The sequence below is a fragment of the Vigna umbellata genome, chromosome 8, assembly GCF_029865625.1.
Source record: "Vigna umbellata cultivar VRB3 chromosome 8, Vumbellata_1.0, whole genome shotgun sequence".
NCBI classification, from domain to species: Eukaryota; Viridiplantae; Streptophyta; class Magnoliopsida; order Fabales; family Fabaceae; genus Vigna; species Vigna umbellata.
The window spans coordinates 45542429-45607349 of record NC_142172.1 but is presented as its reverse complement, the minus strand read 5'-3'; the positions used below and the strand labels follow the sequence as shown (position 1 = coordinate 45607349).

General features: G+C 32.8%; 8 protein-coding genes and 1 non-coding gene across 23 annotated transcripts; 8 read left to right on the top strand and 1 right to left on the bottom strand.

Annotated features, from left to right (window-relative positions):
* Window positions 1-10952: 10952 nt before the first annotated feature.
* LOC124839975 (beta-glucuronosyltransferase GlcAT14A-like) lies at window positions 10953-15872 on the top strand. Its single transcript, XM_047315929.2, has 4 exons — window positions 10953-11873; window positions 14649-14724; window positions 14806-14921; window positions 15020-15872. The coding sequence occupies exons 1-4, from the start codon at window positions 11390-11392 to the stop codon at window positions 15532-15534; spliced, it is 1191 nt and encodes a 396-aa protein (XP_047171885.2). The 5' UTR covers window positions 10953-11389; the 3' UTR covers window positions 15535-15872.
* Window positions 15873-16459: 587 nt separating this feature from the next.
* Window positions 16460-18566, top strand: LOC124839983 (Tetratricopeptide repeat (TPR)-like superfamily protein). Its single transcript, XM_047315940.2, has one exon. It carries the CDS (start codon window positions 16475-16477, stop codon window positions 18080-18082), a length of 1608 nt encoding a protein of 535 aa, XP_047171896.2. The 5' UTR covers window positions 16460-16474; the 3' UTR covers window positions 18083-18566.
* Window positions 18567-21676: 3110 nt separating this feature from the next.
* Window positions 21677-25921, top strand: LOC124839981 (putative splicing factor 3A subunit 1). Of its 5 annotated transcripts, XR_015781620.1 has the most exons (7): window positions 21677-21745; window positions 21867-21909; window positions 22253-24498; window positions 24613-24902; window positions 25073-25482; window positions 25577-25648; window positions 25749-25921. XR_015781620.1 is itself a non-coding variant. In XM_047315936.2 (4 exons), the coding sequence occupies exons 3-4, from the start codon at window positions 22333-22335 to the stop codon at window positions 24880-24882; spliced, it is 2436 nt and encodes an 811-aa protein (XP_047171892.2). In that variant the 5' UTR covers window positions 21677-21745; window positions 21867-21909; window positions 22253-22332; the 3' UTR covers window positions 24883-25081. The 5 variants fall into 5 exon arrangements, 3 of the variants coding, with proteins under 3 accessions (XP_047171892.2, XP_087952880.1, XP_087952881.1); XR_007028977.2 differs by lacking the exon at window positions 25073-25482; XM_047315936.2 differs by lacking the exons at window positions 25577-25648; window positions 25749-25921 and having other exon boundaries at window positions 24613-25081.
* On the top strand, window positions 25425-29883 carry LOC124839985 (mediator of RNA polymerase II transcription subunit 21-like). 10 transcript variants are annotated; one of them, XM_088096758.1, is made up of 8 exons: window positions 25425-25482; window positions 25577-25648; window positions 25749-25758; window positions 25991-26048; window positions 27937-28191; window positions 29044-29121; window positions 29247-29298; window positions 29572-29883. In XM_088096758.1, the coding sequence occupies exons 5-8, from the start codon at window positions 27982-27984 to the stop codon at window positions 29652-29654; spliced, it is 423 nt and encodes a 140-aa protein (XP_087952884.1). In that variant the 5' UTR covers window positions 25425-25482; window positions 25577-25648; window positions 25749-25758; window positions 25991-26048; window positions 27937-27981; the 3' UTR covers window positions 29655-29883. The 10 variants fall into 10 exon arrangements, with proteins under 10 accessions (XP_087952884.1, XP_087952885.1, XP_087952886.1 ...); XM_088096759.1 differs by having other exon boundaries at window positions 25428-25482; window positions 25983-26048; XM_088096760.1 differs by lacking the exon at window positions 25991-26048 and having other exon boundaries at window positions 25430-25482.
* A 3979-nt stretch (window positions 29884-33862) lies between these two features.
* Window positions 33863-33979, top strand: LOC124839988 (U5 spliceosomal RNA). The gene has a single exon (XR_015781821.1). It is a non-coding gene; the product is annotated as a U5 spliceosomal RNA (small nuclear RNA).
* Window positions 33980-34993: 1014 nt separating this feature from the next.
* On the top strand, window positions 34994-38507 carry MED21 (mediator 21). 2 transcript variants are annotated; one of them, XM_047315934.2, is made up of 5 exons: window positions 34994-35189; window positions 35977-36219; window positions 37589-37666; window positions 37783-37834; window positions 38163-38507. In XM_047315934.2, the coding sequence occupies exons 2-5, from the start codon at window positions 36013-36015 to the stop codon at window positions 38243-38245; spliced, it is 420 nt and encodes a 139-aa protein (XP_047171890.1). In that variant the 5' UTR covers window positions 34994-35189; window positions 35977-36012; the 3' UTR covers window positions 38246-38507. The 2 variants fall into 2 exon arrangements, with proteins under 2 accessions (XP_047171890.1, XP_047171888.1); XM_047315932.2 differs by having other exon boundaries at window positions 35971-36219.
* Window positions 38508-39624: 1117 nt separating this feature from the next.
* Window positions 39625-45897, bottom strand: LOC124839973 (CwfJ-like family protein). Its single transcript, XM_047315928.2, has 11 exons — window positions 45762-45897; window positions 45292-45423; window positions 44863-44926; window positions 44408-44785; window positions 43521-43724; window positions 43265-43435; window positions 42731-43105; window positions 41728-41807; window positions 41099-41456; window positions 40527-40739; window positions 39625-40142 (listed from the first exon to the last, which is right to left on the bottom strand). The coding sequence occupies exons 3-11, from the start codon at window positions 44896-44898 to the stop codon at window positions 39804-39806; spliced, it is 2154 nt and encodes a 717-aa protein (XP_047171884.2). The 5' UTR covers window positions 44899-44926; window positions 45292-45423; window positions 45762-45897; the 3' UTR covers window positions 39625-39803.
* Window positions 45898-51787: 5890 nt separating this feature from the next.
* Window positions 51788-53094, top strand: LOC124839978 (heavy metal-associated isoprenylated plant protein 20-like). The gene is made up of 3 exons (XM_047315931.2): window positions 51788-51997; window positions 52106-52181; window positions 52539-53094. The coding sequence occupies exons 1-3, from the start codon at window positions 51926-51928 to the stop codon at window positions 52823-52825; spliced, it is 435 nt and encodes a 144-aa protein (XP_047171887.2). The 5' UTR covers window positions 51788-51925; the 3' UTR covers window positions 52826-53094.
* An 8499-nt stretch (window positions 53095-61593) lies between these two features.
* Window positions 61594-63969, top strand: LOC124839980 (Heavy metal transport/detoxification superfamily protein). Its single transcript, XM_047315935.2, has 3 exons — window positions 61594-61805; window positions 61982-62057; window positions 62586-63969. Exons 1-3 carry the CDS (start codon window positions 61767-61769, stop codon window positions 63671-63673), a joined length of 1203 nt encoding a protein of 400 aa, XP_047171891.2. The 5' UTR covers window positions 61594-61766; the 3' UTR covers window positions 63674-63969.
* Window positions 63970-64921: the final 952 nt, after the last annotated feature.

Sequence of the window (64921 nt, the reverse complement as noted above, 5' to 3'; positions counted from 1 at the left end):
TAAAATATTTTGGAAATACTCAAATGCAAACTGGGTCAACCAATAGACAAGTCACTATTAAAAAAGGTCAATAAACAAATAATGAAAAAAATATATGAAACTGTAATAAGATAAAACTTTATTAAGAAACAAAAATAAAACATAAAAAAAATCCAGGGAATCAAAAAGTAATAAATAAAACTGTATGTTATTAAACAGAAAGTAAATTTAAAATATATATATATATATATATATAATAAATGAATTAGGAAAATTTATTTGATTAAAGAATTTTAAATTTCCCACTAACAATAACAAGGTCAACATAATTAAGATAACTTTTTAATCAACAAAACAAAACAACCAATAAGACGAAAACATAGGATAGTTTTCCTTTTTTGGCAATGATCCTTTTTTAAACGGAAATTAGTACTGCTGTTACTGCATTTAAAGGTTAAACGTACACGATTATTTTTTTCGCAAGGATATCCACCCTTATCTTATAAAATACTGTTGTTCTCTTTTCAGTTTATTATAAGAAAACATATAACTTTATATTTGAAAAGGGAAAAAATACGAGTAATAGTATGTTTTACGTTTTCAAGTTTTCGATCCTTTTTCTAATATAAAGAAGAAGTTGTTTAAAATAACTTTAATCTGACATTTAACTTAATGTGACGTGAACAATAGATATTCGCGCATCCCTTGTACATGGACAACGAGGTTTCATTGTTTTAGTATTAAATTACTAAAATCGTATTAATATTTTTTAAAATTTTCCATTTTGTATTTTCTATATATGTATATTAGACTTATTTCCCAAAATTTTAGAAAATATTAATTTTGTCTTATCCTAATTATACAAAAATAACACTTATTTACTACAAAGAGACGTAAAATTAATATTGTTTGTTTAGAAAGTAAGTATAAATTTAGTATATTTTTACAAAACTAGTTTTTCACTTTATATTATTAATATATTTTAGATTGATCTTGTTTTAGTAATGTGGAATTTCAAGCATACATTTTATAAAACTAATTAATATTTTTGAAAACTTTATAGTTACTTTATCATAGTAACTGTTTGACTTAAGTTTGTTTGTTAAAAAGTTAACAAAAATGAGATTAATTTTGTAATTATAAATAAATATAAAACTTATTATACCTAGACCCGTAATTATAATAAAATTACATTTCAGCCTAGATCAAATAATCTAAACATTCAATCATTAACTATTCTAAAATAATCTACAGATAATATTTATGAAATATATGATATTATATATGATAAAACATAATCAAAATCTATGAATAATATTTATTTGTTAATCTATCATGTATATTCAATGACATAAAAAAGTTATAAATATATGTTATTAAAGGAAGTACGATCATTTTAGAATAATTTTTATTCATATATATTTATAAAAAATTTCTTATTGACTTAAACATAAAAAAAAATCTTTATAAATGAATTTTTTTTATCGTCATTCGAAACTCAATCACACGTTAGTCTATTTAATACTGCTCAGCCAAACCCGATAATAACACTTATCATAAAATTTATTTTTATAATAATAAATTAAACTTGGTTCATGATATTTTATTAAAATTTATATAACAACAATAAATTTGTTTAGTGCCTCAACATATCATTAGCGTCTTGCTTAAATATTGTTTGGAACACAAAACTAATTAATGTAATACATTACAAACTCTTATATTAGCAATTTTTGATTTTTCTTCTTAACCCACAACTACTAAAATAATATGTTACAACCACTTATTTATCCTTATTTATGCACATTCTTCATTAAAAATATGATATTTTTTTTTCCGTCGCTTTCTACCAAAAAAAAGTTACAGACATACAACCAACTTCATGACATTTCAATAATTGACCAGGACATGCATTTGTTAGTTTTCAGATAAGAGTAAAATAATAAATAAATATAATCTTATTGTTTTATAAATATACATATATCTTGAAGCACCTCTGAAAAACAAAAACAAGACAGAATCGAAACATGAGTCTAAGGTCGAAACTTTTGACTTTGTATCTACATTTTTTAAAACCCTTCAAATATATAAATATTGATCGAAAGACGTCACTTCAAATAAATTGTACAAGCATTGTATTCCAACACGCCTCTTTAGTCTGAATTTCAAAGCAAAATTAGGTGTCAAAATTGATGATGGCCACGCCCTCTTTCCGTTTTCACAAATCATAAAACGACCGGTTTTTAAAAAATATTTATAAATAATATTATTGTTAGCTGTTGTTTTTATTATTGATACCTGTGAAATAACGATGGTGTTATGTTTATATATGTTCATAAGTTCTACAACACATCAATAACTCAAATTAAAAAAAATAAATTAAATATATTTTTAGTTTTTAGAACGAAATTTAAATCTTTTAATAAAAAAATTTAATACATTTTAGTTTTCAAATTAAAAAATATATAAACAATTATTTTAATCCAATTTCAACTGTGTCGACTTTTTTTTTCTTATTGAATAGTGTTTCATCTAACGTCCAAGCACTGACGAGGACGGGGAGCGATCACCGGTATAAGAGGCATAAAGTGCAAGGGACACAAACAAGGAACGACTCCTGGCAGGCTTCCAGTGGAAGGGACACATGGATGAATCGAACATACACCAGAATGAGAGAGATCTAGAGACTGTATAGGCATGAGACTATATAGTTGAATGATATATTAAAGGAATTGATTTGGCTTCTCATATCACCAAAATGCATTTGCTTTTCGGTAGCCTAACACATAAGAACTTCATGGTTAAGCGTGCTTAGCCTAGAGTAATTTAGGGATGTGACCTATTGGGAAGTTTTCCCAGAAGTTGGTGGTGGAAAGTTTTTCCAGATGGTGATGTGTGGGGACAGTCAATATTTCTTGTAAGTTGTCGGGGTATTACATTTCAAAATTGTATTTGAGTTGAAACAACAAATAAACCGTTCAAACAAAATGTTGTCTAATAAATTAAAAAAGTTTCACACATTTAAGTTAAAAATATTATATGTTTATTTATTTTTTAAATTTAAAGATCAAATTATATTAAATTTTGGAAACGAATTTCAATTTTACTTACAAATTAAAAACATATTTATCACAAAATTATAATAAAAGTTACCACAAAAAAAACAAAAAAGTATCACAACTTTAAAAAGATAAGTTAGAAAATTATGTATAAAAAAATTGAAAAAAATTGTATCATACATATATATATAACTAAATGGTAAAATATCACATGCATATATATGAAAGGATAAAACAATAAAATAATTTGTGTACACTAAATAACGATATCAATAATATTATATATTGTTTGTGTGTCCGTATATTCTTTGCAACAATAAAAAACAATTGTAATAGTTTATTGGTCGTTTAAACTATAAAAATTAGTATAAGTCATAACTAGAATGTATAGTAGTAATTAACATTTAGATTTGAAGTGGTTGTGGAGTCTTCGTCTCCTGTGTATTGGATTAACGAATTAATAGTTATACAATTAATATATGAAAATAATAATGTAAAATAAAAAAGAGAGTTTGGTACTGATAAAACGTATTCGAATTGATGATAAATCATGCCATATGAAGTATACTCAGTCATGAACAGTGTATAGAGAATTTCAGGAAAATAAATATTATGCAGACAGTTTAACCACTCGGTTTATTTTATTTATTTAATCATTTAAATATTTTGTTCTAATTTATTCATACACTTTTTTTTTGAAAAATTATCTTTCATGAATTACACAACACATTAAAGAATCAGTCTCAATCTCCTTATATAAATACTTCAAATTATAAATAATTAGATTCTTTTCTGTAGGTACTGATATACACATCGAAAAGTAAATCAAAATATATGATATAAAACGTATTATTCTCATTCATCAATTCGTCCTTCCTATATAAAATATAATTATTATAATCTGTCAGACCCATTAAAATTCACTCAAAACTCCATCTCAGTGGATTACATGTGTCAAGAAAAGGGATTTGAAAATCAGGAAGTGGAAGACAGGTGTGAACAGTGGAGTGGCCGTTCAGTTTTGACGGTAGAAGTAAAACTCAGTTTTCAAAAATTCACGCCACTTCTGCATGCACCTTTCTTCCCCAAAGTTCTGAGCTTTCGTTTTCTCCTCCTTCTCCCTAGATTTCTTCACCTTCTCTCTATAAAATCTCACTCTTTTATTCTTCTGATCATCAAACAGACCACACCTGAGCATTCCCGGCGTCGAGGGCGTTAGTTTGAACCGATCAGTTTTCAATTCCGAGCTGGTAAGTTCATCTCTCCCTCAGCTGTGTGGTTTTCTGGACATGCAAACCAAGTTCTGGTTTCATGTGTTGATCATTCTTATAAAAAGAGAGGTTCTGATAGTGTTTTGGTTTTTACTTGGTTTAATTTGGAAATTTTTGAACGTTAAGGGTAGAAGGACTTGTAGTGGTGAAACCGTCTTTTGCCTCTGTGAACGTTCGGTCACGCTAAGAGGTAAGGGAAGCTTATATAATTTGATTTAGTTTCTTACTTTGAATGGATGGACGTTCGTTGATTGCTGAATGAATATGAAAGCATTGTTGACTGTATGAGTATATGAATATAAGAGATGAGAAACTGGAATGATCTTGTGTTTAATGATTTGGTTGATGATGAAATATGGTATGTTGTTTAAAAGTATTGATGATTAAAGAAAGCCATGAAATGTGTAGGGATGTTGTCTAGAGTCAGTATTGACCATTCAATTATACAAGCGTTCGTTCTCAGTAGCGTTCGTTTTTAATAAGTGTTTGGTATTAGACCAGCGCTCGTTCGATATAATGTTCGATTTTCTTGTGGACTCGGTTGGAACTGGATTCTTTCATTTGGAGAGAATTCTAGTTGAAGACTAGCGTCTTGGTTTCGTTTTGTAATATTTGTACTTAAGCGTTCAACCAAGGATATTCGCTCCTTGGTATTTGATTATAAACTTTAGTATATCTATATTTATTTGTATATTTCGTTCGTTCTTGAACATTAGTTAAATGATATATTATATTTATCAAGCCTTTATTCTATAAGTTAAGTAGTGTTCGGTCTTACACCAAGCACTCGTACTAAATAGTGCTCGGTCTTACACCAAGCGCTCGTACTAAGTAAGTGTTCGGTCTTACACTAGGCGCTCGTTCTCATTTCCGTAATCTACCTTTATAATAAGAGTGTTCGTTCAAACTCAACAACGTTCGCTCTCTACAGTGCTCGGTCTTCGACTGACATTCGTTTTCCTTGATGTTTAACCAATTAAGAAGCTAAGTATTTATTGGCGTTCGGTTTCTTCATATGATTCCGTCAAGTGTTATTATTTGATGTCCTACAATATCTGTCTTAATTGGTTTCGGCCTAGAGTCTTAGTACTCGGCCTAGGCTTTACGGTGTTCAGTTTGAACTCTCAAGAGTCAGTTCATTAAATTGACTCACTTGGAAAATAACGTTCGATTCTATTAGTCCTTGAGAAGTACTATTGTATTCGATCCCTTTCACAACAAGTGAGTAACTCTCTCGTCTGTCTTGAGTTGGAGATATCTCGGTCTCACTCCTAGTTTTCAGTTTTGTTCTGGGTTAAAAACTAACATTTGGTATTTGGTATCCTTGAGGATCTTTATTCAAATTGGTTAAGTTCAGGTTTTAATAATGAAAGATGACGGAATATGATATGGATGAAATGACTTTTGGTTATGAAAGAGTATTCCGAAGAAAAATATCTCATGAATGCATATTGGAATTGAGTAGAAACTTCAGTGTATCTATAAGTTTAGACCATAAATAGAAAAAAAAAATATTTGACACAGATTTTTTTACAACATTTTGATACATCATTTATTTTTTTATTAATTTATTATTTATTTGTTATTGTGCTAACATATTTTAAATCAAATGAAAAAGTGACATGTGTGTCTATTTAATTATTGTTAAAAAATACGTATTAACGTATCATTGTCCCACTAAATGTTATGCATTCATACTATTTTCTTCGTTTACGTTTTACTATGGAAGAAGAATGCAAGAAGGAAAATTTCCATGATTCACAAGACAATATTTTTTACGCATTGCAAACAAAACTATAAAAATATTCATCGACTTTATCACTTAATATTATTATTTTTAAGTGGAATAAACAATAAAACATATATAAGATAATAAACGTGAATCAACCATATAAAGATAATTCTTCGAATATTATTTTAGAATCTATTGATTGATACCACAGTAATTGATTTTTTTTCTAAATTTGTAATAAAATTAAGTTTATTTAAATCCATAATAATCAATAGTATTCAAATTTTGAATTTTATAAAGATTAAATTTATTTTTACTAATATTTTATAAAATAAATTTATTTACATTTTACATTAAGATAAAATTTAATTTAAATTTATATTTCAAAATGAACCTTTTAAATAATCATTTTAAAATTTCAAAAAAATATTAATGGGTATTTATAAGTATAAAATAATTTGTTAGTATTAATCTCAATGAGATATAATCTTCACGTCAAAATAATATGCAACAGGTAATTGTGAGGGCCTGTAAATTTAACAAAGGGCCTTTGGGCCTTATGTGGGGTAGCCAGACCCATCTGACTAAGGTCAACTTGACCTTAGGAGGGGCTTTTCAGAACCCATTCTCTTCCCTAAACTTCAATTCTTTTCTCTCTCTAAACTCTTGTGCCCTAAAGCTCTCTCTCTGCCTTCTCTCTAAATTTCCAGCTCTTTGAACCTTTCAATCTTGAGTTGGAGGGTGCTCAGACGTTCATCTCACCGAAGGCTTCCTTTTGAACCGATCGCATTTTCGATTGGACCGGTGAGTTAACTTTTCCCTTCTCTGTCTTCATTCTCAAACCTAGAACATGCAATGCTACTGGTTGTATGTTACTAGGGGGTTTTGTTTATAATTTTTGTTTTTTAAATCAAGCTCTAAGAGCTGTTACTGTCACCACCTTGGTGGTTTGTAGGGTTTGGTTGAGTTCTCATTTGGTGAAACCCCGTAAAGGAGCGTTCCTGTGAGCTTGGTAGTTCGACTCTGAGGTAAGGGGAGCTAGCTATTTATTCTTCTTTGTGTTGTTGAAACGTATGATGTATATGTTTGATAAATTAGTTTTCTTGTTGTCTTACTGTTAATTGTATTTTTATGGTGAACATGTTGATTGGAACCTGTTGAAGATGTGAAAGTGTGTATACATGATGTACTGAACCTTGTTTGACTTGGATGAACATGTGTTGGTTGTACTGGTTTCTGGATTGGAGTAAGAACTCTGGGAAATAGTTAGAATGGATAGTGAGTGGATACACGAACTGTTTTAGGTTACTGTGAGGGAAGGGGAGTACCAAAATTGGGCAATTGGAGTCTAGAGTACCATAGGGTGGTTTGGATGACTTAGATAAGTAACTTGGGACTTGTTGAGAGCACTTTGTTGGTAGGATAGAAGAATCTTAAAAACCTGAGTTGGCACATCCCTGATCATAGAGCAGCCCTGGCCTGGTCCAGTCAGTTGTGACTAGTCATATGTGTTGGCGTCGAAGGTGAGACTGATGCGTTCAGACATCTGATTCTTCTCCGATGACCAATTGGGTTAGGGAGATGTGGTTGAGGTGGAAATCATGTGTTAGTCATGTTAGATGAGTAAAGGCTTAAGAGAGTATTATTTTTGGTCCTTTGAGAGGAACTAAGGTAGGGAGTTTAAGCATGGGTGGTCTTGAGTGCAATTGGACAGTGTGGCTAGCTTTTATGAGTCAATTAGAACAGGTTAGGGTCGTAAAACTGAGTAAAGTCATGTTTAAAATGGTAGAATCAAAATTGGGTCCTTGGGTTAATGAACTTGGAAGTTTAAGTTGAAACCTTGGTAGTAATCACTTTAGAATCATGCTAAGACTGGTTATAATCATCTAGACAAGTTTAATTAGGTGTGATACAAGAATTATGAGGGTTAGAAGTGGGAGAAAATAAATGAAAATGGTAAGGATTAGTGTGAGTGTGTGATTCTGCAGAATTCACGTTCTGCAGATTATGCAGTGTCGCTATGCGAGTTGTCTCGCATAGCGAGACCCTGAAAAGAGTGTTCACTGCCTTGGAAATTCGCTGTGCGAGTTGGTGCGCTATGCCAATTTCCAGAGGGTGATGCTCACTGTTTTCGTACTCGTCATGGCGAATCTTGTCGCTATGCGACTGGTGGTGGTCTGGGATCACTGCCCATTTAATTCGAAGAGCGAGTGGGGCGCATAGCGAGAGGTTTGAAGTCTGATGTATGCTGCGAATTAATTCGCCATGCGAAATAGGGTGCGCTATGCGAATTTTAGCTGAAAAACACTCCCCTCGTCAGGAAAATTCGCTCAGCGCACCAAGGGTGGTGCGCTATGCGAATTTTTGCTGTCATGCCTTGCATTTTGGTGCGTTGTGAGACCTGATTCAGTTAGTTTTATATTTTTCCACATCTGTTTGAGCTGTTTGATGTTGTTTGACTGCCAGGATGTATGTATGTTCATATATTTGAATTATGTGGCTTAAAATGATGTGATTGAGTATGAAGTGGACATCTCAGGGTGAGATGATTGAAAGTGATGTGTGGGGTGTTGTTGTTGTTCTGTATAACTATATGGAGCTTTGAACTGGTATGTCTATCCCTACACTCGAAGCACTGTTCATGCTCAAATAGAGGAGAGCAGTGTAAGTGGTGAGAGTAGAGGGAGGTCCTCGTCTATAGTCTTAGAGTTTAGACATAGACAGATTGGGGGATTTACCTTGCATAGTGTTGGGGAGTGTCAGCTGAACTACGCAAGTGCAAAGACGACCAATAGTTCGACAGTTATACTAATCCGGATGAGTCGCGTGAGTGTTTGAGTCATGGTTTAAAGTGTTATGTATTAACTGTTTTATATGTACTAAGCATGATGATTATTAATTGATTGAACAATATGATTATTGCCTGTTTATCTAGCTCACCCTTGCTTCTGTGTTGTGTGCTGCTTGTGTATGTTTTTCTTTGCGATGATCATCCACTTGGATGGGAGCAGATGTTGTTGAGGAAATACCTCTGGAGCAAGAGTTGGAGGAGAATGATGCTGTTGCACAGTCTATTTAGGATTTACATATTTAAACCTTTGGATATTAGATACTCTAAACTATCTAAGTATGAAACTCTGTATTATATTTTGGATGACTGTAATTCCGTATTTAATTGCAAGTCATACTCTAACTGTTCTCTTTATTGGGAATGTTGACTCCTAAATTATATTATGATGTGGTTATTATATTTTGGGATGTCACAGTAATACTCTTACCGATCCCGATATATTGTTTTATTGTCTTTCTAATAGTTATTATAAATTATTGTATATAATATTTTATGTATTATATATATATATATATATATATATATATATATATATATATAGTTTATTGTAATTAATACAATAAATTTAATAAATTTATTGTAATTAATACAATAAATTTAATTAATTTATCATACAAATTTTAAATATATAGGAATAAAAATATTTATTAATAGTTAATTCGATTTTAAACAGCGACATTGGTAAATCAGAAAGAGAAATGAATAAAATTAGTATAAATGTTTATGAATAGAGTATAAGTAATTATAAAATGAAATATTATTTGAAAATACTAAACATATTTGAAAATACTATTTGTATTTAATATCAATATAGTTAATAATAAGAAAATGATAAATAATAAACATAACAATATAGTTGTCAAAATGAGTTAACACTTGTTGAGCAACTTTGTTTATTATGGATTTGAGTGAGATTGAGTTAAAAATATATACAAATTTTGACATAGACCAAAAATAAATCCGACCATTCAAAACTTGACTCATCAATCCACCAATAAACTATAAATATTAAATTATATCAGAAAAACAAAAATCTTAAATACTCTTTCTATCTTTAAATATATTTGGATTTAACTTTATTTAAATTTCAATTAGACAAATTTTGTAATTTTTGTTTGGATTGAAGAAAAAAAAATTGTAATTGAGTGAGTTAACTCAATTAATCAATCAATATATAATATGTTAGATCTAATTTGAATTTTTTAGATTCGTTAATAAATAAGTTGAGTTTGATTGACTTACTAAATAGTTAATTCGTGAAAAAGTTATGACGGATAACCTATTTTGACAACTCTACATAGTACCAAAATGCCAAGATTATGTGTATATTGTCCAACTAGACGTTAGTTTAGATTAATCCATTAATACATAATAGGTTAAATCAGATTCAAAAATTTTAGGTTCGCTAATAAATGAGTTGAGTTGAATTGATTCACTAAATAGTCAATTTGTGAAAAAGTTAAAAATGATACATAATACCAAATTGTCAAAATTATATATATACGATCAACTAAACGTTAGTTTAGAATATTCTATAATAAAAAAATATTTATGAATCTTATTAGATAGGACACTTTAGTATTTATATTAGATGGAGTAAATATATTAATAATATAAATTTCATTATAATATAAAAATATGTATTATATAATTATAGTAATTATATATAATAATTTTATTAATTTATTTCATAATTATTTTTAAAAACATGTCATATTTTTTTGTGAATATACAAATTCCTTAATAAATTAGAAAAAAATTATCATTAATAGTTAAATCTTTTATGGTAATTACTTTAAAATCAATGTTAATTGACAATAAATATAAATTCATCCCGAGATATTATGACTAAACTGATGTTTGAATTAAAAAAAGAAAAAAACTGACAGGCGTGCTTACGTTAGAGAAACAGTCAAGTATTTGCCACAGTATAACCGAATCACCAATATCACCCTTTAACCAAAAAAATTGTAGAATTTGTCCACATTTTGTCTTTCTTTTTTTCATTTATATATTTATATATAATAATTTACGCATTGTGATGATTACTTGAAAATTAAATAAACAGGAAATTGAATCTTAGGATCATCATCATTGAATAGAGAAAAGAGAAAGGAAAGAGCAAATCCGTGATCTCCATTTCTTTCCAAGCACCTAACAACCAATCTAACTTCCAAGCCCTCTCTCTTCTACAACACTCGCTCTTCTCTACATGGTTGGGATTCGAAATCGAGCACTGGAATAGCTAAAACCTGCAAAAAATTTGGAACTTTCTGATCCGGGTTTTCCATCTGTCCACCATCACCATTTCCTTTTCTTATATGCATGTTAGTTTAACAGTTTCCATGCCCATCATCACCAAACCAGGAAAAGCCAAGATCTTTAGCCACCCTTTACCGAGAAGAGTCTAGAAAGCCAGACCCAGTTCTCAAAATCCCTTCTTTCAAGCCACATCTTCATATGCCCCAGCACCAAGTTAGAGAACACAGTAGTGGCTATGGGAGTTGACAGGAAATGGCTTTTCACTCTATTCAGTGCAGCATTGCTATCTCTCATGGTTCTGTTGATGTCCTCTTTCTCTGCTTTTAGTTCTCCTAAGGCTTTCCCTTCCCTTGTTCAGCATGGCTCTCACTACCCTCCAGCTTTTGCATACTTTATCTCTGGTGGACACCAAGACAAGGACCGGATCTTGCGTTTGTTGTTGGCAGTTTACCATCCTAGGAATAGGTACCTCCTCCATCTTGGGAAGGATGCCAGGGACGAGGAGAGAAAAGCCCTGGTTGCCGCCACGAGGGCGGTGCCGGCCATTCGTGCTTTCGGGAACGTTGATGTGGTTGGAAAGGCTGATTATGTCACCTACTTGGGGTCCTCCAATGTGGCCATCACTCTCCGGGCTGCAGCCATTATGCTCAAATTGGATAGCGGATGGAATTGGTTCATCACTTTGAGTGCACGGGATTATCCTCTCATCACACCGGATGGTATGCCTGTTTGATATTTTCTGTTTGCTTCTTTGATTTGTGACTGTGTTTTGACGAGTCAGTACCTAGATTGCTGTTGTATGGTTGGAAATTTGGAGGAGTATTCAAATCAAATTGTCTTTTAAAAGGAATTAAATAAACGGGTTTGGTGGGTCGATTAGTTGGTAATTCAGTATTATGAATTTTATTTTGAGTGATCCAGTATTAAGAACTAGTTGCTTGGTACTTAAGGAAAGTTTGTGCAATTTCAGTGGTCCAAAAACTCACTTTCTGTTCCTTTAGTTCACCCTTTGTTCTCAAGTTTCCCTTGTTTTTAGTAGATGCGTGAGGCTGGAATTTCAGAGGGAAAGGAAAGGGAAATAAAAAAGTTAGCAAAAAGATTAAGACATTAACTGTATGTTAATCTGACAGTTTATTTTATTGCATTTTAATTATTATCCTCGACAACTCAACTCCCAAATATTCCGTTAGGAAACCTGTGATACATTATTAATTACAAGCTTGTTCTCTGTAGAATTAATTTTCAAATCGACGAGCTTGACCTTAATTTCGCTTATCCCAGATTAGGTGTAGATGGTGTCTTATCGTTGAATCTCTGATATGATCAGCTTGAATTTATATATTTGAGTATAAATATTCGTAATTTTTTTTTTGAATTTCTTTTGGTGTCTTAATTTTAATGCCTTGTTTTGAAGTTTTATAAGTTCTGTTTGAGCAATTGCTTTGATGTTAGCATAATATTGCTTTCATGTGGCTAAATAATACTTTCTGCGAGTTCTTGCTTTGAGATTTCTTTCTGTATTGATTTTTTGTTCTTGTAAGTAATACTGAAGATTAAGGTTTATTCTTTTAAGAGAATGCTGAAATTATCTTCGCATCAGATTGGTTACTACAGATTGATTAAACAGAGGCCTGTCCAAGTGTCATTTTGGATTCTACTTTTTATTTTCAAATGAAATCTAAAATTTACCTAGAGCCTCCCATTTTTTAGGCTATATAGTTTTGAATGTTTAGATAATAAACTAAAAAGACAGCTTTTCCATCTTATTAGTTTTCCATGCATAAGGAATTTGTGGTAGCAGCAGGAGATGAAGCCAAGACATAAATGGTGAGGGAGCTGCAAATGGGAGAAAAGGGTATTCAGTTGAAAAGAGGGATCACTGGGGTGAGAAGAATTCAGTTGCTAGTAAATGAGTTTAGGTCTTAGGAATTTGAAGTCACTTCATTTGTTTATCCTTGTTGATTTGAATCAGTTTGTGAATGCATTTTGGACTCATGCCAAGATTTTGCACTAATTTCCAAACGGAAGAGATTGGTCAGCTGGAGATTGTTTTCATGCCTTAGATGGTTAAATATCTTAAAGTGCTCACTATTGCAAAATCTGATAACGGATCAAGTCGATTCTTCTGATTGCATGTGACTTGTTATTGACTCATGAATTGATAAATTGAAATACTGATCTTGTTATACAGATCTAATAGGACTGGAGCATGGGCTTCTAGTTGGAGGAAAATTTTAAGCATCCTTACGAAGTGGAATATCAAGGTGGAATATAGTTTCGAATGCTGAATTAACAGCTAGTCTGACTGCTATGCAGAGGATATGATTTAGCATAGTTCAGATGTCAAATAGTCAAGCAAAAAAAGTTGCCACAAATAGCAAACTAATTCTTAGACACTAAGGATGGTCTTCTGTTTTTATTTTGTTTATCACTTTTCAAAATTATCACCTTGTTTTCAATTTGTTTCCTGTTTTCAAAGATCTGTACAGTATACAGAAAAAAAAAAAGAGGTTTTGTTCACCATTTCCTGTACGAATCTTTTAAAATAAGAAATAGATTCGAAACAGAGTTACAGTTTTGTAATTAAAAGTGAAAACAGAAAACGTTTCCTCAAGTAAACTGGCTCTAAAGTGTTTTAAGGGGAATGGACAGTTATCTAGATTTTAGTTTCAGACTTTCATCACTTTCCATTATGCTTTTGATTAAACAACGAAAATTGTCATGTCTACAGCAAGTAAGCATAATCAGAAGTAACTAAAACGACACGTGTATTGTCATGTCTCAAATAGGTGCTTGCAACATATTTATAAGTTATAAGATCTTAATCATTTGAGGGCTGCATGAAAGATCTTTAGAGATATCACCAGTGACACTTGTGCTAGTGTAGCAGTTAAGAAAGAACAACGAAAGTGACAGTAAAAATTGATTTTATAATATAAGGGGGTATGATGAAAAAACAAGTTTTTATGTTGGTAGCCACAGAGAGGGGCTTTTGATGCCCGAGTATGTGAGATCGTGAGGCATTCGATGACAGACACATTGTTTATCATAGAATCTCCCAAGGCATTTCATGTTTTACAAGTGAACCCTCATAATCCTGTAGAGTCAACGAGGCTGTCTGATCCTAAAACTGAGTTTGACTGTAGATTATCATTGGCCTCTAGATTAGCAAGTAGCAACAATGTATTCTGCATCAGTTCATGGCCTTGTTGATTAAAATGAACATTGGGATTCCTCTGTTACTGGTAGGGCTGGAAGTCTTTATGGGCTCTCTATATATTATTTTAGTTGCTGTACAAGAACATCTACATTCATTATACTGTTATTGAGTGAAGAAATACTTAGTATTCTAAAATTTGCTCACTGAATAATTTTTCTGGTTTTAAGGTCAACAGAGTTCTCAGTTTTTTGTTCATACTCTCAGCTTAGAATGATGTATGCCTTCTTTCCCTACTCCACAAAGTTACTGACCCACATCCTTTATCTTTTATCAGATCTGTCCCACGTTTTCTCTTCAGTTAGGAGAGACCTGAATTTCATTGAGCACACTGGTGACCTTGGATGGAAAGAGTATGGAAACTAATGCTAATTCTAGCTGCTACTTTTTCTCACTTATTCAGTTGGCCTTACATAATTTATTTGGTTTTGCAGGAGCGATAGATTCCAGCCTATTGTAGTTGACCCGGGGTTATATTTAGCAAGAAAGAGTCAAATTTTTCAAGCTACAGAAAAGAGGGCAACTCCAAACGCATTCAAAATTTTCACAGGCAAATCTTTTATCTCATGCCTACTGTGCAGCACAATACATGTCTTACAGGGTTTTCGTTCCCCCCTATATATGTTGAATGCTTTTCTTGGCATGCAGGTTCGCCATGGGTAATCTTGAGCAGGCCCTTTCTGGAGTTCTGCATTTTTGGTTGGGACAATTTACCTCGAACCCTACTGATGTACTTTACAAATGTGAAGTTATCTCAAGAAGGCTACTTTCACTCAGTCATTTGCAATGCGCCAGAGTTCAAGAACACAACAGTAAATGGGAACTTACGATATATAGTCTGGGACGATCCTCCAAAGATGGAACCACTCTTCCTTAATGCTTCCGCTTACAATCAGATGGTAGAAAGTGGAGCTGCTTTTGCAAGACAGTTTCAATTTAATAATCCTGTGTTGGACATGATTGATGAGAAGATTCTCCATCGTGGTAGCCATCGAGCTACTCCAGGAGTGTGGTGCACTGGGCGGAGGAGCTGGTGGGCGGATCCGTGCTCCCAATGGGGTGATGTCAATATTGTAAAACCAGGTCCTCAGGCTAAGAAGCTTCAAGGGTCCGTTTCTAACCTTCTTGATGGCTGGAACTCACAGACCAATCAATGTCGGTGAATAGACAAGAGAATAGAAGCATTTAGGAAGCTGTGCTGTCTAAGCACCACCATTCACAGTAGAAATTGCCATTTGCAGAAAACACATTCTTTGGTCACCCAAGTGTAATGTCAATATTGGAGGCATAGCATTGTTTATTAGTGAGTTTTGATAGCAACACATCAGAGTTGTAGTGGGAAGGGAATATATGTTTAAGCTCTTTGGCTTTGGAGGCTTAATATTTGTGGTGGATCCTCCAATACCTTACATCAGTGGGAGGATATTCCCTCCTGCAGTATGTCTCCTCATTATCATAGAGATTCTGGACGATCAGAACAGAAAAGTTCATTCTTTTTAGATATTGTCATTTTCCATTCCCCCATTATTGTACTTTCTATTTTTTTTTAATATATCAGGAATATCTCTTTCTTAGAACTCAAAGACTACTTTCTCAAAATACTGAAATCTATCTAACCATTTAAGGAAAGTCTCATCTTTCTTCACAAATTTTCTTATAAACACGGGATTGAGATTGAAACCTTAACCACGTTCTACAAAATAACATTATCTATCAACCATGTCATAATATATTTGTTGGGGAATTTAAACGTGAATCTAAGTTTTAAAATTGAATAAAAATGAGAAAATAAAATATTATATATAGATAAAAGATTAATTAAATCATTAACTTAAGTTTTTGGGTAAAAAGCAAGTTAAGTTTTTGGATAAAAAGTAAGATTGATCCTTCGTATAGTTGGACTTAAATTTCAATGTTCTTTGTGTCTTCCGTGATAAAGAAAACACACCAAGGTAAAAATAAAGTTGTTTAGCAGAGTTGAAGAAGAGTTAAAATGGATAGAAATTATTTATTAATATAGTTTTATTTAGTAGAAAGTAAAAATCGATTTGATGTTCCGAATATACCAAAGAAAAAACGAACGTAATTTACAGTGGCATAGATATGTTCATGCTGGGTAGCATAAAACGTGCCACATCCCAATCAGTGTTGGGTTCCATGGCGCTTTTTCGATCATCCAAAAGGTTCCTCATCTCCAATCTCCTCCTTCCCCTCTCGGAATCTTCTTCAATATCCCTTAATCCTTCGTCAAGTTCAAATTTTCACCACCATTACCCCAAACCCACAATCCAATTTTCCTACGGGTCTCCAAAACACACCACATTGGCCTTCCACACGGCCCAACCTAGGTCCACATCCAACGCCGAAGCAATCTGCAGAATCTTATCCAACTCTCGGGACTCCACCGTCGCTGCCTCTCTCGCTGCTGTTGTGGTGAATCCCTCGCCGGAGCTCGTCCTCGAGGTCTTGAACAAACTCAGTAATGCCGGTACCCTGGCGCTTTCGTTTTTCCGTTGGGCCGAGAAGCAAGGCGAGTTCAAACACACCACAGAGACCTTTCACGCATTGATCGAAGCACTGGGTAAGATCAGACAGTTCAAATTGATTTGGACTTTGGTCGACGACATGAAGCAACGAAAGTTGCTGACTTCTGACACTTTTGCCCTCGTTGCTCGGCGATACGTGCGAGCACGGAAGGTCAAGGAAGCAACCGAGACATTTGAGAAGATGGAGCGTTACGGTTTGAAGCCGCATGTATCGGATTTCAATAAGTTGATCGACGTGTTGTGTAAATCCAAGGGTGTTGAGAAGGCACATGAGATGTTTGATAAAATGCGGCATTTAGGGTTGGACCCCGATATCAAGTCCTACACCATTTTGCTAGAAGGGTGGAGTCATCTGCAGAACTTGATCAAACTCAATGAGTTGTGTAGGGAAATGGAGGATAAAGGGTTTCAGATTGATGTTGTTGCGTATGGGATAATCATCAATGCGTATTGCAAGGCTAAGAAATTTGATGAAACCATTGGGTTGTACCATGAGATGAAAGCTAAGGGTCTGAGGCCTAGTCCCCATGTGTATTGTACTTTGATTAATGGTTTGGGTTCGGATAAGAGATTGAACCAAGCTCTTGAGTTTTTTGAGGCATCTAAGGCTAGTGGCTTTGCACCTGAGGCTCCCACCTACAATGCTGTTGTTGGGGCTTATTGCTGGTCTTTGCGTATGGATGATGCGTATAGGATGGTTGGAGAGATGAAAAAGTGTGGGATTGGTCCAAATTCTCGAACTTTTGATATTATACTTCATCATCTTATAAAGGGTCGTAGGATTGAAGAGGCTTGCTCGGTTTTTCACAGAATGAGTGGCGAGTTTGGGTGTGAGCCGAGTGTGAGCACGTATGAGATCATGGTGAGGATGTTTTGTAATGAAGAGAGATTGGATATGGCGATGGCATTTTGGGATGAGATGAAAGAGAAGGGAATTCTTCCTGGAATGCACATGTTCTCCACGTTGATCTGTTCCTTGTGTCATGAAAGTAAGTTAAATGAAGCGTGTAAGTACTTTCAAGAAATGTTAGATATGGGTATCCGGCCTCCGGCCAAAATGTTCAGCACCTTGAAGGAAGCTCTAGTTGATGCGAGGATGGAGCATATTGCCATGCATTTTGCTTTGAAAATTGATAAACTCAGGAAGTCTCCATTGGTTGCTTGACAAAAAGGCACACATAATATATCAGGAATTTTCATGTGATCTTGAGATATTTGTCTGCCTGTCTTGGTAAACGTTTGTTCACAGGAGATGGATATGATGTTCTTGTACGACAGTGTGTGAGAGATTCTTTTCATATCATTTGGAGACATTTATATATGAATGGGGTTCTTGAGAAGGAATTTGTGCATCACACAGTCTGAAAATTTCAGGTTTCCCTTGATTCCCAAGGGCAATTCATATGGGATACCTATGATCTACAGAACCATCTGTAACATTTGATTAAAGGAATTTTTATCAGGAGGCCTTGTAGGCAGAAACAACTTTAGCTTTCTAATTTCTGTAACATACAATATGAAGGAGGCGCTGCAAATATGAATTTTAGTATTTATCCTTTATTTATACAAAACTAGTTGGCTAGTTTTGGGCATTGTTGACTTCCTAGGGATATTTTTTTTTATATCATTAATAAATAGATTCATCTGCATCATTCTTTCTTAATTTTTTCAAAATTATAATCGAGTTTAATTTCTTCTGCAACTACCTACAAACTCTTTTTGTGTGCATATATATAAGTTTACAAATTTTGACATTTAGTTGTTAATATCGTCAAAGATCAAGAAAAATATTGGTGACAAAATTCATTCAAAAACCATAAAATTACAAAATATTCATTCAAACAAAACCATAAAATTACGGTATAGTTATTAAATTAAAAGGCAATTTTTGTGTTATTGAAACCAAAAACGAGTCAAATTTATAGGCCTTTAGAGTTAGTAAACTAAATGATAGACAACAATGGCACGTAACGTATTAAGAACACATGTGATAGTGAACAACACATTTAAAATAACGAAACTAATAAACAAAATGTCTTTAATCTTAACACTTTAACTTTATCAATAATCTCTCTCTTTATGCCCACAATATTTTGTAAATTTCGGAAACTTTCTACTTTTTTGTCCATGCCTATTAAATGTTTTTCTATGTTGTAATAATTCAACTCAATACTATTGTTGGCTCGTAAATCTCTCAAAAAATGAAACCTCAGTGTTTACTTCTTTAATGTAAGATTGAGTTTTAAATAATTTAATTGTAAAATTATTATCAGAAAATATGTTAAAAGTTACATCTTAACTACAGGTCAATTCATAATTTATAAGTGAATGCAAATCTCGCTCTACAATCTGGTTTTGTGGGATTGAATTAGACTTAAGGTCTACTTCTAACAAAATATACCAGTTTTTTCTAACATAATCTAAAATGTTTTAAAATTCTTATCAGTCAAGCTCATAATGTAACCATTATGAACATTGTTTGCCACTGATTATTTGTTTAATGTCTCATAAATCGCATTATCTTTTATTTTTTTTAAAGCATACCCAAATACACTCTTTATATATTTTTAAGATCGTTTGCATAGTTAATGTCAGTATAAATAAATAACTTTTCATTTCATCAATCTTTGTCGAAAATTTTTGATTCTGTGTTCTCTGCAAATATACCATAATAGGCTTGCAAGAAATGAGTGTGTTTAGGATGCTTCACAAAAGTGACTTGTCAAACTAACCAAACTTGCATTTAGTCTTATAGTCATAACATATATAAGGCTCTCTACCATTTGCTTCAATAAAGTATTATCAACCTTTACTTATTGGTTTAATCATTCAAGAGGTCCCTATTTTCAAGGAGAATCTCATCCTGTTCCTTTTCGGTTTCTCAATTGGATCCTAATTTTGTGAAAATTGCAACAATTGGATCCCTACCGTTAAATTGGACTCAACGACGTTAGTGTGTGATTGACGTGGCACGCTAAGTCGGTTACTTAATTGAGGTGGCTGACACATTACAGAAGAAAGTAGATTTTTTTTTATTACTTTTCATTTTAAAAGTTGCCTTAAGTTTTTTATTATTTTTTTTATTACTTTTCATTTTAAAAGTTGTCTTACTTCTTTTGATTACTTTTCATTTTAAAAGTTTATATACGTTATATTTTTTTTCCTTTTATTTATTTTTCAATTCAATCAAAACAAAACACAAACAAGAACAAAACGCAGGTCTTCTTCTTCATACTCAACCCAAAATCAGAAACCCCAAAATCCCTAAAACGAAACCCTAATGTAGTGTCATGTGCTGCCACTAGGAACACAATAAGTAGCCTTAACATTGCCGCTTCTCCAATGCTTCCCTATTCATTCACTTATTACGGAAGCAAACAATGCAGAGAAATACAAAGGACGGTGGTTAACATCCTTTCTCCAATTTTCCTTTTACCTTTTGTCAAATAAGTTATTAACTCCAACTCCAATCAAGTATAACATCTAAAAAATGAACCAAACACTAACCACCAGTTCTTAAATATCCAAAAGTATATAATATTACAGTCATTTTAACAACATCAACGGCTAAAAAACTGGAAATCTGCATGACTGCCTTCCTTGTGAACCTGAAACAAAACAAGAAGGCATTTTTCAATAAATCAATTGCTGCAAATTAGAAAATGAAACATGGTTCATTTGCGGCATCTAACAACACTTTCAAAACAAGACATAAAAGTACCACACCTTTCAAAATTTTGAAAAATATCTTTCCTGCAATTAAAATTGATAAAATCATAGAAACGAAGCAATAAAATGATTTGTGGCGGTATGATTAATATGTATAAAGGAGAACATAAAAAAAGGAAAGAAAGAGGGTTCGTCAGACTAAAAAAATGCCCCCTTGTGAAATAGGAGATGGAAAAATGCAGTGGATGGGAAGAAGACGTTGGGGGAGGCGTTGAATTCGGCGACACGTCGAAGGTGTAGTCTCTCCTCCAACTACATCAGTGACCTCAACCTTGATTCTTCATTATTTTGATTTTTGATATTCCTTGATCTCGGACAACACACCGTTTTGTGTATTCGTACAGGGAAAACTTCCAAAATCTTAAATTCCTCTAAATAACCTTCTACTAGTCCTGAAATCTACTCAAATGCACATCATTAATCCACGTCAATTAAAAACATTCATTCCAGCGCGTGCCACGTCAATTAAGAAAGGGAATCCAGCGTGCCACGTCAACCACACACTAACGCCGTTGGGTCCAATTTAACGGTAGGGACCCAATTGTTGCAATTTTCATAAAATTAGGACCCAATTAAGAAACCGAAAAAGAACAGGACGAAATTGAGATTCTCCTCGAAAAATAGGGACCTCCTGAATGATTAAACTTTATTCATTTATTTTAGAAACTCGGTACCTAAAACAAATACATTTTTCACCAATTTAATAGTCAACCAAATTAAATTAGCCCAATATATTTAAATTATCATGTTGCTTCTGATTGTTTAAAAATTTCTACAATCTTGTAAAACTTCATTGTCAATCTCTCTATATTTTTAAATTGTTCTTTTAGATTTATATATTTTTTCAAAATTATATTATTTTAATGTAATACAAATGCACATTATCTGGACGGAGGTGTGTGTTTGGGGTTAGTAATTTTAATATTTGTATTTGGGCCAAGTGCAGTTAGAATGTTTGGGCCATGTGCAGCCCAGCCCACAACGAGCCCACAAAAGAAACCGTTTCTTGACGCGCTTGATACTAAAGAGCCCACAGTCTGCGCATTGAGGGAATAGTTTCCGTCTGAGGAGAAAGATCTCCACCCACCCTTTTGCTCCAGTAAGGTTTTCTCCTCAATTTGTGTTCTGCTGCTTCATTTCTTTCCTTCCTTTCTTTCCCACCCATACTCTCTTTACTAACTTCATAGTCTTCTTCCCTCGCTGTTTTTTTCCTTTGTCAGATTCGATTTAGTTTCCTTTGGTTCTTGCGGAAGGAAAAATTTGGTAAGCAAGAGATTTCTGTCCTTGTTTTGCTCGCAACTTCTCGATTTGGACCGCAGAACTCCAATTTTTAAAACCTTCTATGAAAATTAACCCTTATTTTTTTTTCAATGGCATCTGTGCAGTAGCGCAATCTGCATCGTTTATTTATTTATTTTTATCATCATCGTTAAGAATATGTTCTTTTGTTATGGTTTGTATTATTATGTTGAATACTCTGTAATGTTTTTTCAGTTAACTCTAGATGTAAATCATGGTTTGCGTGCTTTTCTTTGCCCATTTCTCGAGTTCGTTAGGTTTACTTAGTGTGGTTTTTTACATTTTTTTAGTTTTGTTTTATTTGCAGGAGCAAGAAGCTGGTTTGGTGTTTCTTTTGTTTCACTTTTATGAATACCTGAATTTTGAAGGGTTTTAGGGTTTTGCAACATGTTAGGTTCATTACCTATATTGCCTCTCCCTGCACCTCCTGCTGATGGAAATCTAGGTCCTCTTCCTGAGTCTCAAGTGTCTGAGGAGAGGACTTCCAATGAGGAGCAGAACAAATCAAATTCGGCTTCTGTCCCAGTGCCAGCAACAGTTGCAACCCACACAAGAACCATTGGAATTATACACCCTCCTCCAGATATTAGGACCATTGTTGATAAAACGTCCCAGTTTGTGGCTAAAAATGGTCCAGAATTTGAAAAGAGGATTATTGCAAATAACACGGGTAATGTCAAGTTCAATTTCCTTAACTCATCAGATCCCTATCATGCATATTATCAACATCGGTTGGCTGAATTTCGGGCTCAGAATCAATCATCAGGGCAGCAAACTCCTTCCCAGCCTGCTGACTCGGCTATTCCTGAGTCAGCTCCAACTGCCCCTGTCCCTGATAGTAATGGCATAGCAGCAATAGAAAAGCTCGATGTTTCTGCCCAGTTTAAACCTATTAGGAAAGTACTTGAACCCCCAGAAGCAGAACAGTATACTGTTCGGCTTCCTGAAGGAATTACAGGTGAAGAGCTGGATATTATAAAGCTTACAGCACAATTTGTGGCTCGAAATGGGAAATCTTTTTTGACAGGGTTGACAAGTAGGGAAGTCAATAATCCCCAGTTCCACTTTTTGAAGCCGACCCACAGCATGTTTACGTTTTTTACTTCCCTTGCGGATGCATATTCGAAGGTTTTGATGCCTCCGAAGGGATTGACAGAGAAGCTGAAGAAGAGTGTGTCTGATATGACTACTGTCCTTGAAAGGTGTGTGAATAGGCTGGAATGGGAGCGTTCACAAGAGCAAGCTAGACAAAAGGCCGAGGATGAGATAGAACAGGAAAGAATACAAATGGCTATGATTGATTGGCATGATTTTGTGGTGGTTGAAACAATAGATTTTGTTGATGAGGAGGATGAAGAATTACCTCCTCCAATGACAATTGAGGTGGTTATTAGGAGAAGCAAGGTGTCAGCCACGGAAGATGATACTGTTGAGCCTGAAAAGGAGGTTGAAATGGAAATGGACGAGGAGGAGGCTCAGCTTGTTGAAGAGGGCATGAGAGCTGCTAGTTTGGAAGACCCAGATGACGGGAAGCAAAATGAAGTCAGAGTTACTGAAGACCCTGAACCACCAATGAGAATTGTTAAAAACTGGAAGAGACCCGAGGAGAGGATTCCCGCAGAAAGAGATTCAGCCAAGTTCGTTGTTTCTCCTATCACTGGTGAGCTAATTCCTATTAGCGAAATGTCAGAACATATGCGAATTTCTCTCATCGATCCCAAGTACAAAGAACAAAAAGAAAGGATGTTTGCCAAAATTCGAGAGACAACTTTGGCTGCGGATGATGAAATTTCAAGAAACATAGTTGGACTTGCCCGGACCCGTCCTGATATATTTGGTACCACCGAAGAGGAGGTCTCCAATGCTGTCAAGGCAGAGATTGAGAAAATAAATGACGAGCAACCTAAGCAGGTTATATGGGATGGTCACACAGGTAGTATTGGGCGTACTGCAAACCAAGCCATGTCACAGAATATTGGAAACGAGGACCAAAATGATACATCTAATAATGAAGCCAAGAACTTTCTTGGTCCTGCTGCACCTCCTCCAAGACCTGGTATGCCTTCGGTTCGTCCACTTCCGCCACCACCTGGATTGGCTTTAAATCTTCCTCGTGGTCCTGTCCAGTATTCTGTTCCTCACAGTGGTGCACTTCCAATTCCTCCACCCAGGCCACCTGTCATTTCGATGATGCCATCTGTTCGGCCAGCTCCTCCTCCTCCAATGCAGATGACTTCTGGACAGCAGTCAATTATGGCTGGTCAACCTCCCCCAATGCCTCCATCAATGCATCTGAATAACCAAGGATTTCAAATACCTCCACCACCAGGATCCCAATTTACTCCTGTTCCAGTTCCCCGACCTTATGTTCCTCTTCCTGTTCCACCATCAGTTATGCCTATGATGCATCCACCACCTTTGCCACAAGGAGTGCCACCACCGCCACCACCAGAGGAGGCTCCTCCCCCACTCCCAGAAGAACCGGAACCTAAGAGGCAGAAGCTTGACGATTCTGCTCTGATCCCTGAAGATCAATTTCTGGCTCAACATCCTGTATGGATCGACCCAGTTAACAATTATTATTTTGTCAAATGTTTATATAGCATTATGTGTAGCGTTAGTGCTATTTTATGTATACTAACTGGCAGTCTGTTTTATTGACTGTAGGGACCTGTTCGTATCTTGGTATCTGTTCCTAATGTTGATGAAGGAAATCTCAAGGGACAAGTTCTGGAAATTACAGTGCAATCTTTGTCTGAAACCGTTGGTAGTTTGAAGGAAAAAATTGCCGGGGAGATTCAGCTTCCTGCTAATAAGCAGAAATTGAGCGGAAAACCAGGCTTTCTCAAGGATAACATGTCACTTGCCCATTACAATCTTGGTGGAGGTGAAACACTTACTCTCACCTTAAGAGAGCGTGGTGGTAGAAAGAGATGAGATTGTCGCGGATGAAGAAGGTTGTTGTAATCTTTGCCTTATTGTAAGGCATATGGACTCTTATAGTATTGATAGACTACATGACTTAATTTCATGAATTATATGTTGAATACATTAGATTTATTGTATTTTGAGACATCTTGAAGTATTTACTGCTTTCTCGAAGACTGATATTAATTCTGGAATACAGATTTTGGCACATTGGCGCTTCTCTCTTGAGGGAATGGGAAGTAGTGGAGTTCCTTTAATCTAATATGCTCTATTCAAATTATTTGCATCACTGATTATTGCTTTCTTCTGTATTTCAGTTTAGTATTTTTGTTTTAATTGGGAAGTTTCTTTGCTGTCAGGGAGGGATTATTTACATATTGACTTTTTGTTTGTTGTTTCATTTTCAGTATTGCAATAATCACCGTGAAGTGATGATTTAGTGTTTTCTTTTTCTTTTCATTTTGTCTTCTTCCTAGTGTTTAGGTTTTTGCCATATATTGGATATTTTCTCGTACAAGGACACTGTTGGACAGTTGGTTAGAAAGGCATTGGTTGCTGAGAGCTTATGTACCTTTAGCTGGGGTATCTTGTTTGGGTTCTAGTCAAGAGGTTGTTTTATTTTGTTGTTTATGTCCTTAACCTAGATTATTTATGGCAGTGGTTGGGATGGTTGTTTTTTGATTTGGTTGTTTTGTCACAACAGAAATTCTACTTGGAGTTGTGGGAAGGGCTGTGCAGCTTAGCCTGATGTATTTTTGAATGAGATGATGCGCAGGTAGAATGGTCATCAATCTTTTCTGTGCTGTTGTGATCTTTCACTTTTTATCTTGTAAGTTTTGTGCTGATGGCAGTTTCTGTCTGCCAATTTATTGCAGAATGGACCAGGTTTGGTATTTTAAAGAAGGCACCGATTCTCGTGTTCATCTTTTTTGGGATATGTTAGGAAACTCTATGTTTAAGTTGCCACTGAATGATTAAGATTATCTGGTCATCCTTATTCTGCCATTGTTTATTTGGTGGAGCTTTTATTTAATTGTGCATTTGTTTCTTCCCTCTTTTTACCTCCATCCTCCCCCATTGGCCTGAATTTTACGTTTTTTTTTTGTGAGATTGTTAGTATCCCCTCATCGGAGCCCCTATGTGTGACTCTCGACAGACTCACAAGTTGGAGACTGGTAAGCTTGCTTGCAACAAGCTCCCGGGAAACGGCATTGATGGATAAAGATATTGAATTTGACTTCTGTTTCTATTTAAACTGTGAGAATTGTTGTCTCTTACAATAACCTTATGATATCCCCTTTCTGTAGCCTTACCAGATCCCAACTACTCTAAGGAAAACGTCAGTGTTGATACTTAGGGGCCGAGTAAAGTTCCATCTCCATCCGTTTGCCGTAAATGAGATGAACATTGTTGATATAGTTGGTAAGCATTAATTTTAGATAGTTGCCTTCTTGAAAAAATACAGCCCCTTAAGATAAGAGATGTCAGATTAGTTGTCCAAACATTCTCAACAAAGAAAATAGATTTAGAATCGATTATACCAATCTTTATGTAATGAAGTAATACAGTCTGCAGCGTTAGAACAAACTGTTCTCACGAACGGTATTGTTTTTGCGATGGGTAATTTTATGCTATAAATGAGATTTGAATGCCTCCAGTTGGGGTGAGAGTATTTAACTATTAATGAGGTCTCGTTGTTTTTCCGGTCTCGTTGTTTTTCAGATGGTTTGATCTGATAATGACAGTTTGATTTAATTTATGTTGTATTCTTGCAAAATGTTTGTAAATTGTTACAAACTTGTTTTTGCTAACTCAGAAAAATGGACATGTTTGGTATATTTAGAAATTGCTTTTATAAAATTTGGGAATTGTAGTTTTTTGAAATTTTTTCATTTTCTATTACTGATTTTTTTTTTGTCTCTTAAGTTTATTTTACAAAATTTAATGTTTTCAATTGACAAAAATTAATACCGTATAAAAACATTCATATATTCATATATTTTGCATGGAATGGTGATTTAATATTTTACTGTATATAGTTAATTAATATTAGTATTATATAATTTTTGGAGTTTGTTTGAATAATTTGATTACTTAAATAAATTGAGTTAAATTTTCTCAATAATAAAAAAATGAATTTTGAAAAATTCATACTAAATGTTGACTTATTTTTAATGTAGAAATAACTATGCAAATGACTAATTTATCTACCTTGAAAAATAAAATACTAAATCTATAACTAGATAAATAATTTGGAAGAAGCAGAAAAAGGTGAATTAAAAAAGAAAATCGGTGTGGGATTAAGACGAAAATACATACAAAGAAAAGTATATGATGTAAGCAGTTGTAGAAGAAAGTGAAGTTACCAATAGAAGAAAGTGAAGTTACCAATAACAACGAGGTGATTTTCTCTTCTTAGGTTACTCATGCTTGTGTGAGGGTTTCTTTTTCTAATTTCATCTTGAATCGCGTTTATTATTAATCCCATCACTTCATTTCATCAAACCAATCAGAAACTATATTTTGGACAACAGTGTTCAAACCCGTTCTGGGGAATAATCATTGTTCTTCAAACTCGCGACTAGCCTGTTAAACTCGTGATTCTATGTCTGAGTTTGCAACACCAAAAATGTCCGAATTTCACTAGGGTTTGTTTGTCCCTTATTTTTGGGTTACTTTGGCTCCATTTATTTGTCATCAACCTATTTGCTAGTCTGGTGTGATTCAGTTTGCTTTGTTTCTCTCAAGTATTTTCTTATAACACATTCGCACTTGTTCTTTTCTTCATATGAACTCGATCCCATCCCAGTTTGATACTTTTTTTTTTAGTCTTACCATGTTCGGACACTGAATTAGTCTCTTTGTAATACCTGTTAAACTTTAAATTAAGAATATCACCGTGATTTCATTACCTTTTGTGTGCGTTTTCCTGATGTTAACAATAATTCATGGTGTATTTTTATTTTGAATTTTTCTTATACGTCATTTCTAGTTTTTTTTTTAACATTTTTTTGTGCTACCTAGACCTTGACCAGTTTACATAAAGTTTTTGCAAATCTTAAGGTGCAGGTACATATTAGCACGTAAAAGTTCCTCCACAGAGTTGCAATGGATATAATCTCCCAATTACAAGAAAAGGTTAATTTGATTGCACATTTAACTTTCAATACCATTGGTACGTTGCAAAGGGATGTCCCTCCTAATCGACTGTCACCAAATTATCCTGAACCATCAGCACATCCTACAGAGGAGGAGGGGACAAATTTTTCAGAGCAGCCAAAGCTGATGAGTTCTACTTTAGTGAAGGCTGCAAAGCAGGTATGTACCATCTTAGTCAATAGTGAAAGGAAAGTTAGTATATCATGCTTAGTTGTTAATGTTGTCATAGCTTCACAATTGTTGGCATCGCAAAACTCACTGCCATTGGCGCTCGTTCTACTGTTACTTTCTCTCTTTGCTTTTGCTGTTCTTCTGCTGTTCTTCTGCTGTTCTGGTCACTCTGTCTTTCCTTCAAATTTTATACAGAACAGAGGAACTATTTTTAGTTGTGAGTTGGGTCTTACAACTTTAAGACTTATTATGAGTTATTTTTATCATCTATATTGTATTATTTTCTTTAGTGCTCCTGCAATTCAGTTTTATTCTTCATCGTTTTTAAGAAATTCGTTATCATGGGAATTCTCTGAATTACAGTCCCTTTTACCTTTTTGTATTTAGTTCTGTCTTAAAATTCCTGACCAGAGGGTTTGGTTTGGTCTCTGAATTGCCTTTCATTCTTGATTTAATTGTTGAAATTTCTTGTCCTCGTGCATTAAATATATCCTTAATAAGTTCCATTAACTAAAGAAAAAGGTTTCCGACATATCTTAATTTTCTGAAGTATTTTTTCTTTAATATATTCTAAGATTGGCATGGGTGCATATGGTATTGTTTCTCGAAGAAAAATTCTCTCGTTACCTTTGAATAAAAGCAGATGGATTGTTAGAGATACCAGGTATGGTATCCAGTATTCCAATTGTGTGTTTGTTTCAGAGGATAACATGCACAATTGGACTTGGGATTAGATATTTTTTTATTATATGATACTGAACTTCATTATTTATTGAGCCTTCAGTCACATTATTTGATCACTCATAATTGGATGGTTGACATATATGTGTTTTTCTGTAGTTTGATGCATTGGTTGCAGTTCTTCCAATATCCGAGTCAGGTGAAGAAGAACAGCTTAAGAGGATAACAGAACTACAAGTGTGTAACTCACACCTCCTTGAGTATTCTTTTTATGTGACTGAGTGGTGAACTTAATAACAAGTAATCTAATTGTTACAAACCGTGTTTATGCTTTTACATTGTTTCTGCATTTTGCCTTCCAGACTGAAAATGATGCAATAGGACAAGAACTTCAAAAGCAGTTGGAAGCTGCAGGTATGTAATACCATCAGCTTTAGTTCTGATTTGTAAATTCCTGTTAAATAGCCAAAATGAGTTTTAATTTTGATTCCCAGAAAAAGGTGCCCTGCGGCACAATTTTCATATATACATAAGTAGTTCGGTGAAGGATTGCATGCATATGTAATGCATCTGTAATCTGCATTCACGTATTGTTCCAAAAGAAAATGCTGCTGTAATGTGCTTTGGACTTGGGATTCCTTGAGAATGTATGAGTCTATCTAACACTTTGTGTGTTCTTGGTGTCAGAGAAAGAATTGAATCTGGTTCAAGAGCTGTTTAGGCAAGCATCAAATAATTGTTTGAACTTGAAGAAACCAGATGACAATTAAGCTATTTCATTACTAGATCAGAGTGAGTCCATTCCAATTCTTTAAGTTATTAAATTAGTGAGACATTTACTAAGGAAATATTTTGCCACAAGGGAACCAAGCGAAGGATATGTCAAAATAATCAACAAACTAGAAGGATATGTTTCTGTAAATGAACGATAAATACAATATGTCGAACATTATCTGTTTCCTTATATTTACCTAAATAAAATCCATTTGTTTACTTCTATATCACAGCTGTGTAAATAGCAATTACTAGGAAAGGATTTTCATGCTGTAATTACAATATTTAATCCCTATAAATCAAGGGATTTTGACTATGCATTGATCATTACAACTTAACATTGAGAATCAACATCTCAAGAATTTCAGAATCAATTACATTAAAATAAACTATTATTATGGAGCCAATTAACAAGGCTAATGTCACCTCCTCCCAAAGCAAAACGCAAAGAAAGATAATGCACTATGTACTCATACAAAAGTAGAAGTTTTTCAACTCCTCGCCAGTACCATCTAACAAATTCCACTTCCAAGAAGAAAACCATACAAAACATGAACGAGAAGTTCAGAAAAAATATCCAATTTCAGGGCAAGTAAGAAGCAATATTTACAAGAATTTTAATAACAAGTAGCAAATACTGATGGAAAGAAAACTTGGTAACATAGCAGACATCAGAGCAACCATGAAGGCAGTTATTTTCAAGGCACTGGGAGCAGAGAAAAGTCTGTCCTAATTCTGGAATAAGGACCATAATCGCAAACATTGAAACCCGAAGAAAACAGTTTGTTCTGGCTTTTTCTACTTTATCTAATCTGGTAATAAGGAATAGATTAATAGCACTATTGTCAAATTCAACACTGAACAGGCACATAATATGTAATATGGTCGAGGGTGGAAAAACACAATGTGCGGGTTTAAACTGCAAAAACTATAAGATGCAACCAGTCTAGAAAAGACACCATCGTATTATTTTATGCTTTACCATCAGTTTTTCAGCTTCTTCATGCTTTCCCTTCAAAAGACGTTGCATAGCCTTAGCTGCCAACTGATTTGCACTCATCTCATTCTTTACTTCAGCACTTCTTTCCAAAAGAGGGCCATCAAAATTATTACTCATCTTGCTAACGAAATCTTGCATAAAGCTTCCATCATTGGAAAACTTATTTAGGCCAGACACTGCGGCAGAGATTATCCCAGCACCCTCAGCTGCCATGTGTTGGTGGCTCTTTCGCTTTCCCAAGACAGAATCTTGAACTTTAGGTTCTCTCATTTCATGGTGGCAAACAGAAACATCCTTTAAGTAGTCCTGCTAGCATTTCATTAACAGAATATATTTCAGAATTACAGAAAAATGTGATTAACACCAGAATATTTTTTGGACATAAAACAAGTTGAAGGAACAAGAAAGAAACGTAAAACAGTTAATTTTCTGTCATCAAAGTTACCCTTGTAGGAGCCCTTCGACCGTGCCTATCAGAATCTGGCAAATTTACTTCAGTTATACCTTTTTGTCTATTTTTATTGCACGTAGATGTGCTCGAGCAGGAACAGCTGCATTAGATGCAGTCAACCCACTCGGAGAACCCCACCTTTCTTGCACAACCTGCATATCAATATAAGTAAATGGCAATTTTTACAGGATGACAAAGATGTCTTTTTACATAGGAAAGAGCAACATCTGAAAAAGGAAGGCAAAATAACCTCATTAAAGTTTCGGTCATCTGTTCTTGATCTAATTGAATGATCTTGATTTTCCTGTTTTGTGTTTATAACTTTTACTTCTTGCTGCCCACCACACAAGGAAAAAAAAAAACAATGAAATCAAAATAATCAACATACTAGAAGGATATGTTTCTGTAAATGAAAGATAAATACAATATTCGAATATTATCTATTTCCTTATATATATATATATATATATATATATATATATATATATATATATATATATATATATATATATATATATAAAAGAATCAATTATTTTCTTTAATCAATTTTTATTTCTTTATTATATGTATATAATATAAATAAAACAATAAAATAATAATAATATAATTGAAATTTATTTCTTCAAAAAATTTTAATTTTAGTTTCATTTTCCAATTTTAACTTTTTTTTTTATTTTAAATAACAATTTTATTTTTATCCTAACATAAATTTTACTATATAAATTTAAATTTATATCACATTTATCTTCATAAATATAATAATGATCATCTAACTTTATCTACTAAAATATTTTTTAGTGTTTCATATCCATCACATCATATATAAAAAATTAATAACGTATTACAACATTCATATATTTTCGCATGGAATGATGATTTAATATTTTACTGTATATAGTTAATTAGTATTAGCATTATATAATTTTGAGAGTTAGAAAGTTATAATTTTTAATTTTCGAGGAACACAAAATAAATAATTAGTTGGTATCGATTAAAATTAATATTTAAAACAAGTTCTTTAAGTTGCAAAGTTTTAGTGTCGTGGGTAGAAATATTTATCTGGTTGAATAATTTGACGACTTAAATAAATTAAGTTAATTTTTCTCAATAATTGGATTAAAGTTAACTTAATTCAATGTGAAACAATAATGTAAGTTTAGTTATAAGTTATACAAGTTGAACTTCAAATCCAATTTAAACAAAATTATTATAATTTTTGGTGTTAGTTTAACTTTTTTTTATGTTTTGATTTTAGTATTTAAGTCGTAGTTATAATTTGTTTTTTGTTTAGTTTTATTTACAAGAATATAGTCTTATTTTAAAAAATACAGTCTAAAAGTGTCACAAAAAGTAAAAAAAAAAAACTGAAATCTTACCTAATTCGAGTTTTTGTTCTTCTTGAAGTGCATAATAAATTTGTCCAAATTCCGTATAATCGAATACGTTGACACCCTTAACTGCAACTTTTGATATGTTTCGAATTTCATTTTATAATTAATATTATTATATATAACTATTAAAATGAGCTTCGTAGGATTGAGTGATTCGAAAAACTTATAAAATCTCAAAATAAATAAAAAAATTGTAATCTGAATTAGATTATCCTAAATTTCATATCATAGAACTCTCTGCAACATGATGATCGACAACCATTTAAACAAAGTTATTTGTACAGTTACAAGACACCATTTTTTATTGTGTGATTGTGATGGTAAGCTTAAAGGAGAACCTCAAGTTTAGAAGAACTAAAGATGAAATTGCTCTAAGTTTTTTAAGAAAAGAAAATTCCCTCCTTATTTCCTTCTGTCTTTCTAAAGACTAAGAACAAATTATCACTATAATGACAGATAACTATCTGATAGGGTTCAAATAAAAGATTTACATGTGAATCACTTGTTTAAGGTATGTGCATTTTTATGAATGAATTTGATAACTGTTCCTCTGTAATGGTGTGAGACTGAGCTACATTGGTCCTGCAACCATTATTTTGGCTGCAGGAGAAGTTTCCATAAGCTACAGTAATTCTCTTTCATGTTTAATAATTTGTTTTTGACCATTGTCCACCACGTTGTCACTGAATCTATGTTCCATTCCTAGAACTCTTTCATGCGATAGCTCATTATCATGTTGTGTGTAAAGGCTTATTAAGCTGTGTATGTTCCTCTTTATTTCCAGCACTGGCTAAGTTGTAACTCAGTTTATTTATATCTGCTTCAGATCAGGATATCATATTTTGATCTGGTTACTTCATCAAGCTAGAAACCGAGTGTATGGTCACTGTTTCTGCTGGTCATCGTTTCCTAAAGTAGGTCGGTTGTATTTCAATTAGCTCTCGCAGACTTTAAAAATGGACTGAGTGTGATTGTATTTGAACTAACTTTTGTTCAGATAGAATTGGGCCAACTTAAGAAGTTTTGGACTCTGATACATAAGGTGGGTTTGTGAGTATTCATATATATGTTCATAGGCTTTTGCCAATTTGGTTGTTCAACTTTCTCTTTCATTCAGTTTCAGTTATATAACAGTAGTTTCTCTTGTCAAATGGGAAGCCGTGAATCTGTCTCCCACATTTAAACACAAATGATTTGATTTTTCTTACGAAACCTGATTTTGAACATGAGTAATCTTTATTCAGATAGCAGAAGAAAGAACAGTTTTGATGTTTTTCCAAAGTCCCACATCGGTTGGTTTAAAAGAAAAAGTGGGCTGTTTATCCTATAAAAGGAAAGATGGTCACTGAGTGTTATTCACGGAGCCGTGTGATAAGCACAAAGCGAACTATTCTTTCGCCTTTTACTAAAGAATACCGTGTGCTTGTCACTTGAAGCGGCATACGCCAATTTTTGAAAGGGCTTTCCTTTTGGAAAGCTCTGCAATTTCAGTCAAATTTAAATTTAGTTATTTTTGTCTTGTGGATTAATTCTACTTTTGTATGAGTTATGAATAGAAGTTTTACTCTTAAAAGGAAGTTTTATTTACAAGAATAATTTAAAAAAGTGCTTGTACAAGTAACTAAAAAGATGGATTTTACAAGTTAAACAGATAAACAATCCATCTACAAAGAAAATTTCTTAATTTTTTTTATATAATTGGGTTTTTTATTATGCCTCACTTGGTAAAATTTAACTTTTATACAAAATGTTCTATCAATACTTTTATTAAAATTTATATTTTTATTAAATATTTTTAACAAAGATAAAGTTTATTTAAATTTCTATTTTATATTAAATTTTTTAAAAATTATTTTAAAATAATTAATAAAAATAATTTTTTTATAATAAAAAATCAAAATTAATTTCTACTAACAAATACATTAAATTATTTATCAATTATATTTTATAAAATAAAATAAATTTATCAATTTCTTCAAATCTTTTAAATAAATGTATATTTTTAAAATGTGTAAAATTTAATGATTTTTATACAAATATTTGAATGGGTTAAAAAATAATAATTTTATAAAATTTAAATTAAAATTTTAAAATATTTTTAAAGAATTATATAATAATTTTAAATAGATAAATTTAAAGTTTTTTGAAAGATAAATAAGATTTAATATAAAATATAGATATAAATAAACTTAATTTTTTTTTAAAATTTTATAAAATATATTTTAATAAAATTACTTGTATAATATTTATCCAAAAATTAAATTTTATTTTAATTTGATAAAAAAATAGAAAAATAAAAAGATTACAATATGACTTATGACACTTCTTTCAACAGCATCAATACAAAACTATGGAAAAAGAACCTTATTATATGAAATTCTTAAAAATAAAAACAAAAAAATATTAAACCCATTTGAAATTTCCTACACGAATTATTAACCTGTATTAAATCTATGAGTAGATAAACTGTTCGGGGTTAAGATGTATATATATCTCCAGAAAAAGAAGTGGCCAATTGTAGAAAAAAGTGAAGTTACTCTGATAAGTGAGCCAGTCCGCCAACCTTGCCTTTAGATTTTTGTCCAAACAGCAAAGCAAGAAGAGAGCAATCTTCTCAGACCGGACAACAATTCCACCCTATCTTCTCAGACCAGAACAGAGGGCAGAGTCAATCAGAGTACCACAGCAGGTTCATTTTTTGGATTTTGGCTTGAATTTTTGTTCCTCCTTTGATTTGCCCTAGTTTTTCCGCTGCAAATTTTATCAATAACGAAGAGGACGCAAATCTAGTTAAGTGCGAACATTTAAACTACAATCTAGGTTTGGTTTGTTATTTGGTTTTAGTTTTTGGTTTCTCTCTTTTGAGAGAGAATAAAAAGAAAAACAAAATTGAGAAAGAGATTATTGCGCCGCTTGCTTTGCTTTGGTTTGTTTCTGTTGTTGATCTTGTGGCTCTTAAAATTAAAAATTGCTTAAAGATGAGATGAGATGAGAGAGATTGCAGGTTTGTTAGTTTTTGTTTGCTTTTAGCAGTTTTTACCCTTTTTGTACTGCCGCTAAGCCATGAACACACTGCTATAGTCCATGTGAATGAGACGAAACACATAAAAGTTGAATTTAGAACCAACTACTGCTATAATAGATTCAGTGCAAATTTCAGTCTCTATCCCCCAGTGCAGATAATCTATAATAGATTCATTTATTTTCCTTCAAAATAACCATTTTTAGCCTAAATCCTAGAAAAACACTATGTGATTCATTTTCGAATACCTGTTAAACTTGAAATTAAGAATGTGTCATGATCTCATTACCTTTTGTGTGTTTTGCTGATGCTACCAGTAATTCATGGTGTAAATTTTGAAGCTATTCATATACATCATTTATTGGCAGTTCTAATATCACTTTTTTTGTGCTACCTAGACCTTGACGTGTTTACATAAAGTTTTTGCATATAAACTTTGTTTCTGAAGGTGCAGGTACATATAAGTCAAAAGTTCCTCCACAAAGTTGCAATGGATATAATCTCCCAATTACAAGAACAAGTTAATCTGATTGCACATTTAGCTTTCAATACCATTGGGACATTGCAAAGGGATGCCCCTCCTAATCGACTGTCGCCAAATTATCCTGAACCACCAGCACATCCTACAGAAGAGGGGACAAATTTTTCAGAGCAGCCAAAGTTGATGAGTTCTACTTTAGTGAAGGCTGCCAAGCAGGTACATAGCATCTTAGTCAATAGTGAAAGGGAGGTTAGTATATCATACTTAGTTGTTAATATTGTCAAAATCGGGACTAAACTCCAGTCAGTCATCGGCCCTTCGATTGGCACTCACTCTGCTGTTCTGTTCTCTCTTTGCTTTTTGCTGTTCTGCTTTCTCCATGGTTCTATATTATATAATTTTTCATAGGTCTCGGGTAATTCAGTTTTATTCTTTATCGTTTTTAAGAAATTCATTATAATGGGAATTCTCTGCATTACAGTCCCTTTTCGCCATTTTTTATTTAGCTGTCTTAAAAGTCCTGACCCGAGGGTTTGGTCTCTTGACACATCAGGTTCATTTTCTTGCAAATCTTGCTTCTGTTTTATCATTATTTCCAAAGTCCCGAAAATGGTTCATTTGTTTTTTATTAGTGGGTTTGGAAATCAGTTGCTCCTACAAAGTCTAAATCCTTTGTTTGAACTGATGTTCTAAACTGGATTACTGCCAGTTATTTAATTCAAATTTAAAGACCTCTAACTGCATTTTCTGCTGACTATTGTGTGCCATGCCAATTGAGTTTTGAACTTCTCTTGCAGTTTCCCTTCTTTTGGAATAAATTGTTTGGTGTTTTTGGTGAACATTTGGTTTTTCCAGAGGGGCTTCAAAAGTTCCTGTGTTAATTTTAGAGGTTTAGAGTGTGATAGAGATGTTAAAAGGCTTTGTCGTTCTCAATTTGGGATTGTGTGGTGTACATGGTTGGAAAGATTTTTCTTTTTTCGGGTTTTTATTTGAGATCATAAAATAGTTCCCTTAGCTTCTTCGTAGTGCCTGCAAATGGTTTTTCTAGGGGATATCTTTGGTAGAGATGTACATGGATATTGGTATACCATGTTACACTTCACGTTCTTAGTTTTTGGGGCTTTTTCTTTCATTCTTGATTTAATTGTTGAAATTTCTTGTTCCAGTGCATTGAATCTATCCTTTATAATTTCCATTAACAAAAGAAGAAGGTCCCCAACATATCTTAACTTTTTGAGTATTTTTTCTGAAATATATTATACAGATCCTACTAAATAAACATATTCTAAGACTGGCATGGGTGCATATGGTATTATTTCTCAAAGAAAAATGTTCAAGTTACCTTTGGATAAAAACAGATGTGTATCCAGTATTCCAATTGTGTTTGTTTGAGGATAACATGCACAATGCTTGCTTGGAAATTGTAAACCAACATTGGATATATACATAGAACCAATTTAACCAATTGGACTCAGGCTTATATCTTTCTTTTTTGTGATGCTGAACTTCATTATTTATTGAGCCTTTTGTCTTCATTATTTCATCACTCATAATTTATCCATGAAATATATGGGTTTTTCTGTAGTTTGATGCATTAGTTGCGGCTCTTCCGATATCCGAGTCAGGTGAAGAAGCACAGCTTAAGAGGATAACAGAACTACAAGTGTGTATCTCACACCTCACTTTTTATGTGATTGACTGGTGAACTTAATAACAAGTAATCTAATTGTAACAAACAGTGTTTATGCTTTTACATTGTTTCTGCATTTTGCCTTCCAGGCTGAAAATGATGCAATAGGCCAAGAACTTCAAAAGCAGTTGGAAGCTGCAGGTTGTCCAATTCTCTCTTTATTTCTGAACTCTGAGCTTTATTTCTTGATTTCTCTGTATAACAAATGAAACTGTAAATTCATGTTAGATAGCCAAACTGAGTTTTAGAATCTCCAAAAGAAAAATCATACATGCAAAAGTAGTTTGTTCAAGCAATATTAAGCATTTTATGGGCTATACAGCTGTAGTAGTTCGGTGAAGGCTGGTATCCATCTGTAATGTACATTCACTTATAATTCTGACTGAAAATTCAGCTGTAATGTGCTTTGGACTTTAGGATGTCTAGAGAAGGTATGAGTCTAACTAACACTTTGTGTTCTTGATGTCAGAGAAGGAATTGAATCAAGTTCAAGAACTGTTTAGGCAAGCATCAGATAATTGTTTGAACTTGAAGAAACCAGATGACAATTAGCTATTTGCGTTCCTGACTAGATCAGAGTGATGAATTTGGCCACAAGTATCTCAACTTGACACAAAGCAGGGACTGCAGCAGCAAGGTTTTCCTTTTCTCCATGAAGTCTTGGTTAACTGAAACAGTTTATTTTATTTTTTTATTGTTGCAACTTTTGTATGACGTATGATGTTTTTGAAATCCATAGTTGTTACTGTAATTATATTCCTACTGTCCATGGAGAAATGAAAGCCTTATTGATACTAAGTATTTTTTTTTACCATCTCTATTCTAGTCATTCTCTGAAAATTATATTCCTACCATCTTTATTCGTGTCATTCTCTGAAAGCCTTATTACAGTTTATTCTTACTGTAATTATATTCCTACCATCTTTATTCTCTGAAAATGTTACTTCTTAAATCATTTTTATTAATATAATCTCATTCTGTTAATAAATTTATTTTTTATGTTGCAAATTAAATATTTCTGTAGTTTCCTTATCAACAAAATAGAAATATAATAATTAATGTTGTATTGAAAACTGAGTAAAAAATATTAGTTTACTTAATCTTGGTTAAAAAATATTAAACGATGCTATGCTTATTATCCATTGCTTTTAGACTAAAGATTTAAAATTGAAAACGGGATCAAAAGTTGGTGAGTTATGATTACAGATTCAGTTTCCTTCTGTTTTAAATATAAGTTTTGTAGTTGCAAGAACCCTCTTATATTTCGTGCGACATTTGTTTGTTTGGATTTTTATTTTCTGTAAGTTGCGAGTCCATTCCATTTCTCAAATTAACTTATTTAATAAAAAAATATTATTAAATTAGTGAGACATTTATGAGGGAAAAATTTTACCACATAAAGGGATCCAAACGAAGTATTTGTACTAGAATAAATTTCCATCTTGCTATCAATGTGAAATAAATTGACTTGCCAATTAGTGAAGGGATTGTTATATTAAAATTTAATACTTATGGATTTCATATAACATTATACCGTAACTTAAGATGGAATAGACTTTCATGCTAAGTAATTAATCAATGTCATTCTCCTCGTGAACCATTTAAGACTAGCAAGGGACCACAAAATGGATGTTTCCCTCATAATGTAATCACTAATTTGTGAGAAATTAAAAGAAAATTATTCGGTCGATAACTTTTATGCTATTTTGTTATTTTCTTGTTACACAGTTCCGTGGCATCTTTGATTAGAAATAATAACATTAATTTAAATAAATCTGTAAAATCATTGCAAAGTTCATACGAATAAACCTATAATTCTTCTAAAATAATTGCACCATCTTGAGTTCCTTAAGGTGGGGATCTACAATACAAAATGTTTAATTTTCACAAGCTAAAATTGTAAATTTGACAAAAATAATGTACAGTTCATGAACAACGAATAAACAATAATTCACATTCTTTTTACCTTTTTTGAAAAGAAATGAGTACACAGCACCATCAAATTCATTTCTATCACTAAGATATTGTATGCCAGGGCAGATTACAATGTGGATTAACTAAATCTTTAAATCAAAGTGACATGAAGCTTCATGAAGCTGTAAAATGTTTGTTAGGAAGTTTCATGAAGCTGTTTTGTCCAGTCAAAATGATCCCACTCTTTGGAAAAGCTTGCAACTAATTGCTTTTGTACCTCCACGGCCTCGTAGCGTCGTCGTCTATACATGTCCTCTTCTGCCAATTGCAGCATGCCTCTTAACACATTCAACCCGAGGCTGCCATTAAATTGTTTTTCATCATCAATAACATGGACAAAACCCTTGTTTAGACCAAATTCAACGTGGAAATATGGAAAGTGCTTGGGAATTGAATTACGCAATCCCTTTTGACTTGTATCGATAAGTTTCTTGGCATTGTGCTGGCTCCACTCATCTTCAGCTTCATCAATCGCCTATGGTGAACCCAATTTAAAGAGTTTAAATTTTTAAAATGCTGGTAATAGAAAACTAAAAACAAATATTAAATGTAGTTAATAATAATGGATAGAAACAAGACAACACGTATCCGTACATCATAGCTACCCTAGCTACACCACTAGTGTGTCACTGTTAGGAATCAAATATAGACTGCTATAATAATTCAGTTCGATAGCACAAGAACCAAGAAAGAAACACTAGAAGATTAATTTGATGCTGGCTTTGAACACACACCATTACGCAATTATGTGCAGCCTAAAGGATTGGTAGTTGATTTGCCGGATGCATAAATGAAAAACATCGATTTTGAAGAGAGACAGTAATCGGGACTACACAGAAAATAATGTTTGGCAACTCACCTTTTTAAAGTACAAAGGAGCCTCTTTGGCAATATCTTGGGGTAAAGGAATGCACTCAACCATACAATGCCTTCGTTGCTGGGCCAATCCCATCACTGTCTCAAGAAACACTACCTCCTTTTCTTGCTTAGCGAACATCATAATTAGGCACTTCTTAAAGTTTCGAATTTCTGTCCACACATTATCGTCCACAGTTCTTGTAGCTGATTCATGCTGCCAGATAAAAGGAAAAGACAGAGTAGCAAGGTTAAAATTCCATGAAAATAAAAAATAACCAAGTTCTTATGGCACAAGACCAGGCGGCTCAAAAATCTGTACAGCACTTTCAATTCAAGTCAAATTAATACAACTTAATGTTACTCCAAATTCATGCAATAATACTAATCTACCAAACTACTATCCCAAGTTCAAGAAAGCAGTATCAAATACACTTAAATTCCCATCACTATCATCCATTTGAATATTCTCCTGGACCTATATATCACTCATATTGCAGGGATTGTGCTAAATAAACAAAAAACTTCACTGGTTTCAACTCTTAAAAAACCGACAGTAGCAGAAATTGAAGTCACCTGAATTGGTAAAATGCAGCAATGACCAGGAACCACGGGCTGCCACTGTGGCAACATAAGATATGTGAAATTTGCGATTGAAACAACAAGATGCATAGGTCGATTTGGATTTTCTAAACAAAAGAGGCAGCGTTCTTGCTGAGTCAAGAACCGATTAGTCTTTTTTTGGATCTTGCCATCATCGCCTGCTTGCTTCTTTCTACTCTTTCTGCTTGGGCCATCCTCAAAATCATATTCATCATCAGCCTGAGTGGAAATGCTAAACTTCTTGTTCTGCATTATCTTGCGAGCAAGATGCATATCAGCATCATCTTCTCCTTTCTTCTGTCCAGCAGCGGATATCTTTTGCATAGCATACCTTAAAAAAGTAAAACATAGCCATTAAAAGCATAATAAATATTACAAGGATAAATAAAGCTCCATTAATAATAGTGTAACACGTCAAACATGATTACAAACATAAAAAGAATAAAGAAAGGCAAACTATAAATAAATAACAGGAGAAGTTCAGTTTTTTTCTGTAACATGAGAAATTTTATCTTGGGCATAATGTTTTCACATTAGAAATGAATAAACTGCGAGTGGGATAATGGACGAGAACACAAACAAATACACAGACAGCCAAATACCTGCTAGAACTGCCATCTGTTCTTGATCTAATTGAATGATCTTGATTTTCCTGTTTTGTGTTAATAACTTTTACTTCTTGCTGCCCACCAAACAAGAAAAAAAAAAGACAATGAAAAATAATCAACAAACTAGAAGGATATGTTTCTATAAATGAAAGATAAATACAATATGTCGAATATTGTCTGTTTCCTTATTTTTACCTAAATAAAATCTATCTGTTTACTTGTATATTGACAGCTGGGTAAATAGTAATTAGTAGGGAAGGATTTTCAAGCTGTAATTACTATATTTAATCCCTATAAATCAAGGGATTTTAACTATGCATTGATCATTACAACTTAACATTAAGAGTCAACATCTCAAGAATTTCAGAATCAATTACATTAGAATCAACTATTATCATCAAGCCAATTAACTGCTAATGTCACCTCCTCCCAAAGCAAAAGGCAACGATAGATAATGCATTATGTACAGTAGAAGTTTTTCAACTCCTCGACAGTTTAGTACCATCTAACAAATTCCACTTCCAAGAAGAAAACCATAGAAAACATGAAAGAGAAGAAGTTCAGAAAAAATGTCCAATTTCAGGACAAGTGACAAAAGCAAGATTGACAGAAGCATTTTAATAACAAGAAGCAAATACTGATGGAAAGAAAACTTGATAACATAGCAGAGATCAGAGAAACCATGAAGGAAGTTATAATTCAAGATAGACTTTTCAAGGCACCGAGGAAAGAGAAAAGTTTGTCCTAATTCTAGAATAAGGGCCATAATCACAAACATTGAAACCATTATCTGAAAAAAAACAGTTTGTTCTGGTCATTTCTACTTTATCTAATCTCGTAATAAGGAATAAATTAATAGTACTATGGTCGAATTCAACACTGAACAGGCACATAATAAAATGGTCAAGGGTGGGAAAATGCGCTGGTTTAAACTGTAAAAACGATAAGATGTAACCAATCCAGAAAAGACACCATATCCTATTATTTTATGCTTTACCATCAGTTTTTCAGCTTCTTCATGCTTTCCCTTCAAACGAAGTTGCATAGCCTTGGCTGCCAACTGATTTGCACTCATCTCATTCTTGACTTCAGCACTTCTTTCCACAGGAGTGTTTGCTTCTAACGGAACTTCTTCCAATTCAACACTTTCCAAAACAGAGCCATCAGAATTATTACTCATCCTGCTATCGAAATTTTGCATAAAGCTTCCATCATTAGAAAACTTATTTAGACTAGATACTGCGGCAGAGATTATCCCAGCACCCTCAGCTACCATGCGTTGGTGGCTCTTTCGCTTTCCCCAAGACAAAGAATCTTCAACTTTAGGTTTTCTCATTTCATGGTGGCGAACAGAAACATCCTTTAAGTAGTCCTGCTAGCATTTCATTAGCGGATTTAAGTAAAGTGCAACAGATTATATTTCAAAATTTCAGAAAAATGTGATTAACACAATAATATTTATTGGACATAAAACAAGTTGAAGGAACAAGAAAGAAACGTAAAACAGTTATTTATTTCTCATCAAAGTTACCCTTTTATTAGGAGCCCTTCCACCATGCTTGTCAGAATCTGGAGATTTTTCTTCCGTTATTCCTTTTTGTCTATTTTTTATAGCACGTAGATGTGCTCGAGCAGGGGCAGCTGCATTAGATGCAACAGATGCGGTCAACTCACCCAGAGAACCCCACCTTTCTTGCACAACCTGCACATATCAATATAAGTAAACATCAATTTTTTACAGCATGACAAAGATGCCATTTTAAATAGGAACAAAAAGGCAAAATAACCTCATTAAAGTTTCGTCCTTCTCGTGCTGCTTGTTCTTGTGAACGCTTTAAGGCTTTGAGTCTCCAACTTGCCCCTCCATCCCCAACAAGGGAAGAAGATAGAAGTTGGTCAGCACCAACTTTAGCTCCATCCTTTTCTTCTGGGTAACCACTTCCACTATCCTTCAAATATGGATTCAGTTCCTTAGGATTTACTTTCTTTGGCTGAAAAAGAAAGCAAACAAATATGCCCTTTTATCACCATACATTGGCTGAGAATGAAAGATGAAGACAAGCTGCAAACTGTATGACAATGTTTAATACAAACCACAACAAATGGACAGGCAGTTCAACTATCGGAATTTCAACAGAGATATTAAAACATTGTTCCCCAATCCAGCACTTTTATCTCAAACAAAATCAATATATCAATAATGAAATAAACAAATTAATATAAATTACTTCTGCAGAAGAAGGCCAAATAATCAAACCATTTTATCTTCAGGAGGCATTACCTCACCATATCACTGCCTAATACATTCTTTTTAGTTTTGGAAAATATCTTATCTTTTTTCCCATTTGCATTTTATTTTATCTCGTAATATGATGAGTGATAGCAATATAAGGGGAAAAGAAGTTTCTCTTCGCTTTGATTTATTCTTTGGTCTTATTTCTAGTTATTTTATCCTTCCCTTCTCATTTATTCTTTCATATTTTGTAAGCAATAGCAGAAAACACACCAACATATATCAGTTAATGAGAAAATTCAAACAAAAGCAAGAAAAAACTAGTCAACATAAAATACTCTGTCCTCCATTGAGGAGAGCAAAAGAATATAAATATAGAACCTAACAGGAGAGCTACATATGTTAACAAACATGAGGGAAAGATATTTAACCGAGACATACCTCATCAACAGGAACCTCCTCTGATAAATTCTCCTCTGCTTCCGCAACTGCAGGCTTCTTACTTTGAGCCCTGAGCATCCAATCCAGTCCCATTTCTTTTCTCGCAATTTCCATCTTACTAGGAGAATCGTCCCTTTTCTTTTTTGATTTACTCCTTCTCTTCTTTTCATCTTTATCACTCTCACTTTCACTTGAGTAAAAGGAAGAATCTTCATCAGACGAATACCACTTCTTCTTCCTAGATCCTTTCTTGATCTTAACTAGCCCGTCATCATCAGAATTGTCCCTAGAGCTCCTCCCTTTCTTCTTATTCCTTCCCTTTCTCTTATCTGATTTTTGCCTTTCTTTCGAGGAAGAATCCAAGTCCTCATCATCCACCTAATACACACAATCAGACACAGGAAATAGGAACAACAACAATAACACTCACACTAAGATACAACTCCAGTATTCACCTGGTCCCGGGGAATGAATTTCACACCTGAAAACATTTCCAAGCTTCCTACACTGTACCAATGCCTGCATAATAATAAAAATAAAATTAACAAAGCCAGAAAAAAGCTAAGGGTGACAAGACAGGCCAGCACCGTCCGTTTTAGCCCAACCGATCGAAAACAGGCCAGACCAGGCAACGTGAAAACGGGCTGAAACACAGAACCTGTCCGGCAGCAGGGCGGGCTGGCCCGCCAGTTACGATTTTTTTTATTTTGTACTGGAAGCAAGATGACTTTAATGCAGGATGCAAGCTGACTTTTAGTGCAGTTTTTCAATACATTATTTGAGATACATGTTCGTGGAAAATCAGTAAAACCCCAAAACAGTCACTACAATCACAAAACAAAATCAACGAAATCAGGGAAAAATCAAGAGATAAACGCTCGTACCTGTTCGTGGTGGCGCAGCTGCTGTCGGAACCGCCGCTCTCCCTCGCGTCGAGTGGTCTGTGGCGTCGCGCGCCTCGATCTCGAGTGGTGGTTGTCGCTGCTGCAGCGGTGCTGTGCGGTGGTGTTTTCGTCCTGTGAGTGAGTAACTCTGTGAGTTTCGTTTTTGCCTTTGTTTTAGTAGGCACATATGTTTGTATTGTGTGTGATTGTGAGATGAGAGACAGCACAATCTTTTTATTTGAAAGGTTCTTCAAGGGAGGGAAAGACACAGTGATAGAAATAACACACACAAAATGTAGAAATTAATAGCAAATGAACTGATAAAAATAAGTAGTTGAAGGAAGGAAATAAGAAGAGCGTGGAATGCATAAATTGAACAGAAACATTGGAAATTGAGAGGAAAATTCACCAAATAATCGCATAAAATTGAATTTGGAAGAAAAAAAGATTAAGGAGAAGAACAAACTTACCCTAACAAAAGACTAAGAAGAGGTACCGGCAACGCAGGATGGGAAGAAAGCCAAGCCACCAGCGATGGTGCACCACTTTGGTTGAAGTCATTAACCTCGTTTTATTTTTTATTTTTTTAACACAAAGCCAGTATGTATGTAAGTTTATTATAATATAAGAAAGAATATACATCTTATTATTTATTTTATTTTGTTGATTTGTTTTAAAAGTTAACTTTTTAATCATTTAATATTTTTTATTTCTTTTTTAGTTGTATTTATTTTATTATATATGAAATTTATTTTACCTTTTATCTATTTTTTCTTAATTTTTAATTTATATTTATTTCACTGTTATACATGCATAAAGACAAGTATAACAAAAAAAAATCCAGAAAACTCATTCCACTTATAAGATTTAGATAAGAATAACAAAAATTATTATACAAGTTTATTAATATATTAATTAGATGAGAAAAAAAATATTAGATGAAATTGTCAATGCATTAATTAAATAGTTTAACAATACACAATAAACGAATTATTTATATATTTATTAGACGACTCTAACAGTATACATTACACAAGTCTTTCAACACATAATTTATATGAGTTTGTTCGTTTATCATTTAGATGAATCTAACAATACACATCAAACAAAAAAACATTACACAGATCTAACAATACATATTATATGAGTTATATTAACAGATATTATATGAATCATTCCATTCCATACATTCATTACATGAGTTTAATAATACATGTTACTTGGGTATGTCCATACATTGATTAGTGGTTCTTGCAACCCATAATAGACCATTTTGTTCGTCCATTGATTACATCAATCTAATAACATACAAGTTTGTTCATACACATGTTAGATTAATGTATTAATGCTCATTAGATGACTCTGTTTATTTCATGCATATACTAATTAAACAATTCTAACAATACACATTAAACAAATGTGTTCGTATACTAATTAGACGAATTTAATAATATATAGTGATGATTTTGTCAATGCATTGATTATACAAGTGTGACAATCCATATTACATAAATCTATTTATACACTAGTTTATACTTTTAAGGAGTAAACTTGACATGTACATCCACATCATTTATACTTTTAAAGAATTTATTCAGATTTTATCTTTTATACTATTTTTACAAATTTTACTGTTTATATTTTTATAAACAAATTAACTTTCTAAACTAAAAATTATTTTTAAGATTAATTTTATTCAAAACTTAATTATAAATTTAACAATATTTATTACTTTTTCTCTCAATCTCTTATTTTTATTTAATATACACACAAATCAATACAAACATCTAAACATGGGTTTAAAACTAATTAGAATCAGAATCAAACAAAAAATAAAAAAACAAAGAAAAAAAGTAGTTACTAAATAATGTGATAATAAAAATTTGTTGAAGAAAGAAATAATGAAAATATTTTTTAAAATTAATAAAAATTATAAATGTTAATGTGTTTTTATTTATTAGTAAAAAAATATTTTATTTCTATAAGTAATTTTCTTATTTAAATATCTATTCTTCTCATTGTTATTAAAAGAAAACTATAATAAAATAAAAGGTAAAAAAATTATTAAAGAGTTACTGAAGCGTTCAAAATGATTACAAATGTTCAGTAAATTTTTTTAATAAAGATAATTTTATCATTAAATATAATTTTAAAAGTAAATTTAATATGAAATTAGTAATGATATTATGTTATCATCAAATTATAAAATTTAAAGATTGGTTTCTAATACTTTAGAATAACCATGGTAAAGAAAACAATAGTTATAGAATAAAAGTGTGAAAGTAGTATGACATTAATGGTTAAGTTATAAGAATAATTTAGTATTTTTTTTATATGTTAGGAAATAATTTAATAAAAATATTGAAAAATAGTATAATGACTATTTAGTTTTATATGAACCCAACTAATGCAAGTGCTAAATATATCAGGGGAATAGTAACGTGATTTTTTCAAGATTAAAATATTCTTTTACTCAAGTTAATTTTAAAATAAACATGACAGTGATAACAAATTATCAATTATCATCTCATTCAAGAAAATATTATATTTGAATATTCAAACTAATAATCTATTAAAATAATTTATAGTATAAATATGTACATAACTATAATAACTAAAAATTATGACTATGCTTATTTAAATTAATAATATACTTACTTACATAGGTCTTATTCATATTAATATGATGACAATGCTCCTGCACTGGGCCGGGCCCTAGATAGGTAGATTATTTACTCGTGGGCCATTGGATGGGTAGTTTCTTTCCGCACCACCAAACATTTCCCTTGAGTCCCTATATGCATAAAGTTCCGTTTATACCCTTTATCCGATTTGTACAATTTAGAAGTAATTTCCCAAAACGATTTTTTTTTATTCTAAAAAATTAAAATTAAAATTCAATTTTACAATCTTGTCTGAAATTAATAATCCAGAAAATCATTTTTACAAAAGTAAAATGGTAATTTTTGAAATTTGTTGGGGAGCAAGAAGCAATTGACTGGGTGCAGGAAGCAATTGTCAACAAACCTGATATTTGCTTAACTTTTGCTACCTATATGCCTTAGGGGTTTGAGAAACCTCCCTAAAAAAATTATATAATTAGGGGAGAAAATTTCTCTTTCAACATAGGAATAAAAAAATTATTAATATTTTAACAATGATTTAGAAATAATTTTAAAACCATATTTTGAAAAAAAAAAACAAATGCCTTTTACCAATTAACTCATGTATAAACTAATTTTAATTTATAAGCAAACTTATTTTTTTAAGAATTATGAACAAACAAACCTCTGTAAATTTTGTTATGAAAATATTATGGTAAAATTTAAGATTTAAAATTAATTTAAATGTTGATGCTTAAAAAAATATTCAAAGTGATAAAATACTAAATACTTAATATATGAAAAAGTGTATAACCTTATAAATCCTTTCATTTAAAATCAAGATTTAAATGTAATATATTTGATCATGTACAGCGTGAAAGCACGACTTTTGTATTATGTTTGACGATAAAAAAGAACAACAAATACATAGGTAAGAAAAAGAGAAAAAAAAGAGAGGATAATATTTAGCCAAAGAGAAATATAAAAAATTAAAATAAGGTAATAATTTTTAGACGATCTAATTTAAAAATTATTATTACATTATTTTTGTATTAATTATATATATATATATATATATATATATATATATTATCGTTTTACGTACTATTAATATTTTAATATCCATAATACCAATAATAAAAATACGACAAAATTAACAAAATAAATCAACGAAATCAAATTGAAAGAAAAATTAGTATGTGATTTTGGATATCTCTTCTATGTAACATAAAGCAAAAGTCAATGTTTAATTATATATCACATGTAAACCGAAATTTAAGAATTGGAAAAGAGATAAATGAGTATTAATAAGAAAATCCTTTTAAAACACACATTAAAAAAAAACCATTTCTAGAATTATTTAATTTATTTCTAAAAATTATTGCTCTTGGTTTATGTGTTTGAAGATCAGAAACCGCTATAGTGATATGGCGGTGAGATCTTCAAGTCTAACCGATCAGTTCCTCAGATAGAGTAGGTTGATTTTCTGTTCATCTTTTTGGATATGTTGCTTCTTCCCTGCATGCTAATCCTTTTTGTTTTGCATGTGAAGTTTAGTCTTTTATAAGATTCTCTACTGATCAAGTTATAACTGTGTACCTTAATCATGCTTGTGTTCGTATGAGCAAATAGAAGTTCATATGCATTTGAAGCTATTTTAGTCATCTATCAAGTTAGGGAAGCTAAATTATCCTAAAAGAACATAACCGAATTGGTTTGGCTCGGCTCAACTAGGCTTTGTTCGATTCTATTCGGTTCGGCTGGCTCGGGTGGGCTTGGTTCAATTCGGTGCAAATTGGCTCGGTTTGGTTTGTTTCGGTTCGATTTGACTTGGTTCGGTTCGATTCAGTTTAGTTTGGCTCGATTCTGTTCAACTCGATTCAGCTTGGCTCGGTTCGGCTAGGCTTGACTCAAGTATGCTCGACTCGACTAGGTTCAGTTTGACTCAGCTCGGTTTGATTGGATTCGGTTCAGCTCGGTTTGGTTTGACTTCGTTCAGTTCGGTTAAGTTCGATTTGGTTCGTTTCTTTTAAAATAATTTTGCTTTCCTTACTTTATAAATGACTAAACGGTTCTAAAAAGCTTAAAATAGCTCCAAATTCACGGAAATTGCACGATCGAGGTGTATCATAACAGCACGATCGAGGTGTACCATAAAAAATTGCACTATTACAGTAAAAAAAAAACAAGAAGGAAGGAGCTTAATAGACAGTAAATTGTACATAAATGGAGGTTTTAAGTATGAAATTGAAATAGTGGAGAAATAACTGTACAATTTTGATGTAGGTTATGGTTGATTGATTTGAAGGAAAAGTCTAGAGCTTAGGAGAGGAAGTAGCAATGGTTGATCCTAGACAAGAGAAACATGTACGGATAAGGATGGTGACCATGGACAATAATGGAGGCCCCAGGAGACTCCCAGCAAAATGAATACATGGACATGCAAATTCTATCATTCCATTCTCTTTTTCTCTCACTTCCATTGATCTGTGGATGTATACGTTTGAATAATGTATGAAAATGGACCCATCCAATTAAATTTTACAAGAGTCACAGGTGTAGTAGGTTAACAAGTAAATAACACCATGCATTCAACTCTTTGATTTGAAAGCCCTTTGGCTTCTTCTGATGCAAACCCCAACTTCTATATATTTTCTTTATTTGCTGTCATGTGGAAGCTTCAACATTCCAGAAAAACACCAAAAAATCAAATTAGTTTCACACAGTTTAATTTTCAGAGTTTTCTATTATTCTGGAAGCTGTTGGCATGATTACAACTCACTATGCGCGTTGAGTGTAAAATCAACAAACTCTGTTGCTCAGCTAGCTTGAGCTACAAAACTTATACTCACTTTGCATCTCATTCATGCATGCAAAATGCAACACAACCAAGTTGTGGTAGAAAGCTTAATTTATGAAAGTTACTATCTGTTATATATACATGTATAGATCTTTCAAACAATTTGTTTGTTAAAAAGTATACAGAGAGAGATAGAGAAAGAGTGAGAGAGAGGGAGATAAGAATGAATTTGTAATGGGTTCCCACTGTTTAGATAACAACATTGACACTTCAAAATTGGCCATGTCCATGTAACTGTTTTATATATAGATATGATAGATTTTCTACAGTTCTCCACTGTTAAGACAGAAACATTGACATTCAAATTAAACGATCCATCACCATCATTTCCACCAAAAATAAAGGACAAAAGATCCATCGAATTAATGGAGATGTTTTCTATGACTGTAATGAAATTAGTGATTAAGTTGTTTTCTTTAGTTATACTTGTTTGAGTGGAGAATATGCTCAACTATTTTTCAGTTTTGATATCTTACTAATAATTTTACTATTAGCTGTCTTCTGATAATGTACACATTTAAAAGTACAAACTGGTTCCTTATTGTCTATTGAAAGATATTTTTGATAAAATAAACATATTTTTGTTGAAAATGTTGGCTTCTTTGTGTGAATCAGTGGCTCAAAGAAAGGAGTTTTAAATGAAGTTTCAGGGGAGTCATGCAGCCTGAAGTCAAATCGTTGTGAAAAAGCTAGCCAGTACAGGATGGTGCAGAACAATGAAAAGAAGGTTAAAAGTTGAAAAAATGTGTGTTTGTTTGAGCAAAAGATAGCAGCTAGAGTGCGGCTTCATGATAAATATTTTAGCCCTGTCATTATCAAATAACTCACTGTCTGCATTCAATAATTTTGTCTATTCACCATCAAGTCAAGTGGCTATTTGGTCACATATTTATGAAGACAAAACATAATTACATACAAATGTCCTTATCTAACTTTATTTTATACATTCAACTTTACCACAAGTAATGCATATATTAAGGAGAGACCCTTTTAAATGCACAATTTGGTATCCCAAAATATTGTTATAAATAAAGCATCTTCCCTCCCTCACTCTTTAATTTGCTTTCACTTCATCTCTCTTTCTCTCTCTCTCTTTCTCTTCTCCTCTGTCCTGTTCAAACTTCTGTTTTAGTTCTCCATTCATTTTTTGTGCTAAAGAAGAACCAAGAAAATGGGTGCTCTTGATTTCCTTTCTGACTACTTCTCAGTTTCCACCCCAAAAAAGAAACGCAAACCAATGCAGGTTTTCATGACCTCCTAAACCATGTTTGTGTATGTGTTTCATTCATGGTGGTTGTAGTCTCAAGCAAATTCTGATTTTATTTTCCTTTTCAACCCTTTTGTCTTGCAGACAGTTGAAATCAAAGTGAAGATGGACTGTGATGGCTGTGAAAGAAGAGTTCGCAATTCTGTTTCCAACATGTCAGGTTGGTATCTTTCTTCTTTATAATCAATCACTCTCAGTTTTAAATTTTTCAAGCAATACCTTACTATTCTTACTATTTTCACCTTCTGTCGTGGTAAATCAGCATATACACTGCAAATCTCATAGATTACTTTTTTAAGTTTATCACAGTTTTATCTGATAAACAATACTAATATTTACTGCAAATCTTTATCATGTAAAATATCGAGATGAAAGAAAGAACAGTAGTACATATCTAAATTTTGTCCTGTATCATAAAAAGGTTTTTGGTAGTTTGCTAATTAATTTGGTTTATTCAAATGGTGTTGGTAAGTGGAGAAAATAATGAGGTTGAACTGATTTGAAAGCATGAATCCAGGTGTGAAAGAGGTAGAGGTGAATAGAAAGCAAAGTAAGGTAACAGTAACAGGTTACGTGGATAGAAACAAGGTCCTAAAGAAAGTACAAGGAACAGGAAAAATAGCTGAGTTTTGGCCTTATATTCAGTACAACTTGGTTGCATATCCCTACGTGGCACAAGCATATGACAAGAAGGCACCATCTGGGTATGTGAAAAACACTGAACAAGCATTCCCCAACCCAAACGATGAGAAACTCACATCTCTCTTCAGTGATGACAACCCTAATGCATGTTTAATCATGTAAACCATTTTCAGTACAAGATCAGAGCTACCTTGCAAGTTCATATGCTTCACTGCTTCATCTCTGCATATATATATATATATATATATATATAATAGTTTCTTGGAGACTATTTTTAGGTTCTTCTTAGCTGTGTTGTGTTTCTTTAATGGCTACAATTTTGGTTCTGCTTATAAGTTAGTATAGAACTTGGAGGAATACATGGAAATTCTGCATTCATAGCTCTGTGCTTGTGTTTAAATTTTAATCACTGATCTTATATTTCTTACTTATATTATATCTTAAACAATGTTACATCCACTACAAAAACTTCCTACTCACATACTTACCTAATTGTCTTTAATTTATATAAAATAAGTTTTCACAAATTACTTTATCACTTTTCGTTTTTATTGGACGTTCGAAAATAGTTTTTATAATTTTATGTAGGCTTAAATATATTTTAATTATATAAAATTAGTGAATTTTTATTTTAATCCAAATAGCCTTTTCATTTTCATAAAATTACTGTTTTTAATCCCTATATTATGTATACATTTTAGTTTTATTCCTCCAAATTTTTAAATATTATTTCCATTCCTATTAATAAATACATAAATAAAATATATCACAATTTAATTATGAATTATCTAAAATGACTGAGTTACCTGTGTTTCAGTATAAGTAATTAATTAGCGTTTTATGATAACGAAAGATAAAATATAGCTCAACATAAGGCGACAATCAAAACTTGCTTTACAAAATTAAAAACATATAACCATTTTGTTTACATGATAATTTTTGTATACGCAAAAGTAAGATTATTATAAATTAGAAAAATGTTGTACAAATTTACTTTAGCAATAAGACACTTTTCATCGAGTTTTTCAAATTGTAATTTAAGAGTGCAGATGATCTAAATTATTCATAAATATTTGGATTAGATGTTAACTACTTAAATTAAAATTACATAGATACTGTCTTTTTATATGAAAACACTTTCTTACAGTCTTTCAAATGGTAATCTTTTTTGTAAGAAAATTATTTTTATTTCCTACATACATGCATATACACGTAGAAGTAAAGTTAAAAACTATATAAGCACCATTATTTATAGGAAAACAATTTTATAAAATATTTCTTAAAACAGTTATTCATCGTTTTTTTATTTGCTACACACTTGCACAGACACATCTTAAAAAAAATATTACACGAATACCACTATTTGTATGAAATACTTTTGTTTAGTCGTTTTAATGCCATTTTTTTATGTAAATATGTTTGTATTTTCTATTTGTAGATTTTTTATTGAGAGTTGAATTAATTCAAAGAGGAAATACAATATGAAATAAAGTATTGTTTTTAACAAATCTATGAAAAATATTAGCAAAAAGTAAACTCAATAATATAAGTAAAATTGATTATAGATTAGTTCTTTTTTTTGTGTACTAAATAACGAACCATTATACTAAATTTAATTAATAGTAAAAGGTAAATTTCTGTACTCTAAATAAGTTCTTTTTTTGTGTGTTAAATTTCATGACGTCTAAAATTAACTTTTTCTTTGGAAATATATGTTATTTGTCTATTATGCATATTTAATATATTTTAAAATGCCATTAATGAATGACAAGTTGTTCTTGAGATAGAGTGTCACTTGCATCTCACTGTTTTAGGTGGTTGAAAGATGAGAGCAAGGTCTAATAATCCATCAAAATAATGCAAGAAAAATGGTTAACCCCAGAATTACGGAATGAGGACCCATGTTAACTTTTTATCCGATTAATTTACTTGTTATAACATCTCAAAATGGTTGTTAGTTAAAGAAATAGAATAATATATTTGCCTTCAAATAGAATAACAGAAAAAAAGAAACTGTTGTAATGTTTGTCAAACTGTGGACACAGAAGTATCTTGCTTTCCCTTTAATTTTGGGAAAAGGATTATGATGTGGTAACAGTAGCATAAAGAATTACTTTTATCATAATAGAATTCACTCAATCAATTTCTCATGTTTAAATTTGTGAAAAATCAACAATGGTTATGCCAGCAATGTATACCATACATTTGGTTTCCATAGCTATATATATATATATATATATTGAAAGGTGAATGTGATTGGGATATTTGGTCATCAATAATTCATGCTAATTAGATGTTTTTGTTACATCACAAATTGTTTCAGACAAATACCAATGGGACGGAGAAGCTAGAACCTTTACGTTTTTTTTTTTCACACAATCATGAATAATATGAACTCAAGGCTTCTACTTGGTATGAAATCACTTGAAGAAGGTAGCTTTTACTTCTAGGAATAAGATACAAAGGAAACTTACTTATCTTTTTGTCTCAGAAAATTCTTGAAAAAGCATAAAAGCAAAAAGGTTTTTGTTACCACAAGTAGAGAAGATTTTTTGGTTTTGCATTGAATGCAAATGCATAATGAGTGATTGCACTTTCTTACCAGCCAATGTGGAGATAGAGATGGAACAATAAAGGAACAAATATGAATACAATAATTAACTGCTCTATCTCTATCGAGTTAGGTTATTTTTTTCTTTTTTTTTTGTTTTGATTAGGGGACAAAAAGAGAAGGGGTCCATGTTTATATTCCATTTCCATAAAACCTATAGTTGAAAAAAGAATAGAGGGCTATTATTTGGCAAAGCAACCTTCCACTTGGGGGAACAGCAACCATAACCAAAGCATTCCTGTTCTTTCTTGATTGATATTGCAAATGAGCGTCTTAAGTTCGATGATTGAGCTGAATTATAATTTCTTGAATTTTCTGCTTTTTCTATTGTTATATGTGATAACGAAATCAAATAAAATAATGCTACTAAAAGATGTTGAGATTAGTAAAAGGAGTGTTTGATAACATAATGATGAAATTTTGATTGGAAGAATTATCCACGTTTAATATTAGGTTGTCTCTTAAATGGCCAAGAGAAAGCCCACTTAATTTTTAGTACAAGTCCTAATGGGCTTTTTCGTGCCTTTTCTTCCTGCACCCCATCATTACTAAATACATCCAGTCCAATTTAAGAAGATTAAAAGAACCCTTTTTTTTTTCTACATCAGCTTTGCTGTCACCACTTTTATGATTGTTGTCGTTGGAGAGGAAGAAGAAGAGAGAAAAAAAATGCTGTTACAGAGAAAGATAGAAGAGAGAGAAGACTTTGTGAAAAAAATTCATTTTACAAAGCTTGATTTGGAAAACTCGTTCCAAAACTTATTTTGAAATTTATTTCAAGCATTTTGAAAATGTTATGAAAGTCTTATTCCAGAAAATCTATCATGGAAATCCTATTCTGGAAATGATATTTCAAAAGTTTTAGAAAGTCTGTTCCAAAAAGTTTCTAGATAATTGAGAAGTCACTTTTACAAAGAGTAAATTGATTATTTTGAAAATTTGGAGGCGGGTGAAGAAATTGTGGGGGTGCGTAAAGAATAAATACCTTTTTTTTTCATCCGACATACTCTAGACTTTAACTTTTATCATCTTAATAATTTCTCGATCTACCTCTCATTCTCCTTTCTTCAAACTTTCCTCCACACTTTTCATCCACTGGGCTTTTGGAATGAGTAGCATCTTTTGAGTTTAATCATCATTATATTCTATAACAATGTCATCTTTTCATTTATAAATCTTGAATTTATTTATATGATATTACCAGTATAGAACATTTATCAATTTTATATTTATTCACTCTAGAGTTGTTAAGTGTAATAGCTAATCCAAAAAATCAGTGCAGCTACGGACACTAAAAGAATAATTAAGCCAAAATTTTCAAATAATGTATTTAGAACACGTAAAGAATGTTATTATAGGGTATGAATATACCATAATTGACGGAGTGTTTACAAGAGGAGCATATTTTTACTTTTCAAACGTAGCTAACAATACTATACATAGATGATGGGTGTGACTTTAGCATGGTAGTTGCACGTTTACGTGAAAGATGCATTGCAGTGTTGGAGGAAGATATAACTAACAATGAAGTTCTATATTGGGTTGATATCTTTATTCCATATCTTGAAGGCAGTTTGAGTGGCAGAGTAGGTTTTCAGAATGTATTGTGTTGCAGTGTTATTAGAGAGGCATGCTATGTGGTTATAATAGTGATAACTGTTCCTTGTTCGAGTGTAGAGTGGGAACATGCTTGTTTGGGTGGAACAAGGACAAAGTAGTGCAGCAGTCTACGATAACAAAAATTGAAGTAATGAAGAAACACTGGTTTGAAGTTTCTGTGGAGTTGATTCCAACAAATTTACAGTTACTATTTTTAGGTCATTTCTTACCCACGGGTTGCCTTTCACTTTTTGTCTGTTAGTGAAGCATTTTAATGTTTGGAGTAATTGTTGGGAGAGCAAAAATAAAACTGTGTTGGAGTTAGAGCCTGATGGGTCAAAAATTTGCGTTGGAGTTAGAGTTTGGGCTTATTCTTTCTCTTTCTTCTTGCACACCATTTTCCTCTACTCTCGAATACTTTCGCTAAAGTGCGATATGCCAATATATGCTTTTGCTGTAACCACTTTTGCCATTTTCTTTCAGATAATTTGACCTCAACCCATTTAAACTATTTAACTGTACTTTAAAAAAAGTTAGCCTTGGACTTTGACGAAATGATGGATTCAAACCGAGGACTTTATCACTGTAGTAAGGTTCTCTTTTTTCACGAATCATCATCACAGGTCTTGTAACATTCTGCTATGGGTTACTTACTTTATGTGGTTGAATATAGAAATACAAAAAGAAATTACGAGAATAAGGTAAACATGATAAAAGAAAAAAGAAACGTGTGATGGAAGATTAAGTAGGTTGTTGTTTAGATCTAATGACAGTGAAATTAGCAGTGTGAAATTGTGGATATCTTTTGGCATGAAATGAGAAGAAAATGCTAAAAGCGGGTTGCAGGAAAAGAATGGGACACGTCCCATTCAAAGCTACTAGGGGGGGACCCCATGCTCACTGTTGCCATTTATGACTTTTGGATATGAAATACCAACCGTATCAGATCCGATACAATACAATACAAATCCCACCTCATCTCAGACTGTACAAACCCACCACATCAGACGACTCGTGTAATAATATTCATTACACAAAAATTAACATGGGAAAGCTGTTCTGTTTAATCTGCAAAAAAGAGTTACCTTTGATAATGTAACAAAACATGGTCTGTTGGAATTGTAATGACAATTTTAAACCGAGAAGCAAAGACATAAAAGCCGGGGAAAAAGATTGATGTGTTGGAGAAGATGCAGGTGTTTGGGAGTAGGAAGTAATGATGACCTAACAAGAGGTTACAGTGGTGACTGAACCCCACCCTCTTCTTCTCTTCTCTTCTCTTTTCTACTCCCCCAACTTTTTCACAGCCTTTGTGTGATTGCGTGCACTTTCTCTCTCCCTCTGCCAATGCCTCTCACAGTGGTAGACCTATATCACAGCCTATCAAAATACCAAAAAATAAACTCATTCATTTCACTTCAAAATTCCCCTCTCCCTACCATAAATAGCTTTTAAACCATGAACTATGCTTACAATTTGGATCCACAAAAGGTTCAAAACTCAATTTCTTCTTTGCTTTTCCCTCCTTCACCTTTCACCTTAGTTATAGCACCACTTAACCCCTACCCTACTCTCTACCAATTCTCACCTTTTCAAATTTTGCAACCCAACATTCTCTTTCCTCCCTCGTATACCTCGTCTGCTGCCTTGGGAAACCTTTTCATCACCACACCCGATATTCTTGTTTTTCTTTTTCGTTTTTCAATTTAATGTTATTTAAAGAAGGACCGATTCTGTGACCTATGTAAATTAACTTTAGTAGTGCGCATTTAAAAACTTTGATGTGAAAAATAAAAAACTGTTTGGAGAATTGGATCACAGTGTCAATGACGCATACGTATGGAATATTAGGATCTTAAATACGAGTAAGCTAGGGTGGAGACTGTTTCAGGCTTTTCCCACTAAGATTCTCTCTTTTGTCGTCTTAAAGTACTTGTCTCCTCTATTGCATCACCCTGACCCAACTGTTAGTGTCATTGGAGAAGATATGCTACAACGTTAATCATGATTAAAACCACAAAATCTGCAAGTCAATTTCTTGTGACTCCAAAAAATTACATTGTGTACAGTAATACTAACAATAACCACTTGTTTCAATGTTGGTGTCACCTGAGAATATGTGCACTTGGACTTAGCTGCTCCATCTGTACATTCGTTTCTGTTCTTTGTAGTAAGATTAATCTTTAATTTCAATAAAATTAATTCTTGGTGCAATATTTAAATAAAAATATTTATACTGTAAGTAGATTTTGAGATTTAAATGTTTTATGATACAGGTGTTTTGTCCCTGTGACGAAGATGGGAATTTCCGAAACTTTTTTTTTTCTTTGATTCGATGTTGATCCAAAAATATCATGAAACCTTCCATTGACCTCTGTGTACATGGCATCATTCCTTATAGAGAAGTTGATCAAACGAATGATGAAGAGACAAAGGGGTGGTTCCATTCTCACGTGACAAAATTCAGTCTTAGGTCAAGTCATTCATATTCTTTTTTACCAGATTGCATGTATCATTCACATCATGTAGTTCCACTTTAACAACTGTGCAATTTTTTATGCACCTTCATAACCATGGATTCCAAAGTTGACTTTTCATCAAAATTAATTAACTTTTTTAAACTTAATTACATGTTTAAATCTGAAATTAAATTAATAGGAGGATATGACCTATACAATGTGACGTGGAATTTCATTTGTTGCTGCAATGAATAGAAAACCATTGATCCATGCATAGCAGGGAATGATTGTAGAATATGAGTGACAAACAAGTGGTGACAATATTTGCATTTGGATGGCGAAAAAATAGCCTCAGACAATGGTCGCAAACCAGGGATCGTCAACTGTCACCGAGGTACGGTGAAACTCTTCATTGTATTGTGAGTAACATGGTGGAAGAACAAGTGTAGTCATCATCGTTTTCCATAACCTAATCTTTAATAAAAACTCATTTTCTGTACCCCACCAATTTACTACCACTCATGCATTCCCTCCTGCACTTCCTTGTTGTGAGAATAAATTAACTTTTCCAAAAATGAAAATTGGATAAGAGACAGTGAGATAGAAACATTATTAAAAAAATTCTAGTTCCCTTTAATAATGAGTTTATTATGGCACTGGAAAGTACCTGTTTTTCAGAACATTTTGTCAATATATGAAGTGTTCTTCAACCATACGACTCTTTCATTCCACATACGTATTGTTTATAAACTTTTTCAAGAAATTTCTCTTAACAAGATGTTCGCATGAAAGACGTTAAAGCAAATCTTATATTTGAAGGCAGTTCAGTACAACGGCAATTTACAGATATTTTCTTGTATTTAAAATCATCTTAGAGGTTAAGTTTTGTATTAAAACTTGTGCCATAGTAAAACTAAGTTTAAATGAGAACCAGCATGCCTTTTCTTTTAATAAAGTATTTTGCTTGTTCCAATGAATGTAGTGACAGTAGAACTTGGTACAAACAAACAAAACAGTAGTTATCCAACTAAGAAAGTTACTTTGGTAGAATAAGCTCTTAACAAGACAGTTATTGCACCTAGTCATGTTTGGCTCTGTTTTACAAAAATATTAAAATTTTAATTTTTTTTATTTGTTATGATATATTTATGGATAAAATTTTCAAAATGTTTATTATTGGAATGGGAAGGGAAGAGAGTATGAATGTGAAGTCGCTGTTGTTCTTTTATTGTTTTCCGTCACCATGTCAAATCAAATCGCTCAGAACAATCCATCATTCTCTCTCCTCTCTATCTCTCTAACCTTTTTTTTATTTTTTTTCAATCTACATTCTTCTTTTACCTCTATCTCAATTCTCATCTTTTATTTTACTTCATCATTAGTTGGACTTCAGGGATATATGACAACTCCAATTTCAGATTTTATTTTCCTTTTTTTTGTCAAATAAACATAAAAAGAATTTGGTTAATTAATCGATTAAAAAAGTGTTTCAATTTTGAGAATGAAATAGTATTTTTTAATAAATTGTCCTTGATAAAAATATATTTTAATTCTTTTTAATCAAGGATTTTTATTTAATAAATGATTGTCAATATGTATTTTTATAATAAATTATAATTTACTTTTATATATAATTAATACAAATATTTGTTAAATATTTTATTAACACATTCAATTGGGATGAAATTTATTGATGATAAAAACTGATTTTTATTTTTATATTTTGAATCTTTTATATGCATATTTTATTTTCATTAGGTTGATTAGACAATAAAGAAGTCAATATGTTCAAATTTAAATTTTGATTTAAGAATTTTGAAAGTACACATATGTTCAAATTAATTTGATATGATTGCTATATATTGAAGAATATTCATTTTAATATAACTAATTAATTAATTAATTTAGTTGTGAGAAATTATTTTTACAATCAAAATTGAAAATTTTATAATTTAATTTATTAATTTTATTAATTTAAGTAGAAAGACCTCCTCTCTCTCTCTCCCCCTTCATTTTCCTTTTCCTTTTGAATTCTTTTATTGGCATTTGTCATTTTTTGCTTCAACTCTTATTTTTTAAATTTGATTTTAAATATTATATTATATTATTCTGCTAATAATGTGTTGAATTGTCTAAAGTTTCTACATTTTAAAATACAACTTAACATGATACATAAAATTGAAATGCTATTTTAAAAAGTTATGTTGGAAGCCCATGTGGCTTTGTTTTGTTTGCTTGGAAAACTGGTTGAGAGGGAGATAGAAGAGTGGCTACTTTTACTACTAGCCAGTATAAGAGAGACAGTAGAATCTATAAGATGTAGAAACTCACATGCAACCCCTTTTACCGTTTGCTTAAGGAGCTTATTTTTTGGTTGCAAACAGAGGGAGAGAGAAAAGAGGGAGCGTGTTTCGTTCCAAACAGCACTGAAGAAATGACTAAAGAAGAAGACTTTAAGCTCCTTAAGATCCAGGTCTTTCTCCCTTATCCAACACATGCTTTCTGTCTTTCTTTTAAGACATCTTTTCTGTTTTTTTTTTTAAATTCCATTTTCTATGAACACGGCAAAGTTGTTTGTTAGTCTTTTCCTGAGGAATCTTTCTGTTTTCTTTACTTGGTTGCTTTGTTTCGTCTCATTTTCATCTACAGACTTGTGTTCTCAAAGTTAACATTCACTGTGATGGGTGTAAGCACAAAGTGAAGAAACTCCTTCAGAGAATTGAAGGTCTTTCCTTTTCACTTCTCTAGTTTTCTATATCCTTTCTTGCTCTTACTGTTCATTCACTATGCTCATTCTTGTCTACATTATCTCTAGCTTTCCTTGTTTTGTTTTTCTTCACTACATAGTGTACGGAACATGAAAAGTTGTGAGAAAGTTTTTAGTAGGTGGAAAGAATCATACCTAAATTAAGAAGAGTAGTAGCATTAAAGTTTCTTTCAACAAGCTATGATACTTAAATGAAAACAAAATAAGTAACTGTTAAGCTTATTAAGTACTGACTTACTCCTTTATGTAGACAAACTATGGATATTTTGTTTTGAAACTATCTGTGGGAAGTTGGGCTTTCAATTATGATGTTGGAAACCTGTGGTAGTTTGACCTTCGTTTATGTACAGTTTGGATCATGTTAAGGATTTGGTAAATTGTTTAGAAGAATGTCCCCTTTTCGTTGTCTTTCAAGTAGGGTAGATTTTCAGGTTTATCTATTGTTCTTACAGTTTATTGAGATTCTGGTTATTTGTTGGTCTGCAGGTGTTTACCAAGTTCAAATAGATGCAGAACAGCAGAAAGTAACGGTTTCAGGTAGTGTGGATTCTGCAACCTTGATCAAGAAGCTGGTGAGAGCTGGTAAATATGCCGAGCTCTGGTCTCAGAAAACAAACCAGAACCAAAAGCAGAAGAACACCAACGCGAAGGATGACAAGAACAAAGGACAGAAGCAAGGCCTTCCCAAGGGGCTTGATGCCTTCAAAAACCAGCAAAAGTTTCCTGCTTTTAGTTCTGAAGAGGATGAATACTACTCTGAATACGAAGACGATGATGAGGACGAAGATGAAGAAATGCGGTTTCTAAGGGAGAAAGCCCATCATCTGCAGATGCTCAAGCAGCAAACAGCTAATGCAAATGTGAGGAAAAGTATGGGGGGCATGGGAGCAGGTGCCATCAATGGTAAGATGAACAATGGTGGTGGCAATGGTGGTGGTGGTGGTGGCAAGAAAGGAGGCCCGAATCCGAATATGGGAATGAAGGAGAGTCCGAATGGGGGGCTTGATCAGAAAACAATGGCAGCCTTAAAATTGAACGGTGGTCATGTGGGTGGTGAAGGCCTCGGCCTCAATCTTGGTGAAGCGAAAAGGGCCAATGACATTGGGGCCATGATGAACATGGCTGGTTTTAACGGTAACGGTGGCAATGTCACCAGTGCCACTGTTCTAGGAGCCAATAATTCTAGTGGCATGGGAGGTTTTCCTGTTCAGTCCAATAACATGATTCCAGGGTCCTCTGCAGGTTTTTCAAATGGAGGTATTGGTGCTGGGCAATACCCATCTTCTCTGTTAATGAACATGAATGGGTTCAACAACCATCCATCCCCATCGCCATTGATGATGAACATGAACATGCAGGCTAGACAAGCCATGCAACAACAGCCCCAGATGATGTATCACAGGTCTCCCTTGATTCCCCCCAACACTGGCTATTACTACAACCATAGCAATAGCTACAGCCCTGCACAATACGCCTATTCCTATGGGTTGCCTAGTTACCCTGGGGGTGATGATCACTCTGCGACTCACATGTTCAGTGATGACAACACCAGCAGCAGTTGTTCAATAATGTAATGATAGATAGTAGAGCCCAAAAAGTGAAAAGAAAAGCAAAATAGGTGGTGGGTTTGACCTTATAGTCCCATTTACCAAGCTAGAATAGTGTTTGACTGCAATGTGGTGGGGCATATGAATGTGTTGGGGATGGACGAATGAATGAATGTGTGAGGGAATCATATCAGTGTATCAGTGTACTGGTTAAGATGATGTTTGCCTTGTTATTTTTTAAGAGAATATTGTATCGCTGCTTGTCCTGTCTTGTGAATTAGATGAACATGTTTTATGTTAAAAGTCCTAACTTTTTCAGGCAATGGAGTTTATTATTATATGCATCTGATCTTCTTCAAGGCAGCGTAAATATGCAAACTTAACTTTGGAGTTTGGCTTTGTCGGGACATGGTGGATGGGTTAAGATTTTATTTTATTATATTGGATTGAATTGGATATCGTAGAGTATGCTTGAAATTAGACAAGGTGACACGAGTCACTGTTTTCTGTGCACTGAGACATGACATGATGACACCGTGTGTGTGAACAGTTGGGTTGACAATGTGTGCATCGCTGTGAGTAATAGTATTATGCACGTTAGGTAGATACGCACGCGCGTGTCACGTGTTGGATCATGCAGTGCTCTAACAGGCAGGACCACGTTACAACTTGGGAGTTTGCAATATAATTATGTTTACAACATTGCTAATTATACAAACATATGATGCTGACATACCTCCACCCAGGTATATCTATATATATTTATATATAAAACTTGTTGTATATTAATTATCTCAAACAAAGCACATGGCACTGTGTTTAAGGGGCTTATCCAGACACATTTTTAAACCCAACTAACGTTGTAACCTTTTTCTGGTTAGGAAAAAGAAACTTGAAAAGGTTTCAGCAGAGACTGTTGGAATTGGAAGTTGGAACTGCAAGGTTTGAACTTGATACATTCTTGAAGGAGTGATGATAGCATTTGACATTGTTTTCTCTGCAAATTTTAGATGATGATATTATAAAGTTATCTGATTAGTCATGAGTGTGGAAGTTTAAATGTGATTATGGTGTTATTATGAGTAGATTTAGGTTGGAAAAAAGAAGTGGAAGTTGGTTGATGGTTGGTTTGTTATAAAGGAAGGGACAAGGAGCAGGAGGGGCCATGTTGTGTTGTAAGCAAAACGCTACTGCCAAGACAAGGACCATGACCATGACCTTGAACATTAAATAATGAATAGAATGTCTTCAAAGGTGGTTGCCAGCAAATTAAAC

What these genes read in the sequence shown, in the direction of transcription:
- LOC124839975 (XM_047315929.2), top strand. Translation starts at nt 11,390, where the DNA reads ATGGGAGTTGACAGGAAATGGCTTTTCACTCTATTCAGTGCAGCATTG. An exon ending in TCCTCTCATCACACCGGATG is followed by an intron (nt 11,874 to 14,648) that starts GTATGCCTGTTT and finishes ATCTTTTATCAG; the next exon opens with ATCTGTCCCACGTTTTCTCT. An exon ending in GGTGACCTTGGATGGAAAGA is followed by an intron (nt 14,725 to 14,805) that starts GTATGGAAACTA and finishes TTGGTTTTGCAG; the next exon opens with GAGCGATAGATTCCAGCCTA.
- LOC124839983 (XM_047315940.2), top strand. Translation starts at nt 16,475, where the DNA reads ATGTTCATGCTGGGTAGCATAAAACGTGCCACATCCCAATCAGTGTTG.
- LOC124839981 (XM_047315936.2), top strand. Translation starts at nt 22,333, where the DNA reads ATGTTAGGTTCATTACCTATATTGCCTCTCCCTGCACCTCCTGCTGAT. An exon ending in AATTTCTGGCTCAACATCCT is followed by an intron (nt 24,499 to 24,612) that starts GTATGGATCGAC and finishes TATTGACTGTAG; the next exon opens with GGACCTGTTCGTATCTTGGT.
- LOC124839985 (XM_088096758.1), top strand. Translation starts at nt 27,982, where the DNA reads ATGGATATAATCTCCCAATTACAAGAAAAGGTTAATTTGATTGCACAT. An exon ending in TAGTGAAGGCTGCAAAGCAG is followed by an intron (nt 28,192 to 29,043) that starts GTATGTACCATC and finishes GTTTTTCTGTAG; the next exon opens with TTTGATGCATTGGTTGCAGT. An exon ending in AGAGGATAACAGAACTACAA is followed by an intron (nt 29,122 to 29,246) that starts GTGTGTAACTCA and finishes TTTGCCTTCCAG; the next exon opens with ACTGAAAATGATGCAATAGG.
- MED21 (XM_047315934.2), top strand. Translation starts at nt 36,013, where the DNA reads ATGGATATAATCTCCCAATTACAAGAACAAGTTAATCTGATTGCACAT. An exon ending in AGAGGATAACAGAACTACAA is followed by an intron (nt 37,667 to 37,782) that starts GTGTGTATCTCA and finishes TTTGCCTTCCAG; the next exon opens with GCTGAAAATGATGCAATAGG. An exon ending in AAAGCAGTTGGAAGCTGCAG is followed by an intron (nt 37,835 to 38,162) that starts GTTGTCCAATTC and finishes TCTTGATGTCAG; the next exon opens with AGAAGGAATTGAATCAAGTT.
- LOC124839973 (XM_047315928.2), bottom strand. Translation starts at nt 44,898, where the DNA reads ATGTTTTCAGGTGTGAAATTCATTCCCCGGGACCAG. An exon ending in AAGGACGAAACTTTAATGAG is followed by an intron (nt 43,436 to 43,520) that starts GTTATTTTGCCT and finishes TGATATGTGCAG; the next exon opens with GTTGTGCAAGAAAGGTGGGG. An exon ending in AAGAAGCTGAAAAACTGATG is followed by an intron (nt 41,808 to 42,730) that starts GTAAAGCATAAA and finishes TTTGGTGGGCAG; the next exon opens with CAAGAAGTAAAAGTTATTAA.
- LOC124839978 (XM_047315931.2), top strand. Translation starts at nt 51,926, where the DNA reads ATGGGTGCTCTTGATTTCCTTTCTGACTACTTCTCAGTTTCCACCCCA. An exon ending in AGAAACGCAAACCAATGCAG is followed by an intron (nt 51,998 to 52,105) that starts GTTTTCATGACC and finishes TTTGTCTTGCAG; the next exon opens with ACAGTTGAAATCAAAGTGAA. An exon ending in TTCTGTTTCCAACATGTCAG is followed by an intron (nt 52,182 to 52,538) that starts GTTGGTATCTTT and finishes GCATGAATCCAG; the next exon opens with GTGTGAAAGAGGTAGAGGTG.
- LOC124839980 (XM_047315935.2), top strand. Translation starts at nt 61,767, where the DNA reads ATGACTAAAGAAGAAGACTTTAAGCTCCTTAAGATCCAG. An exon ending in TTAAGCTCCTTAAGATCCAG is followed by an intron (nt 61,806 to 61,981) that starts GTCTTTCTCCCT and finishes TTTCATCTACAG; the next exon opens with ACTTGTGTTCTCAAAGTTAA. An exon ending in ACTCCTTCAGAGAATTGAAG is followed by an intron (nt 62,058 to 62,585) that starts GTCTTTCCTTTT and finishes GTTGGTCTGCAG; the next exon opens with GTGTTTACCAAGTTCAAATA.